This window comes from Arachis hypogaea, chromosome 10 (genome assembly GCF_003086295.3).
Source record: "Arachis hypogaea cultivar Tifrunner chromosome 10, arahy.Tifrunner.gnm2.J5K5, whole genome shotgun sequence".
NCBI lineage: Eukaryota > Viridiplantae > Streptophyta > Magnoliopsida > Fabales > Fabaceae > Arachis > Arachis hypogaea.
In genome coordinates, this window is record NC_092045.1 from 92,152,351 (window position 1) to 92,224,439 (window position 72,089).

General features: G+C 36.9%; 4 protein-coding genes, 1 long non-coding RNA gene and 1 other non-coding gene across 7 annotated transcripts; 4 read left to right on the plus strand and 2 right to left on the minus strand.

Annotated features, from left to right (window-relative positions):
- Positions 1-27: 27 nt before the first annotated feature.
- On the plus strand, positions 28-2,803 carry LOC112715928 (uncharacterized). The gene is made up of 4 exons (XR_003160068.3): positions 28-208; positions 307-361; positions 460-551; positions 2,527-2,803. It is a non-coding gene; the product is annotated as an uncharacterized lncRNA (long non-coding RNA).
- A 3,278-nt stretch (positions 2,804-6,081) lies between these two features.
- On the plus strand, positions 6,082-10,006 carry LOC112715930 (GDP-mannose transporter GONST1). Of its 2 annotated transcripts, XM_025767761.3 has the most exons (9): positions 6,082-6,798; positions 6,897-7,036; positions 7,711-7,840; positions 8,017-8,115; positions 8,647-8,801; positions 9,003-9,119; positions 9,369-9,466; positions 9,557-9,621; positions 9,707-10,006. In XM_025767761.3, exons 1-8 carry the CDS (start codon positions 6,601-6,603, stop codon positions 9,613-9,615), a joined length of 996 nt encoding a protein of 331 aa, XP_025623546.1. In that variant the 5' UTR covers positions 6,082-6,600; the 3' UTR covers positions 9,616-9,621; positions 9,707-10,006. The 2 variants fall into 2 exon arrangements, with proteins under 2 accessions (XP_025623546.1, XP_025623545.1); XM_025767760.3 differs by having other exon boundaries at positions 9,557-10,006.
- Positions 10,007-31,695: 21,689 nt separating this feature from the next.
- Positions 31,696-33,493, plus strand: LOC112715933 (probable gamma-secretase subunit PEN-2). Its single transcript, XM_025767764.2, has 2 exons — positions 31,696-32,125; positions 33,139-33,493. Exons 1-2 carry the CDS (start codon positions 31,846-31,848, stop codon positions 33,297-33,299), a joined length of 441 nt encoding a protein of 146 aa, XP_025623549.1. The 5' UTR covers positions 31,696-31,845; the 3' UTR covers positions 33,300-33,493.
- Positions 33,494-33,599: 106 nt separating this feature from the next.
- Positions 33,600-34,548, minus strand: LOC112715932 (germin-like protein subfamily 3 member 4). Its single transcript, XM_025767762.3, has one exon. It carries the CDS (start codon positions 34,470-34,472, stop codon positions 33,768-33,770), a length of 705 nt encoding a protein of 234 aa, XP_025623547.1. The 5' UTR covers positions 34,473-34,548; the 3' UTR covers positions 33,600-33,767.
- Positions 34,549-36,422: 1,874 nt separating this feature from the next.
- LOC112715929 (probable polygalacturonase) lies at positions 36,423-40,256 on the minus strand. Its single transcript, XM_025767759.2, has 5 exons — positions 39,562-40,256; positions 38,697-38,817; positions 38,117-38,291; positions 37,793-37,863; positions 36,423-37,681 (listed from the first exon to the last, which is right to left on the minus strand). Exons 1-5 carry the CDS (start codon positions 40,018-40,020, stop codon positions 37,044-37,046), a joined length of 1,464 nt encoding a protein of 487 aa, XP_025623544.1. The 5' UTR covers positions 40,021-40,256; the 3' UTR covers positions 36,423-37,043.
- A 14,891-nt stretch (positions 40,257-55,147) lies between these two features.
- LOC112719157 (small nucleolar RNA R71) lies at positions 55,148-55,255 on the plus strand. Its single transcript, XR_003161470.1, has one exon. It is a non-coding gene; the product is annotated as a small nucleolar RNA R71 (small nucleolar RNA).
- The last annotated feature ends 16,834 nt before the right edge of the window (positions 55,256-72,089 follow it).

Below are 72,089 nucleotides of genomic sequence, written 5' to 3' on the forward strand. Positions count from 1 at the left end.
TAAAGCCACTTAAGTGATAAATTCAGCCACTTTTACCACAACACAGCAGTAGCAACGTGAATTGAAGAGAGGAGAGGTGAGGGTTTTCTTTCACTATTCATCATCATCTTCTTGGAGCCATATCTCACTCTCCAGAGCTCCGATTTGCATGCCGTCAGTTGTCATGCAAAACTCTCGTCAAACTCTTCGATTTCATCTGAAAAAAATGGTAAGAAAATTTTAATTTTCTGTCCAGTTCTTCCTTCTATAACAGATTTGAATATTGGCTTTGGTGAATGAGTAGTTTTTGTGATTTTGCTTATTTAGGTACAATCTAGCAACGGATAATTAGTGAGTTTTGTCCCAATCCACATTAGGCAAGGTAAGAAATCCAAAACACTTGTTGTTTTATGTATATATGGAACCCTAGGTATTGATTTTATGAATTATTTGTGTATAACTTGATTATTGTGATATTAGGAGCATTTGGATTGGAATTGGTGCCTTAATTTTGGTTGAAAGCTTGTATGGACTCAAATTTGGTGTATTATACATATTGGAAATTAACCAAGGTATGGTTTCGATTTTCTCTATATAATATATAATATTTCTGGACACTTAGGATAGTAGACCTTAGGATAGGATTGAATTGGTTGGTAATGAGTGTTGATGTGTGATGAGTTTGATGAATGTATGATTTTGATGAATGTTGATGTTGATTTATGATGTGGGGTTGAAAATGATTATTTTGAGTGTTGATAATGAATTATGAAGCTTATTGATGTTGATAAATGTTGAGGATAGTGAAATGATGCTTTGAGTTGTAATTATTGAGAATTGGAAGTATGTAAGTGAAAATTTTTGGATGAAATTGGTGAAATTGCATGTTGATAGGTTGTGGAATGATTGGAGAGTATATGAATATAATTTAGATACATTAGGACTGGTTTGGATGTAGAGAAATTGGTTTTGAATTGATAGTTTTGGTAAAATTGAGTTTTTAAGATTTTTAGTAAAAATGGATTTTGGGCCAACTTTGGCGGATCATATCTTGAGCTTCAGTTTTCAAAATGGATTGAATTTTTTATTAAATTAAAGATAATTCAAAGAGCTTTAAAACGATATAGATTTCGTAGAAATCAGAATTTTATAGAGAAAGATATGATTATTAGAAGTTGGTGTCAAAAATCTGAATTCAGTGATGTTGCAAAAAATTGTGAGTTTTGAGTTGTGTGCGCACGTACACACCTATGCTCACGCTCTGAGCAGTACGAGTGTTATGACTCGTGCGTGCACACAGAGGTGTGCGCATGCACACTCTGAGAAATTTGCAAGTGGTGCATACGCACAAGTTGGGAAGAGCCTACTGTTGAGGGAGTCCACACGTATTCATGCGTACACACAAAATAGAGAATTTTACCTTGAGTGCGTATGCACACATTTATGCGTATGCACACCCTATGCGTACGCACAATGCCATGTTTTTCAATGAAAACCTTGTTTTTAACTATTTTACCTTCTCGACAAGCTTGTAAATTTCTGTAACTCTTCTTTAAGATCTCTTAACTTGTTTTTAGGCTTTGAAATATAAAGAATGCCCTAAGTGAGTTTTAACTAGATATTTTCTGGTAAAAAATTTAGAAAATGGAGACTTAGGTTTTTGAAGTTTGTGAGTGGACTGTTGGGGTTCTATGTTAATGATGAGAATGATGAGCTGTGGAATTATGGATTGATGAAGTTTGAGGTAAGTCCACGACTCGGAGTAGAATGATGGCTTTACTGAGTACTGAAATGAATTGAGAACCACTGATATGTTGTTTTATACTCAGACTGTTGAAACGCTATGCGCCTAGCAGGGACGATAGGTTAATCCCACCTGTCGAGCTCGCAGCGGCATAAGGGCAGTGGTTAGTCTCGCTTACGTTGAGATGTGAGGTCTGTGGCAGAGTATCCCACTCGCATCCTTTTGGATCACAAGAGTGTGCTCGGCACTATATCCGTGGGGAAAATCCCATTTTTATATTTGTGACCGAAAGGCGACATTCCCATGGGAATGTGTCGGGTTGGCTGTTGAGCCGATAATGTGATATCACAGCCAATAAGACAGACATTCATCATATGCATATTCTATATGTTTGCTTGCTTTGCCGACTTTCATTGTTTGCCTAATTGTATAACATGCTTAATTGCTTCTTAAATTACTTGATATACATTATCATACTTGTGTTTTACTTGTATTGCTATTACTTGTATTTTTTATTAGGATTGAGAAGGTTTGGTAGGTGGTGACGATGGGATCGCATGGCGGTTAGGCTGGTGAAGGTTGTGGGATAGCGGTGTGAATGTTAGTTAGAAAATTTCCTAAATTAGATTATCCCTTTTCAAAGTCGTGGTTTTGAATTTAATTATTAAGCTTGAATATTCTTATTAATATGAAGTTCTAGGATTGCCTCTGGCGTCCCGAAATCTTATCTCTTACATTACTGGGCACTATTACCATACTGAGAACTTCCGATTCTCATACCATATTCTGTTGTTATTTTTCAGATGGAGGTCGTAACCCACCTCGGTGAGTTGCTTGGTGGTGACAAAACGGAGGATCTCCTATTGTCTTTTGCATTTTGATTTCTTATGTTTAATACTCTCACTTTTATTTTTATTTGCCTTAGAGGCTAAGTTTGAGAGAGATATTGTATATACTATTTTAACTTTCAGAATTCTGTATGTTTGTATATAACTAGTCGGCCTAAACTTTACAAGTTGCGGCTAGTACTTTATGACTATTTTACTGATATATCTACATATATTTTGATATCTTTATCTATATCTTGTGTCTTTATGCTCGTAGTTTTGTGTAAACGTTTTGCGCTTTTGTAATTTAGTTTTTGAGCTTAATTCTTCATTGGACTTCTTGTATTATTAATCCTTTCTACAATATATATATATATATATATATATATATATATATATATATATATATATATATATTGTATAAGCCTTAAAATTGTCGTAATCTTTGATTAACTTTTACTTTACGGCATGAGGTAAGGTTTAGGATAATTAGGGTGTTACATAGTACTAACTTGTCGCATTCCTAATTTGGACAATAATTTGTAATATATTTTTTTTTGTAAAAGATAAATCTATCCTTGTTCAGTTTTAGTAACTTCTATACCTACAAAGTAATTTAATTCTCCTAAATTCTTTAAAGAAAAAATTGTATCCAATTTGTGTATCATGTTCTGAACAGCAGTAGCATTATTTTTTATGATGATTATATCATCAACATAACACAATATATAAATGAAAACATTAGAATTCTTTATAATGAATAAGAATGTATCATATTTTGCATTGACAAAGCCAAGAGTGTAGAGTTGAACTAAACTTTATAAACTACTCTCTTGGAGCTTATTTCAAACCATAGAGAAATTTGTCAAGTTTACAAACATGAGAATCATTGTTAATTTCAAAACCAATTGGTTGTTTCATGTAGATAAGTTGATGCAAGTCATTATTTAAGAAGGTATTGTTAAAACCAAACTACTCAATAACCTAATTTCTAGTTAGAGTTAAACTCAAGATTAGTCTGATTGTTGTTGGTCTAATTACATGGCTAAACACCTATTCGAAATCAAATCTCTCTTCCTGATGAAAATTTTGGGTCATTAACCTATCTTTATACTTTTTAATTGTGCCATATATAAGGTGCCTTTTAATGCAAAAATCCATTTGCAACATATTTCTTTGGTTTTTGGTGGTTTTAGAACAAAAATCTATGTATGATTTTAAATTAGAGCTTGATATTCATCAGTCATCGCCTTCTTCCAATAAAGAATACCTAGAGCTTTAATAGGATTCTTATGAGGTTATTCTACTTCAGAACTAGAGAAAAGAATAATAGTGAAAAGTCTTGGTTTAAGAGAGCCTGTTTTTAATCTAGTCATCATAGCATAAGTATTGTTGGGATTAATAGTATTTGTAGTGTTAGTAGTCATAGAAGAATTATGATTCACAGATTCTATTGTTAGTAGGCTACGCCTGATTTATTTGGGTATTCTATGCTTGTGAAATATCATGATTGTGACTAGTTGCAAGATTAGAAGTGATTAAAGGAAGATTTGTCATTTGTTGATGTAGAAGTAATAGAAGTATTATGATTATTATGATTATGCAAAAGAAAATTAGAATTGGTAGTAGATATAAAACATATAGAATAATTACCAGATTAATTATGAGATAAAGTAGCAGATTGAGAATCGAATCTAATCAAACCATATAATTCATTATAGAAAAAAATATATTCATCAAATAAAATATTTCTAGTGATATAAATTTTACCATTTAGAGACAGACATTTAGATCCTTTATAATTAGGAGTATAATCTAAGAAGATACATTTGTGAGATTTGTAATCCAATTTTGATTGATTGCATGGTCTAAACAAAGGAAAATAGACACGGTCAAACACTCTTAATGAAGTGTAGTCTGATTTTGATTAAACAACAACTCAAAAGATAATTTGTTAAATAAAATAGGAGTTGGTAATCTATTAATCAAATAGATAGAAGTGATCACTTTTAATGAAGCTCTGCAATTTTTTAATTTTTTTTTATTTAAGTCATTAGACTTATAGAAACTGTGCACCACTCTATATAAGTTAAGAATCTTTCTAATTAGATAATCTACGAGTAAAGATTAGGTTTCAACCTAAAGAAAAAATCTCTATCTTATAGGTGTAAAGTGTTTGACACCCATTGTTATTGACTTATTGATACTACATGAGATCAATAGATTGGGTGGCTTCAGGTCGGAGGTTTCTTCAGTGACGTGTACATGACCTCTGACAAAGGAGGCACATGAAGGGGGCAAAGCTAAAATGACATAGTTTTGCAATAGAATTTAGGAACTAATTTGTTTTGTTTGTACACGTAAATAATTGACTTCATGTGTGCTAGTTTAGGCTTTTATGTTAGTATTTTTTGTTTATTATTAACAAAAAAACTAGGTCAAAGACTGATTTGTCTGCAGAAGTTAAATGTGAGGGAGGCTTTTGTATATTTCAAAAGTTAGGAGAATTAAAGTGTTCGATTTTAAAAACTTTAAGAACCGATTTAGATAATCACTCTTAACAAAACTAACTAGTATAATATTTTTAAATTTTTAATGAATAATTTAATTATTTTTAAATAATATAAAATAATTTAATTATTTTATTTTTTTAATACTGTATAATAATTAATCTTAATATATAAAATGTATTTATATATTTTATATTTATTTTAAAACAAAAGATTATACATGTTATTCTTAAAATATTATATATTAAAATATATTTTTATATATATATATATACTAATATATTTTATATTTAATAAAATTTATTAATATTTTTTATTATTTTTTAATTTTTATTTAATAAAATATAATAATTTATAAAAAAATAATAGCACACAAAATTATTGGGCTCGATTTTTTTTCCGGCTTTAAGGTAAAGTCACTTGAGAGTTTAAAAGATAAAAGTCAAACTTACGAAGCATTTGAAAATTGGTTTGCGTTTCTCATTAGGCAAAGTCAGTGCATTCTTACTTAATTGGAAATTTGGAATTCTGATATTTTGCCAATGTATGAATGTAAGATACGTTTGACTTTTGCATTTGGATCGTTTATAAGACATCTTCGGGTCAAACATGTTACAATTGAATCATTAATCTTGGTGGGCACAACATATTCGATGCAAGTGCACTACTATCTTACAAGTGGCCTAATTTCTGATATGATTAACAAAACAAAAATATAAAAAAGAAAAAACCCTTTCCCTTTGTTTTTGATGTTTAATTTAGAAAAATTACGGAGGCTAAACGGTAAAAGTGTAAAACACAAAGCTCTTTAAATAGGAATAGATTCTTTTTTTTCTTAAATTTTTTTTTTTTGTAAAATATGATTTCTTAGACTCTTCCCATACATTCTCTTAAGTTGAACAAGAAAATATATAATTAAAGATGTTAAATAATAAAAGATCACGTTTTATAAAAAAATTAAAAAAAAATTTAATTATATTTAAAGTTCTACTTTAAGGCAAATAGTAGCAATAGCACTCGTGGAAATTGGAGGAATCAAGAAATGGGTAATATATGAAAAAAAATCTCAATTAAATAAAGGGTCGTGTTAAATAATAATAATAATAAGGTTATTATTATGATGTATTTCAAAACTATTAAGAACTCAAGCAAGAGTGGATTTTGGCCAATCTCCAGTTTATTGAGGATTTGGAAAGGACAAAGACACATCCACAAAAGTTGGCAGCTTCATCACCAAACGCAAAGAAGCTTCCATTTTTGAATCTCAAACGGCCTTTTTTCTCCGTACATCAAACATTTCTGGGGTTCGTTGATCCCCAAATCGTCTAATTTGACTTTTCGCCTCCTTTTTCATCTAATTCTCTGCTATTTGAACGATTACTGCTGTGACCCGTGATGGGTCATTCCCTTTGATCATTAACACAAACGGGTTTTTGAAAAGGGGAAATTTTTATCTTGATTTGTTGTACTTCTTGTTGCCCTTGATCACTGCAAACAAGCACGAACGCTCCTTGTTGAAGCCACAGTTGGGTCACAAAAGATGAATGCTTCTACAGATGATGAACACGACGTGGAAAATGGCAAGTTTGTAAGAAGTAACAGGGGAGTTAAACTCAGCAATCAAGCTTTGTTGTCTGGAATTGCTTATTGCCTTTCTTCATGTGGCATGATATTGGTTAACAAGTTTGTGCTTTCAAGCTACAATTTTAATGCAGGGATATCCTTGATGTTGTATCAGGTAATTGGTTTCCCCTTGATGTTTTTCTCTTTTTATGTATTATTTTTGTTTCTTGTATAGTTTGATGAGGTAATTGGGTGATCTTTGTTTGGATGCAGAATTTCATTTCGGTGGTTATTGTTGCTACACTTAGCCTTCTTGGTTTAGTCTCAACTGAACCTTTGACATGGAAATTGATCAAAGTATGGTTGCCTGTGAATGTTATATTTGTTGGAATGCTTGTTACAAGCATGTTTAGGTATGTAGTCTTCAGTTTTCTTTGCTACTGTAAATTTATAATACTTTCCTTCCCTCCTTCTTTGGAGTATATTGATCTTTTCCAATATAGTGACTGGTTTTTCTACCAACCAATGTTTCGTTTATATGTCTTTTCAAATTAATATTATTTTATTATTATTATATATGGGGAGTTTAATTGAAAGTTTGGTTGCATCAATTGTAGAGAAGACAGTAGAATCTCCCCTTTAGGTGATTTCGGCATGTGTGACGGATACTCGAACAGTCCTTGTAAGGAGAATAGAATCATTGATCAGATAGAGAATAATTCAAAAATTAGACATGAGGGAGAACAAGAAAACCATAGGAAAAATTATCAAAAGAGATTTAATTGTTAGTGAGTTAAATGTTAGTATGGTTTATGATCTGTGGGATCACTTGAACTATGAGTAGGCTTGGTTGTTTTATTTTGCCGAATAAGCTTGGAGAAATTTTGTTTTAATGAGTAAAGCAATATAGTCATGAAAGGAAAATAGTGCAAGGAAAATGTTGTTCTTATCCGGGGATTCTCAAAATCATAAAGGATGCTAACTTTTTGTTGTGAAATATGTAATCTAGATTACATATTGATGTTGCAACAGAGTCTCTCTTGCTTAAGTAGCATTGTTTTGCTTATCATGATTTGTTTATGTGCAGTTTGAAATACATTAATGTAGCCATGGTGACAGTCCTGAAGAATGTTACTAATGTTATAACTGCACTTGGTGAGATGTACTTGTTCAATAAGCAACATGACAACAGAGTCTGGACTGCTCTTTTTTTAATGGTATGTTTGCATGCATCTCCCGCAACCATTATTATTGCCGATATCGTCTCCATTCAAATTGTGAAACGATGTAATCACTATAATAGGAGAATTTTTTTAATCAGAACAAAAATAGTGATCACTCTGATTAGCTCTTGGTGCCTCTTTCTTCAACGTGATTTCCTTTCCTCTTGCAGATCATTTCAGCAGTGACTGGGGGGATTACTGATCTCTCTTTCAATGCAACTGGCTATGCTTGGCAGACATTAAACTGTTTCTTAACAGCATCATATTCTGTGAGTATTTCATTTTGTGAATTCAACTTCACCATTGTAATCTTCCTTGTTTTCATGCAACCTCAAGGTCACAGGATCAAGCTGTGAAATCAGCCACTAATGCTTGTAATAGATTAGGCTGCCTATATTTTAAAAAATTTTTTTAATGTGTTTTGATATGGTATACTTCAGTGTGGGATAAGTGAAGTAACCAGTTTATGCAATCAAACCTTTTCTGTTCAAAAGCAAACCATTTTTCAACTATGCCTTCTTGCATTGGAAAGATTTCCTGATTTTTAAGGGTCATTTGGTTCTCCTTTTATTATTCAGAACAGGGGAGCTTCTTGGTTTTGGTTTAAAAGAATCATTTAGAATTTTCTAATGAATAAATGTAGATAGCGCCGATTGTTGGGTTAGTCAACTTTGCTGATTATTTGGTTGTTTTTTATTTTATTGGGTTAGTCAACTTTGCTGATTATTTGGTTGTTTTTTATTTTATTGGGTTAGTCAACTTTGCTGATTATTTGGTTGTTTTTTATTTTATTGCTGCAGCTGACCCTACGAAGGGTCATGGATACAGCAAAGCAAGTTACTAAATCTGGAGACTTAAATGAATTCTCGATGGTCTTGTTGAACAACACCCTTTCAATGCCTTTGGGAATTTTCCTGATTTTGGTTTTCAATGAGGTGGATTATCTCTTAACAACGTGAGGTTTTCTCCTATTTTTTTCTCCTATCTTTGCATGACTCGAAACTATTGTATCGCATCCTAAGTTTTCGTTCGCTTTGTGTTTGTGCTGTGTTTCTTTATACAAATACACATATCTGCAATCTGAATCTCCGCAAGATGCTTTATATGGTGCTATTTTCTGCATATCTTATTAAATTTTTGGTGTTTCAATTGACAGGCCACTTTTGAGATTACCTAGCTTTTGGATGGTGATGACCTTAAGTGGCTTTTTGGGTCTAGGAATTAGCTTCTCATCCATGTGGTTTCTTCATCAGACAGGGGCTACGACTTACAGGTTTTGTATTTCGTTTTAGTTTCGATGCAGACAAGCCGTAAAGTCAACTATAGTACTCTCTTGAAAATAAAAGAATAAAAGACAAACTCAACTTGTTAAAATTTAAAACCGAGACTAGTTAGGAATAATTGTGAAACAGTAGTTTGTTGTTGTCTAGATTTGAATCCTTAATGCCAGAAGTGTATCTGTTTTAATTGATTGGAGCTGTTAGTATGTTGACGTAACTAATTGGCAGTATGCCATTTGCAGCCTTGTAGGTTCGTTGAATAAGATCCCACTTTCAGTTGCAGGCATCCTTCTGTTTCATGTTCCAACTAGTTTGCAGAATTCTGCTAGCATTTTCTTTGGTTAGTTCTTTGTTTACATTTGCATTATTATTATGATAGTTCTGTATTTTGTTTTGTTTCGCTGCTGAAATGTGTGTGTGGAATTGGTAGGTCTTTTGGCTGGAGTGTTTTTTGCGAGGGCCAAAATCCGGGAGAGATCGCAATCCTGAGAAAAGGTAGAACCATAGAATCCTATAGTTAAGTTTGTACTAGAAGGAAGCATTCATTCCCCAGTTATAGAATTTGATTTTTTGGGTGAAGTTGGAAGTTCAATCCATGTATAGCTGTGAGGTTTTGTCAAAGAGTTGATGGTGTTGGAGAAAAAGCTACTCGGCGGCGTTGGATGGTTCATCATCACTGCCATTCCATCAAGGATTTGTGGATGGAGAAGCTTTGGGAAAAGAGAAAAAAAAAAGGAAATAAAAAATGTGACTAACCTTTCTGAGTTTGATTGATTCTTGTACCATAAAGAACTTCCATTGTATCCTTGTATTATCACGTTACGATTTGTTTGATATGATTGAAAATTCTCAGGGAAATCAAAAGGTGGTTAATATTTCATTCGTTTGAACTTTCTCTCCTTTTTTCGTTCTTGTTAATGTGACACATTGTTATTCTACTACTATATCATTTACCTTTTTCCATTTATCAGGCTATTTATAATATATTAATAGAAAAATTGAGAGTGTTTCACAGTTTTCTTCAAAAAACATTGTGGATTGAAACATCTAATATTATTACACAACTTTTTTCCTAGATAACAGTATTATTTTTCATGGATTTGACTATGGTGGTGAAAGTATAAAGTGTAAATCTCGCTAAAATTAGTAAATAATTAGTCAATAAATCAAATTTTAATTAGGAAAATTAGAAATGTAAATCTAATATTAAAATAGGATAAAGCTCTTTAAAACGAAAATTTTGGCAACAATTTCAAAGAATTTGGTCATTGAGCCGGATGGGCCAAATTGGTTGAACCGGGCCCAAAATGGATCCAAGGCCCAACCGAATCCAACCCATTAAAGAAGACACAGTTTTTTATTTCCTTCTTCTTCATCATTTACGCTGGGAAACATTTTATGGAGGGAGAAGAACAAAAGCAAAACCTAACCCTCATTCATATACTTAAACCACTATAACTTCCTCATCCGAGCGCCGAGCGATACACCGTTTGCGGCTACACGTCCAGCATGTCAAGTTCTAAAATTCCATCGGAATAATTTCTTTGGTAAGTCATTTGAGCATTCCAGCCTCTCCTTTCCCTCAATTTTCGAAAATTATGTGTGCCCAAGTTGAGAATTTGTTAATTTTGATTCTCTAGGTTCAAATTAGCTAGTGGAGCTTGTTGGTTTTGGCTCTCTTGGTCCGGTGCACGGTGAGATTTCTTGCCTTGGCTAAATTCTTGGTTTTGAGTATGTGAAAACTGAATTTTGAATCATATAAGCATAATAGGTGTGAACTAGGTGTGTGTATACAAGTTTTGGGATTAAATTGTGGACATTTGGAGGCTCGGTGAAGGATTGGCACAAAGGTTTTGGTGGTTTTTGTGAGTTGTGGGGCTGTGTGTATGGCTTAAGTGTTGCCTTGGACCAATGCGAAAATTGGCCAAGTATGATTTAGGTTTCGTGTATTTAATATGTAATGCTCTGTGAAAACTTAGGCTAGACGAACCTAGGATAAGTTGAAATATGTAATTATGTTAATGTTTAGTAACCTTGATGGATTTATTAAATGATATTAAGAAGGAGTAGTGATTGATGATTTTGTTGAAAGTGTGGTGTTGGTGTTTGATGATGAATTTAATTAAGTTTGATGGAAGTTGATTTAGTGTACTTGAAATAAGGTAGCAATTCTTGATGTAAATGTTGAGCTATTTATGAGAGTGATGTGGAGTATTTATTGTGGGTAATTGTTGAATAAAAGGGTTAAGTATATATGTTGGTATGTGTGACAAGGGAACTATGTGTATGCATGAGTATATTTGCCATTAATTTGGGTTGAGGAATTGTGAAGATGTATGTGTATATGTAGGAAGTTATTGAATGATTGAGAATGTTAGGTGTGGTGTGTTGTAAAATGATTGGAAGGTATGGAGTTGAATATTGGTATGCTTTGGTTGTGAAATATTCTGGTATGGAATGAGATTTTGGTAAAAATATGGGTTTGGAAAATTTTGGAAAAAACTGATTTTTAATGAACTTCGGTAGTCCATAACTTGAATCTCAAAATTTGGATGAAAATGAGATTTGTTTCAAATTAAAGAGGGATTTATAAGCTTGGAACGATATAAATTTTGCCAAAAACCGAATTCTGTAGAGGGAGTTATGGACGCCGAAAATCTGGTGCAAAAAACTGAAAATTTTTAAAATACAGCAGAACCAGAGTTTCTGGTGTGTGCCTACACAAATTGATGTGCGTACGCACCCAGCAGTAGCAACAACTTCACTTGTGCGTACGCACGCCTTTGTGCGCACGCACACCTGGTGTTTTACAGAAAATGTTTGTACGCACGCCACGCACCAGGATATGCTTTTTGCTGGTGGCGCTCGCATAGGTGAGGTGCACGCACACCATGTAGTTCTTGGTTAGTGTGCGCACGCACGCACTCATGCGCACGCACACCCTCTGCTTTTCACAAATTGTGCGCAAGCATACTTGTGTGCGTCCGCACACACTCTGTTTTTCAAACACTTGTATTTTTATGATTCAAATGTGGTTTCAAACCTCTAAGCCTCTATTTTTATCCTTTTAACCCTAGATCTTACTAGTAAGCTTAGTAATTAGTTGAAACTAAGAAAATGAGGTAACTTGGGGATGAAGAAAAGGGTAAATGTGATGAATTGTAAGAGAATAATGTGAAAGCTAAATGAATACATGTTGTTATGGCTAAGACGAATGATTATATGATGAATGAGAATGGTTTGAATATTATGCGGCTTAAGAATTTAATGATATCTGAGATTCGAGTTTCCTGGGGTAACAGAACCGTGGCTTGCCACCACGTGTTCCAAGTTGAAACCCGATACTTTGTTGACCTTACGTCTTAAGGGTGACTAGGCACGTATAAATTCCCGGGAATGGATATCCCCCATTGAGTGAGATATAAATGATGAATGAATGAGAAATCTATGCATAAACTCATGGGGATGCACGATGAGGGACAGTCTAAGGTTTTCGGAATTGTCGGGTAGGTTGGATAACCGACAGATGAGCCTCATCAGCCATAGGACAGGCATACATCAAGTGCATTCTGTTTGTTTTGTCTGCTATGCATTACTTGGGATTGCCTAACTGAATATATATCATGCTAACTGTTATATTTGCTACTTGCACTACCTGTTTCCTACTTGTGCGTGAAATTGTTTGGTTGTTTGTCTATGCTAAATCAATGGTGATGGAAGAGCGGAGGAAGTGTGGATCGGTTTGGTGTTAATGTTAGGTTTAAAGTAAGTAAGTCTAGAATTCTTTAGGTCACCTACCCTTTTATGGCTTCTGCTTAGAGTTTAAGTTTTATAACTGTATGTTGGCGTTCTAGGATTGCCTCTGGCATTTCCAAGACCTTATATATCATATGCATGACACCTTTACCATGTTGAGAACCCCCGGTTCTCACCCTATATTGTGTTGTTGTTTTCAAATGCAGGTCGAGAGGCACCTCGCTAGGCGTCTGAATTCCTGAAGTGGAGTGGTCACTGGGTTCTTTTGATTATCAGTTTATGTATATATGTACTTAACTACATAGCTTTCTCTCTAAGAAACTTGATTATTTTGTCCTCATAGAGGTTGAAGGAGAGATAGGGCCTTATTTCTGTATTTTAAGTATTTTGGGATACTTGTATATGTATGTATATATTCTCCGGCCAGTTTTGGCTTCGCAAGCTGAGTCAGGAGCTAGTTATACTGTATTCTTGGCTATCTATCCACTCCTTCGCTTATTTCATATCTATGATCTTTAGGTTTCTTAGCACGCAAGTAATTCCGTTTCCTAAGCGTTGCGCTTTTTATTTTGCGATTTTGTTTTACCCATTTTTCAAGGCTCTTAGTATATTATATTTTTTCGCTATTATACATATGTATTTTATGATAAGAGGTCCGTAACACCATACTAACTCTGTTCTACGACTTAAGTGTAAAGCTCTGTGTAGTAGGGTGTTGCATTATGGTATCAGAGTAGTTCGTTCCTATAGAGCCTGAGGACGGACTGACTATGCTTCTGTGCATTCTCTGTGTATGTGTCTATGTGCTATTAGGATATCTAACAGATATATGTGGCATAAATGTTCATGAGCATGCATTTGGGACTTAGAGCACTAGACTTGCGAGTCGACATCTGGTTCGTGTCCGCGAGTCGACATCTGTATCTACCTCACTTGTTTGGTGTGTATAGGGACCAGATGTCGACTCGCGGACGCAGACGCGGGTGAGGTAGAAGCAGGATTGGAAATGTTATGCCTGAAGCGACATGGAATAATCCTAACCCTGTAGACTTTATGGCTGCCTTGGGAACATGGTTGCTACTATGCAGGTGACAACTGAGGCCCTGGAAAACCAAATAAACAATGGGAATAATGGCAACAACGGCGATGAAGGTCCTATGACACTTTCCTCCTTTCTGAAGGTTCATCCTCCGACCTTCAGAGGAACCTCAAACCCTACCGATGCGGACAACTGGATTCAAGCCATAGAGCGAGCATTACAGGCTCAGCAGGTTCTTGAAGAACAGTGGATTGAGTTTAGAACTTATCAAGTGCAAGGTGAGACTCAGCATTAGTGGCAGGGCACGAGGCGAATTCTGCGGCCTGATGGGGTTGTAATTTCTTGGGAATTATTCCGAATAGAGTTCTATAAGAAGTAATTTTCCAGTTCAGTTAGAAATGCTAAGGAATTTGAACTACTTCAGCTTAAACAATGCTAGATGACCGTTACTGAGTACACTAGCAGGTTTGAGGAACTGTGTCATTTTTCACAGATTTGTCAAGAAGCTCCTAAGGATTTTGCTGAGTGGAAATGTATCAAGTATGAGGGAGGCCTTCGGAGTAATATTCTGAGCTTCGTTGTACCTATGGAGATCAGGGTGTTCTCTGAACTCGTGAACAAGAGTAGGATGGCTGAGGAGTGTGTGAGAAAGCCTGCAGTTGAGAAGGGAAGTATGAGAATGCCTTTCTAGAGGACTTTAGGGAGGAACTTTGCACAAAGGGGCAGACAATTCAAGTGTGGCGGCTTTGTCCCTCAGAATAATCAGGGGCAGGGTAACTTCAGGAGGCTGAATGCTAATACTAATCAGGAAAGAAGGCATGGGAAGCAGCCACAGCAGGATTTGAGCTGTCACAGATGTGGAAAGTATCATCCAGGAGTGCCGTGCAGGTTTGGGACTAGAGTATGCTATTTATGTGAACAGCCCGAACACTTGGCCAATAACTGCCTAGAGAAGAAGAAGTATAAGACTAGTAGAGTGCAGCAGCCAGGACGAGTGTATACTACTTCCACAGTAGGCACTAAGGGGTTAGAGACACTGATTAGAGATAACTGTGAGATGGCTGGTAAAATTTTGAATGCCTTATTTGATTCTGAAGCAACACATTTATTTATTACATTTGAAAAGGCTAATAAGTTAGGATTGAAAATAATGATCCTGGGGGTATGATTTAAAGGTGTATAATGCTACCCATGAGGCGATGGTGACTAGGTTAGGATGTCCACAAGTTCCGTTTCGAATACAACACCGTGAATTTGTGCATGACCTAATTTTTCTGCCGATGACTGATCTTGATCTCATTCTGGGGTTGGACTGGTTATCCAAGAACCATGTTCTGCTCGACTGTTCTGAAAAATTAGTGGGCTTTATGCCAGAAGACACAAAAGGGCCGTTTGTGGCGAATAGCTACTACTTGAATTCTATGACGGTGAATTGTTCTGGGGTGCTAGGGTATTATGTTTTTAACTGCGGGTGTTTTGGGTGATGATCAAATCTTGGAGCAAATTCTGGTTGTGTGTGAGTTTCTGGAGGTGTTTCTAGACAATATTGATGAATTTCTACCTAATCGAGAGGTTGAATTCACTATTGAGTTGGTGCCTGGGGCCGGTCCAATTTTGAGTGCTCCTTATAGGATGTCACCTCTAGAAATGACCGAGCTGAAGTCTCAGCTAGAAGATCTGTTGAGTAAAAACTTTATCTAACCGAGTGTTTCTCTGTGGGGCGCGCCAATGTTACTGGGGAAGAAGAAAGACGGGAGTATGCGCTTATGTGTTGATTATCGGCAACTGAATAAGATTACTGTGAAGAATAAATACCCGTTGCCAAGAATTAACGACCTGATGGACCATTTACAGGGAGTCGATGTATTCTCTAAGATTGATCTATGATCCGAATACCACCAGATAAGGGTCAGAGATGAGGATATTTCCAAAACTGCCTTTAGGACGCGCTATGGTCACTATGAATACATAGTGATGTCCTTCAGATTGACTAATGCTCCGGCGATATTCATGGATTACATGAATAGGATTTTCCATCCATATCTGGACAAGTTTGTTGTTGTGTTCATCGATGGCATTCTTATTTACTCTAAGACATAGGATGAGCATGCAGATCACTTACGGACTGTGCTGCAAATCTTGAAGGATAGGAAGTTGTATGCTAAGCTGTCTAAGTGTGAGTTCTGGAAGTCTGAAGTGAAATTTCTTGGCCACGTGGTGAGTAAACAGGGAATAGCAGTAGATCCTGCTAAGGTTGAAGCAGTGATGAATTGGGAGCGACCAACTTCAGTGACAGAGATCAGGAGTTTCCTAGGTTTGGTAGGTTATTATTGGAGGTTCATTAAAGGGTTTTCACAGCTCGCCTTGCCTTTAACCAAGCTAACTAGGAAGGATGTTCCTTTTGTGTGGACTCATGAGTGCGAGGAGAGTTTCCTCGCATTGAAGCAGAGATTGACTACCGCACCCTTGTTGGTGTTGCCTGAGCCGAGTGAATCATTCGAAGTATACTACAATGCATCACTGAAGGATTTAGGATGCGTGCTGATGCAGCACCATAAGGTCGTAGCATATGCCTCACGTCAGTTAAGGCCGCATGAAAGGAATTATCTAACTCACGATTTGAAGCTTGCTGCAGTTGTTTTTGCTTTAAAAATTTGGAGGCATTACCTCTATGGTGTTAGGTTTTGAGTTTTCTCAGACCATAAGAGTTTGAAGTACCTCTTTGAGCAGAAGGAGTTGAATATGCATCAGAGGAGATGGATGAAACTTCTGAAGGACTATGACTTCGAGTTAAACTACCATCCTAGAAAGGCAAATGTTGTGGCGGATGCCTTGATTCAGAAGTCTTTATTCACTGCTTGGATGATGCTGCGAGAGGAAGAATTACTAAAAGCATTCCAAGGAATGAAACTGGGAGTCAAAGAAAAATTTGGGACTTTATGCTTAAGTCAACTACAAATTTCAAGTGATTTCAAGGCTGAACTTCTAAAGGCTCGTCAGAATGACCAAGAATTGTATAAGATTTTGCCGGTGATTGAGAAAGGCAAACGGTGGAGAGTGTCAGAAGATAAGGATGGTTTATGGAGGTTCAAGGACCGGATTATTGTGCTAGATGTCCGGGATTTGTGACAAAACATCTTGAAGGAAGCTCATAAGAGCGGGTTCTCAATCCATCCAGGAAGCACCAAGATGTATCAAGATCTAAAGGCAATGTTCTGGTGGCCATAAATGAAAAATGATGTGGCGTTGCACGTTTCCAAGTGCCTAACTTGCCAAAAAGTTAAAATTGAACACCAGAGACCATCAGGAACCCTTCAACCTTTAGAGATTCCACAGTGGAAATGGGAGAGCATTGCAATGGACTTTGTGTTGGGTTTACCGAGAACTCGAACGGGTTGTGATGCCATTTGGGTAGTTGTGGATTGACTGACCAAGTCGGCTCACTTTTTCCCCATTCGGATAAGTTGTGTAAGAACTGCAACTAATCAACCGGTTAATTAAGTGATTAATTGCCCAAGTTAGATCCCAAAAATTTGGAGAGAGAATTTGAGGATTTAAAGGTGATTTCTGGACTCAGTGGGTCTTTCTGAGTCAGAAAATGTGCTTTTTGCGAAAAACCATAAAAAATCACAAACCGGCAATTGAACCGGTTGAACCAGTTCAAGTCTGCCCGGTACCGCACGAGAAAAGTGAAAACCGTCAAAAACCTTAAAAAAATATTAGAAATGAAAAACCGGACATTAATTTTAAAGGTTTAGCCCGAAGTTGGGCCAAACGGGCTAAAAACGCTAATGGATTGGACCGGGCCCAAATTGGGCCTAAGCCCAACATATAAAAGGGTTCAAACCAACTCACCACACAACACTCATAACACACACATCAAAAATAAGAAAGAAGGGGAGGAGAAAAGATTGAGCACTATTCATCTCCAACTTCCAAAGCTCATATCTTGAGCTAGAAAGCTCCGATCGCCGCACCGTTTGCGGCTACGCGTTCCTTGTGAAGAGCTCTACAAAACCCACCCAAGAAACCCTCAATATAACCACGAAATCTTCCCAGTTTCTCTCCTCACAATTTTGGGTATATAGGGTTTTTTGTTAAATGAGTTTTTGTGATTTTAGATGTTTAGGTTCACTTTAATCCTTGCTTAACATTGGGTTTTGACATCCAAATCTGTAGGAGAAGGTAAGGGCCACTAAACCCTTGTGAATTTATGTTTAATTGAAACCCTAGGTTGACTTGAGGTGAATTGTATGTATATAGTTTGATTATTGTGGCTTTGGGAGCTCTTGGAACTTATTTGTACTTATTGGAGTGGATTTGAAAGCTTGGATTGTGGTTGGAAGTTTGTTGGTGCTCATTTTGAGTTTGGGTGCATATAAGAAATCGGCCAAGGTATGGTTTCAGTTTCCTCTATGTAGTATATAATATTCATGGACACATAGGCTAGTGACCAATAGGATAGGTTGAACTAAAATGATGGTTGGTGTGTTAAATGTTGAGTTGATTGTGATGGTTCATAATGATATGATGATGTTGAGTTATTGTATAAATTGGAAGTTGGTTTCTTATTATAATTTTGGTGTTATGATTTATGAAATGATGGATTTGATAGTGATTTTGATCATAAGTTTTATACAGTTGATGTTGGAAATTGAGAATAGTGAAATGAGAAGGAAAATGTGGTAAGGTTAATGTATTATGCTATAACAGGTGCATTTTGATGAAAAATAGAGTTTTGGATGGATTGGTATGATTTGGTATGGGTATGGTGAGATAGGGTGGTAATTGTGAAGTTTGGTAAAATTGAGATTTTAGTGAACTTTGTTCGATCATAACTTTTGCCTCGGTTTTTGGAATTGATGGAAAATTGTTTAGAATTAAAGATCTTTAAAAACTCTTTGAATCAGTATAAAGTTTGTGAAAATTGGAATTTTGTAGAGGAAGTTATGATCATTCAAAGTTGATGTTAAAAATCTGAAATTCTGCAAAGTTGCAGAATTTCATGATTTCTGATATGTGCGGACACACACCCTTGTGTGGGCGCACACCCTGCGAAAATTTTGATCTGTGCAGACGCACACACCTGTACGCACGCACAGGCAAGGAGGTGCATTCTGTTTGCAGCGCTAGCACAGCTTGTGCATGCGCATATCTAAGGAAAAACTTCAACATGTACGGACGCACAGGCCTGTGCGAACACACACGTTGGGAAGGCTTGTCTATTAGAGGCACTGGCACAGGTTGTGTGAGTGAACAGATTCTTGTAAAAATTTACACCTGTGCATACGCACGCATTTTAAAACTCTCAGGAGTGTGCGCATGCACAGACCCTTGTGCGGCCGCAGACGTCTTTTTTCTCAAATTTCTTGTTTTCAACTATTCTACCTTTCCAACATGGTTGTAAGCTTCTTTAACACCATTTTAAGACTTTTGGGCCTAGTTTTGAGTATTAGAACATGGGATATAACTTAAGGGTTCTAGTACATGATTTTATGATAGATTAGAAAACGGAGGCCTAGGTTTCTGGTGTGCTGAGAAGGGTTTGATGTTAGGTGAATTATGATTGGCATATGAGATGAGGAATGATGAACTTTTGATAATTGGAAACTGAGTGATGAATGGACAGTGGTTGAGATGAGTCGGGGACTCAAATTGAGGTGATGGATCTCTGTATACTGAATAATGCTTTTTGAAAACCACTGATATAATGATTTTTCTGAAATTATGAGACGCTATGCGCCCGGGCAGGGGTTGAGGTTGGATCCCGCCTGTTCAAGGTAGCAGCGGCGGCGTAAGGGCAGTGGTTCTTTCCGCTTGCACTTAGATTTGAGGTCGGTGGCAATAGATCCCGCTCGCATCCCTTCGGATCTATAGGGCATGCAGGCGCGGGTACCTGGGCAGTGATCCGAGCACTATATCTCGGGGGTTCCCATATGAGAAATCCGAAGGGCGACGTCTCCATGGAGATGTGTCGGGTTAGTAGTTGAACCGACAATGTGATATCACAGCCAATAGGGCAGGCATTTATCATATGCATTTTCTATCTGATTGTATGCTTTGTTTACTTGAAATGGTTTGCCTAATTGAATAACATGCTTAATTGCTATTTTAATTATTTGCCTTATATGCTTCTACTTGTGGTTTACTTGCATTGTATATTATCTGTGCTTTCCACTGGGATTGAGGAGGTTCGGAAGGCGGTGGCGATGGGATCGCATGGAGGATCGGTTGGTGAAGGCTGTGAGACAGCGGTGTTTGGTTAGAGTAGAAATCCCCTAAGATAGATTACCTGATTTATTCAAGTTAATGTTGGTATATTATACTTATCTATTTTAGAATGCTTTAAACTTGAATCTTGTGATGGATATGGAGCTTAGGATTGCCTTTGGTGTCCTGGGGTCTTATATCCTACATCACTGGGCACTATTACCATACTAAGAACCTCCGATTCTCATACCATATTGTTGTTATCTTTTTTAGATACAGGTCGCAACCCACCTCGGTGAGTTGCTTTGGATGGTGGCAGAAGCAGAGGATCTTGGATTCTTTTAGAGTCTTTTTGGTTTACTTTGTTTATACCTCTCTCTTTTTGTATTTTGTCCTTGCCTAGAGGCTTGTATATGAGAGAACCAAACTTGTATAAGCTATTTCTTATGATATTACACTATTATACTATTATCTTGCTTATATTACATCAGCTCTTGTACCCTCAGATAGTAGCTTTGTTAGTACGTTTTGCGCTTTTAAAATCTTGTTTTTGAGCTATATTCTTCGTCGGGCTTCTAGATATTAATAATTCCTTCTATATATGATATGTATGAGCTTAGAACTATCGTAATATCTTATTAACCTTTACTTTACGATGAGAGGTAAGGCTTAAGCTAATTAGGGTGTTACAAGTTGCACAATGGAGGAGTTAGCGCGGCTATAGATTAAGGAAATTGTGAGAGGCATACCTTTCACCATTGTATCTGACAGAGATCCTCCCTTCACCTCACGGTTCTTGGGAGCCTTTCAGTGAGCATTTGGCACTCAATTGAGCCTAAGCACTACATATCATCCTCAGACGGATGGCCAATCAGAAAGAACGATCCAAACCTTGAAGGATATGCTAAGATCTTGTGTTTTGGACCAGCTGGCGAGCTGGGATCGATATATGCCTCTAGTGGAGTTTGCTTACAACAACAGCTACCATGCGAGTATTGGAATGGCTCCGTATGAAGCTTTGTATGGAAGGAAATGTCAATCTTCTCTGTGTTGGTATAAAGCCGGGGAGAGGAGCTTGTTAGGACCTGAAAGATAGCTGAAACCACAGAGCAAATAAAGAAAATCTGTAGACGAATGCTTATAGCTCAAAGCCGTCAGAAGAGCTATGCTGACCAAAGGCGGAAGCCTTTGGAGTTTGAAGAAGGAGAACACATCTTCCTGAAAGTTACTCCAACCACCAGAATAGGGAGATCCATTAAGACTAAAAAGTTAAATCCCCGTTACATTGGACCGTTTGAGATCCTGAAGATAATTGGACCAGTGACGTATAGGATTGCTTTACCACCACATCTTTCAAACCTGCATGACATGTTTCATGTATCAAAGCTTCATAAATACACTTTTGATCCAAGTCATGTCCTAGAACCATAATCGGTTCAAGTGAGAGAAGATCTGACACTTCCAGTAACTCCAATCAAAATTGATGACACCAACATCAAGCGTTTACGCAGAAAAGAGATTTTTTTGGTAAAATTAGCGTGGAGTCGGGTTGGTATTGAAGAACATACCTGTGAGCTTGAGCAGATATGCGGAAGGACTACCCACACCTCTTTTCAGGTAACTAACTCTGAATTTTGAGGACAAAATTCTTCATTAGGTGGGTAGGATGTAAACCCCGCTAAAATTAGTAAATAATTATTCAATAAATCAAATTTTAATTAGGAAAATTAGAAATGTTTGAATTGGGCCCAAAATTGGACCAAAGCCCAACCGAACCCAACCCATTAAAGAAGACACAACTTCTTATTTCCCTTCTTCTTCATCATTTACGTTGGGAAACATTTTACGGAGGGAGAAGAACAAAAGCAAAACCTAACCCTCATTTATATACTCAAACTACTATAACTTCCTCAGCCGAGCTCCGATCGCCGCACCATTTGCGACTATGCGTCTAGCGCGTCGAGCTCTACAATTCCATCAGAACAATTTCTTTGGTAAGTCACTTTAATATTCCCAGTCACTCCTTCCCCTCAATTTTCGAAAATTATGTGTGCCCAAGTTGAGAATTTGTTAATTTTGATTCTCTAGGTTCAAATTAGCTAGTGGAGCTTGTTGGTTTTGGCTCTCTTAGTCTGGTGCACGGTGAGGTTTCTTGTCTTGGCTAAATTCTTAGTTTTGAGTATTTGAAAACTGAATTTTGAATCATATAAGCATAATAGGTGTGAACTAGGTGTGTGTATACAAGTTTTGGGATTAAATTGTGGACATTTGGAGGCTTAGTGAAGGATTGGCGCCAAGGTCTTGGTGGTTTTTGTGAGTTGTGGGGCTGTGTGTATGGCTTAAGTGTTGCCTTGAACCAACACGGAAATTGGCCAAGTATGGTTTAGGTTTCGTGTATTTAATATGTAATGCTCTGTGAAAACTTAGGCTAGACGACCCTAGGATAAGTTGAAATATGTAATTATGTTAATGTTTAGTAACCTTGATGGATTTATTAAATGATATTAAGAAGGAGTAGTGATTGATGATTTTGTTGAAAGTGTGGTGTTGGTGTTTGATGATGAATTTAATTAAGTTTGATGGAAGTTGATTTAGTGTACTTGAAATAAATTAGCAATTCTTGATGTAAATGTTGAGCTATTTATGAGAGTGATGTGGAGTATTTATTGTGGGTAATTGTTGAATAAAAGGGTTAAGTATATATGTTGGTATGTGTGACAAGGGAACTATGTGTATGCATGAGTATATTTGCCATTGATTTGGGTTGAGGAATTGTGAAGATGTATGTGTATATGTAGGGAGTTATTGAATGATTGAGAATATTGGGTGTGGTGTGTTGTAAAATGAATGGAAGGTATGGAGTTGAGTATTGGTATACTTTGGTTGTGAAATATTCTGGTATGGAATGAGATTTTAGTAAAAATAGAGGTTTGGTAAATTTTGGAAAAAAAACTGATTTTTAATGAATTTCAGTAGTCCATAACTTGAATCTCAAATTTTGGATGAAAATGAGATTTATTTCAAATTAAAGAGGGTTTTATAATCTTGAGAATGATATAAATTTTGCGAAAAACCGAATTCTATATAGGGAGTTATAGACGCCGAAAATCTGGTGCAAAAAACTGAAAATTTTTAAAATGCAGCAGAACCAGAGTTTCTGGTGTGTGCTAACGCACACTGATATGCACATGCACCCAACAGTAGGAACAACTTCACTCGTGCGTATGCACGCCTTTGTGCGTGCGCACACCTGGTGTTTTACAGAAAATGGGCGTACGCACGCTATTGTGCGTATGCACGCACCAGGATATGCTTTCTGCTGGTGGCGCTCACATAGGTGAGGCGCACGCACACCAAGTAGTTACTGGTTGGTGCGCGCACACATGCACTCGTGCACACACACACGCTCTGCTTTTCACAAATTGTGGGGATGCACACTTGTGTTTGTTCGCACACACTCTGTTTTTCTAGCACTTGTATTTTTATTATTCAAACATGGTTTCGAACCTCTAAGCCTCTATTTTTATCCTTTTAACACTAGATCTTACTAGTAAGCTTAGTAATTAGTTGAAGCTAGGAAATTGAGGTAAGTTGGGGATGAAGAAAAGGGTAAATGTGATGAATTGTAAGAGAATGATGTGAAAGTTAAATGAATACATGTTGCTATGGCTAAGATGAATGATTATATGATGAATGAGAATGATTTGAATATTATGTGGCCTAAGAATTTAATGATATCTGAGATACGAGTTTTCCTGGGTAACAGAACCGTAGCTTGCCACCACGTGTTCCAGGTTGAAACCCGATACCCTGTTGACCCTACGTCGTAAGGGTGATCGGGCATGTATAAATTCTCGGAAATGGATTTCCCCATTGAGTGAGATATAAATGATGAATGAATGATTGTATAAATGATGAATGAATGAGAAATCTATTCATAGACTCATGGGGATGCACGACGAGAGATAGTCTAAGGGTTTCGAACTTGTTGGGTTAGCTGGATAACCGATAGATGAGCCTCATCAGTCATAGGACAGGCATACATCGTGTGTATTCTGTTTGTTTTGTCTGCTATGCATTACTTGGGATTGCCTAACTGAATATATATCATGCTAACTGTTATATTTGCTACTTGCACTACCTGTTTCCTACTTATGCGTGAAATTATTTGGTTGTTTGTCTCTGCTAAATCAATGGTGATGAAGGAGCGGAGGAAGGATGGATCGGTTTGGTGTTAATGTTAGGTTTAATGTAAGTTTAGAATTCTTTAGGTCACCTACCCTTTTATGGCTTCTGCTTTGAGTTTAAGTTTTATAACTATATGTTGGCGTTCGAAGATTGCCTCTAGCATTCCCAGGACCTTATATATTATATGCGTGGCAAGTTGAATGGAGAACGAAGCACATGAGCAAACTAGTGACGCGGATACGGAGCAGCAGAGCCGACAACGAGAGTGAAAGGAGACTACAACACCACCGGCGACGCGAGTTGAGGCAGACGCGAGTAACGTCAGTAGCGCCGGCGACGGGAGTTGGGGTAGACGCGGTCAGAGTGCAAAGAGATTTAGATTTGAGAGAAGAGGATTAGGATACACACACATGTATGTATTAGCATAGTACACTTTGTAATCTAAAAATAATATCGTGAAAGGAATAATAAAAGATGCTGGATTCGTGCAAGTAAATTTCACATCCTTAGTTGTATATAATATAATTTGCCATTAAAATATACTAATAAACACATATTAGCTTTTATAGCTTTTAAAAAAAAGCTTTTGAACTCTAACACTCTCACATTTACATGACTTCGAAAAAAATCAAAATTTACTTACATAAAAGAAAGTGAATGAGAATGTATTCATTTTGCAGGATTAACTTCTTTATATAGGAAAAAAAATTTTAACTGATCTTCAATAAAAAAAATCAATAAAATTTTATTCATAATAATATTAAATTATTATCATAAAGTGTGTTTCTCGCAGTATACAAATTTCTGAAAATATTACGTCAAATTATCTTTTTTATTTAAAAAATAAAAAATTACCTCACACTGTATGAAGGCTAATTTTTTTGGATATGACACCTAGTCTGGTGTAACGCCTAGTTATGGATGTTAGGAGTATTACACACTATTGTAACGGTGGTTAGTTGATGGGAAGAAATCGAACGGTCAAATTTCTGAGAGGTGGAAGGAACACAAATCGGACCGTCCGATTTGTGTTGGGCTGACATTTTGGTAACAAAGAAATCAGACCCACTAATTTCATGCAGGCTGAGTTCAATTTTTTTCTCCAATGAAATCGAACCCAGCGATTTCAAGTGTGCAGCATAAAATTTTGTATGGGCTATGAAATCGGACCGAGCGATTACTGGTGTGCGGAACGAATTTTTTGGTGGGCTATAAAATCGGACCCACCGATATCTCGAAAAAAATATTTTTTGGCAGGCCGTGCCACTGATCGGATTTTCCGATTTTAGTTTTCAAAAAAATTTGAACCAGCAAGAAAGTGTCAGATGGTCCAATTTCAGTTTTATATATACCAAGCCATCCTGTTCGTCTTCTTCTTCTCACCCTCTTCTCTTCAAATCTCTGAAGTTCGTCTCTGCTCTTTCTCTTTTTCTCTATTATCATGGATGATAGAGTGCTGTTAAAAGTATATTATCACGATCAAATTTTATTACAAACATCTGAAGGAGTAAAATTTGTGTGTGAAAATCTATTAGATATTATAATTTCATTCACAGTGTTATTTGAAGAATTAAAAGGTGTAATTTGTGAGAAGATGGACTCTCAAATATCTAGGAGAGTGTCGTATATTCTGTACAGATATCCTATATCTGTATTTGGTGGGTTTGTTCAATTTCAAATGAAATACGTGACCGATGAAGTGAGCATGCAAGAAACGTTTTCAATGTATCTAGAAAATCGGTCTCGAATATCGTTCATCAAACTATATATTGAGTTCGAGCAATCTGCGGCGGATTGAGATATTGAATTGAAAGATTACAACAGTGATTGTGAGGAAGAGTTTGAAAGTAACTATATGAGGTGGCTGATCTGGGTGTAGACGAAGATCAAGCTGACGATACTATGGCAACAGATGTGGCGGATGTGGCAAATACATTAGCAAACTAGCAGCAGCCGTTTGAGGAGCCAACTTTCATGCAGTCATTGAATTTGAAGGTCATGCATACACCAAAATTTTCTCAATATGTAAATGCAGGTATGTAATAAATTTATTACTACAATAAATTTATTAATAACAATTAATATTAATTATTTTATTTCTTTATCATACCTACACATTTTAATAACAGTTATTACTACAATCTATTAATAATAATAATTAATTTATTATCATACATTGTACCATAATCTTAATAAAAATTATTATTACATTAATCTCTAACATTATCTCTATAATTATTTACTACTAATCCCTAAAATTATTTTAATTAAATAAAAATATTTAAAAATTATTGTTACACTAATTTCTAATATTATCACCATAATAAACAATTAATCTCTAACACTATCACTATTATTTTAGTTAAATCAAAACATTTAAAAATTATTACTACACTAATCTCTAACATTATCATTATAATAAACTATTAATCTCTAACATTATAACTATTATTTTAATTAAATTAAAATATTTTAAAATAAAAACTTACATAATTAAGATGATTAAGATAATTAGTAATGTGGAGTTTCGAACGATTGACGTCTTTTATTCTCCTTCTTCTTAGCATTGTTAAAGGTTAATGGTCCAACATTTTTTTCTTTAAAGGTTGGATTTTATTTCATCAATGGAGGAGAATGAAAGTGAAGGTGGTGAGATTGGAGAATGAAAGTGAAAGTTGAAACGAAAGTAAAAGTTAGGGAATGGAGTATTTAATTTGGAGAGTATACAAGTAGAGGGACTTGATAGCATGCATGTTTGACACGTAACTGGGGGAGGGGGGATCGGACGGTCCGATTTATGTACCTTCCCAATCTCTAATCGGACCGTTCAATTACTATGCTTCAAATCGGATCGTCTGACTTTTTTTTATGATAGCCGTCATATCTTAGTAAAGCACCCTACACTCCCATAATCCTGGTATACTCCATATTTCTCCCAATATAAAAAATAAAAAAGTTCCATATGAAATACAATTTTAAAATTAAAAAAAAATGAAAAACCTTCTTCTCGCTTAAAGGCTCACAGCCACCCCTTTTCACATTTTAAAAAAAAAAATCACTCTTCTCGTCAATTGCAAAAAAATGATCCCACAGTTAGGGTGTTCAAATCCAAACCAATCCAAATTAAACCGTTCATCCAATTTAATTCAAATCGAAAATTGATTAAAACCGCACTAATTCGGATTTGATTGGATTTTATTTTTTACAAACCGCTGGATCGGATTGGATTTCGAATCTACTTTTCAAAACCGATCAAATCCAATCCAAACCACACAATGTGCTAGAATATTATTATTTTATTATTATATTTACAATTATACTTATAGCATGTTCAATTTGTTATATATTTTTATATTATTCATATATTATTATTATTTAATAAATATTTTATGTTTAAAATATTATTTATTTATTTATTTTGACTAACTTATAATTTTATTTATATTGTTATGTTATGGTTGGCTTTTAAAAATATTGTTAAGACTTGTTATGTCATTGTTGATTATTTAAAATTTGATGTTGAGACATGTTATATGTATTTAATTTTTTTAATTTACAAAACCGCAAATCCAATCCAATCCAAACCGCTTGAAATTGGATCGGATCAGATTGGATTTTTTTTAAAGATCATCCAATCCAAACCGCACCGCAAGTAAAATTAGTGTTCGAATTGGATAAATTTTTTACTCAAAACTGATCCAAACTGCACCGAGAACACTTCTATCCACCGTACTCTTTAAACATCTCTTTTTTCCATCTTTGGAAACAACACCAAAAAAAAATCTTATATCTAAATCTAAATATTATATTTGTTATTTTTAAAATATATTTATATATTTATATATTAATATGTTTTATATTTTTAAAATTTATTAATACTTTTTTTTATTTTTTTATTTTTATTTAATAAAATCTATCTATTCATAAAAATTAACGTATTCAATGCAAAGGGTTGAATTTGTTTTATACGCACCGGTAATATTTGACAATTAAGAGTTATCGAGGGAACTTTAATTTGAATAAAATTAAAATAAAATAAGATTTTAATATTTTTAAAATTTTTAATAAATTTTAAAGACAAAATATAAGTGAAAATTTATATACAATTACGTTTATGTAAAATTAATATTTAAAAATTATTAAATAATTTAATAAATTTTATATAAAATATGAATGTTCACCAAAAATATAATTTGTTCCTGCTATATTTATGTAAAATACCTATTTTTTCGCCCTTCATTGAAGCTCTTGCGTATATGTGGGCTGTAGCTGTAAGTAACTGAACTACTAAAACAATTATAGTATAGAAGACATGTTATAGTGTTTTACTGTAAGCAGTGAAGTTCAACAAAAATTATATATGGAAGACATGTTATAGTGTTTTTCTTTTATATTTGGATTTTTTAAATTTTAAATTTTATTTTAAAAAATAAAATATAATTTTTTATCGGTTTATTTTGTAAGTAAGATAAAAAAATATAAAAAAATATTTAAGAATGAAAGATTATTTTTTATTTTTTAAAGTAAAAATTTAAAATTGAGAATATTTAAATTCTTTCTTATATGATAATTTTACGCTGCCAAAATTATCCCTGCTTTACTTTTTTTTTGAGTAAACTACTATTTCTACTCATAAAAGTTGAAAACGCTGACATATCTATCCATAAAAAACAGAAATTACCATTTGTATCCATAAAAAATGGTTTTTACAAGAAAAATTATCCAAATCCAAAAAAATTAAATAAAATTCCTAAATTACTCTTCTTTGCATCATTACCACTATCATCTCCTCTCTCTCTCCTCTCTCTCTCTCTCTCTCAATGTTCTGCTAGGGCAAGTCTTGCAGACTTCAATGGTGCAACTAGCTCTACCCACCCGTGAAGCATCGGGCCTTCACCCTGAAGAGGATGACACCATAATCAGAGTTCACGCTCGGTTCGGCAACAAGTGGGCCACCATAGCCCAACTCCTTTCCGGCAGAACCAACAATGCCATTAAGAATCACTGGAACTCCACCCTCAAACGCAAGTGCGCCTCCATGGGTTTCATCGACGATCCTCACTTCGTGCAGCCACTCAAACGCTACGCTCCGTCAGCACCAGCGTCGTCGTACCCATGTCAACGGTGGTGGTGAGGTACTCGTTGCCGACGGTAATGGCGACGACAGAGGGGACGGGTTGTGGCCCAACTCATCCATGCCCTTCACCACTTTGAGTTCCCTGTTTTTTATTTTCTTTTCGCTCCTTTCCATAACTCAATCTTCAACCTCCTTAGGCAAAGACCCGAACTTTAGCTTCAGCTCATGCTGCATAACAAAAGCATCAACTATAGTGTTGTTGTTATTGCGTATATTAGTAGTAGTAGTAGTAGTAGCGGCAGTTTCGACTGAAAACCCTAATCTCTTGAGATTGTCGATTCCAATATTGGAGTTAGGAATTGGGGTTAGGGTTTGGGGTATACTAGGAGGAGGGAAAAACGGATTATGAGTCAATTCGAAGAGATTTTGCAGGTAAGAAAGAGTGTGGGGGCAAGGAATCTGAAGATGGCTCTGTTGTTGTTGATGATGATGAAGCCCTTTTTCTGGGTTAAGAATTCAAAGAAGCAGAAAAGAGAGAAAAGCAAAACACAGAAAGAAAGCGAGAGGAAGAGAAAGAGGAAGGAGTTGGCAGAGTTGACGGATTATGACAGCAGTGACGAGCTTAGAAAATGGAAGGAGAGCGAGAGGATGGGTTAGTGGTGTGGTGGCAGTGTGGGGGAAAAGATGAGAACATTAAGAGAGAGAGAGAAAGAGGAGAGGGGGAGGGAGAGGGAAGGAAATGATAGTGGTAGTGGTGGAGAGAAGGAAAGTTTAGTAATTTTATTTAATTTTTTAGGGTTTAGATAATTTTGTTTGTAAAAATTATTTTTATAGATACAAATGGTAATTTCTGTTTTTTATGGGTAGATATGTCAGTGTTTTCAACTTTTATAGGTAGAAACATGGTTCTGAAAACTGGACCTGACTGGCCGGTTCAACCGAAAAAACTGGGAACCGGTCACCTAACCGGTCCGGGTAACGCTAATAACCAACTGGCAAAAAACTGGCCAAAAAACCGGTCGAACCGACCGTTACCGGCAAACCGGAAGAACCGTCCGGTTTTTTGCGGTTCAGTAGTTTGCAAATTCAGATGCCAAACGACGTCGTTTTGGCATTTTTTTTTTTAAAAAAAGGAGAAAGCCGTTCGCGAAACCACTAACCCTAATCTGATACTCCCCCCTTTCTTCCCCTTTCTTCCCTTTTCCCCTAACCTAAATGAGATTTGGCGCCAGTGTCCATAGCCACCCACAGCCATCAAGGCCACCAAGGCAACCATAGCCGAGCTTGCATCCACAGCAGCCGCGACCACCACCGGCCGAGCCCGCCTCCTTCTGAATTTGGTAAGACTCTGTTCTTTCACCTATGCTTCTTGATTTTGATTTTCTGAGGTTCTGATCTTGTTCTGTGAGCTCGCCTATTCTATGCTTGATTTTGGATTTTGATTTTCTAGCTGCTTCATGAATCATGATGAATATTGCATTGCTGCTTCTGTTAGCTGCTTCTGTTTTGAATTGCTGCTTCTGTTTTGCATTGCTGCTTCTGTTACCTGCTTCTGTTTTGCATTGCTGCTTTTGTTACCTGCTTCTGTTTGCTGTTTCATTATTTTCATCATTGCTGTTATTGATTTTGAATATGTTTTGCTGCTTCTGTTTGTTGCTTCATGATGAATATTTTGATTATTTTCATGGTTTTCTGAAGTTTTTTTCTGGTCTTTGGTTTTCTGATTGTTATAGATGGAACAATTACAAAGTAACCCACATCCACAAGATTCTCAAACTGGTTCATCCAGAGATAAATCTGATCCAGCTTGGCAGTATTTTACAGTGAAGTATGACAAAAATAACAAGGCTCAATATACATGTATTTTCTGCTTGAATACTTACAATGGAGGGGGGATATATAGAATGATAATTATGATTACCTGTTTATGATGGAGATGTTGGAACACTTAATGATAATTATGATTTTTGATGAGTTGCACCTTTGATTAGTTGAAAACTTGCTAGTAATTGTATCTTTTGAATGTAGAACATTATGGGTTTGTCATTATGTACATTTTATTTTTTATTTACTTATAAACTTTGATATTTGAAGTTGTTTGTGAACTTCTAATATTAAGTAATGGATAATTTATTATGTGAAATATTAAATTTTATTAAGTTAGAGATCATTGAATTTATATATCTAAGATTATTTTAAATTTTTTAATAATTTTATTTAATATTTAATTAAATCGGTTAAATTCCGATTGAATCCCGGTCAAACTAGTAAACTATTAAACCAGTAACCTCACCAGTTTATTGACCGGTCCAGTTTTCGCAACCTTGGGTAGAAATGGTAGTTTTTTTTTTCATTGATCTAACTTTAAGATGAACACGTTGAAGGCTGAATCAGAACACGAATAGAAAGAATTGGCTGGAGGGAGCGTAGGTGAGTTATCACGGTGGAGATGGAAGCACCGCAGTCGCAGTCACAGATGCAGGTGCAGGTGCAGTTGCAGGGTAACAGCAGCCCCAATCCTAACCCTAACCTTAGCCCGATTCGGAGTACGGGGGGAATTTGGCCAACAATCGACGGACCTCTGGGGCTGTCGGAGGAAGAATCAGTGAGCTACGCGCGGCGGTTCTACAAGTTCGGGTTCGCACTTCTTCCTCTTCTTTGGGCCGTTAACTGCTTCTACTTCTGGCCCGTCCTTCGGCACTCTCGCTCCTTCCCTCGCATTCGCCCCTGTTCGTCTCTCTCTCTCTCTCTCTCTCTCTCTGTGTTGAAATTGTTATTGCTCATGAACTGTTTTGATCTTTTGTATGCTCTTTCATCCACTTGCGATTTGTTCGTACTAGTTAGTGAGATAGTGTTTCCTAATCACTTAGCCGAAAGTGTCTTGGCATCTTGGGTTCCTCCACTTACCTGTTGCTAAATACATAGCTTTTCGAAAAAGAAAAGTAGGAAAATATTCAATGTTCTGACATGTTGGAAATTTGAAAGCAATGATAGATGCAAATGCAAATCAGGGAAAAAAATTGCATATGCAGGGTGCTTGCGACCAACTTGATTCTGTTGAAACTATGTACATTTTGCGGATAATCCCTCATGTAATGGTCCTTTTACTATCTCCATTGGTTATCTTTGCCTGTTGGTATATCATGATTTGGTTGGTTGCAGATAGCAAACTACTTGACAAGAAATCGTTCTTTGGTGAGCCACCTTTTTTTTCTTTTGTAAGTCTGCAATATGATATGGGAGGTCATAAGAGCAGTAAACTATGTATCTGAAGGAATATTGATGATCTTGGGATGTAAAAATGCAATATAAGTGCTTGACATTCATTCCCGAATCTGGGGTGAACGTTGTACCAACCAGAGTACACACTAAAATTCATTTTGCATCATCCTTCACCCTTCTAACAAGTCTGGCATCAATGTTCTCATAAGCATGACAGTATTCCTTGTGTAGTGACTAGAGTGCCTAACAAATTCTCGTTGTAGGGGAAGAACGATGTATATTTGCTTCAAATTTATATCTGAAATTGATAATTATAAAGTAGTGACTTAGTGCTGTCCATAATAAATGGATTGGATTTAGAAAGCTCTCATAGCTTCATATCTGGAAGTAGGTCTGAGTTTTGCTTTATTATGACTGGATTGTTGAATCTATTTCAACCGTTTTTTGTAATTTTTTCATTAAATTTTGTCGCCATGTTTCTTTTTGTAGTTGTTTTAATTTATCAGATATCCTTATGCAGATATTGTAGGATCAGCAGTTGGGTTCACAGTATTCTCGGCGCTTCTCTGTACCTGGGCTCTAACATTTTCGCTTGGAGGGGAACGCCTCTTTGGGCCGGTCTGGGATCAATTGGTTATGTACAATCTTGCTGATAGGTTAGGTTTAACAGCCTGGAGCTAGTTGTGTTGTGTGTGGCACCTCTAGGCCTTTAATCACGAATGAAGAAAATATGTTGATGCCTGTATCTAGTTACTTGGATCTATACTTACTGAGACATTGATTTAGGGTTTCCATGTTGTGGATTTATTATTGAAGCCAAATATGATACATAAAAGCAATGTTATTTTTGGTGAAGTAAAAGCAATGTTTTGGAAGAGAATGTTCATGCTTTCCTAATCGCCTATATATTATGCACAGCTTGTAATTAATTTCTAGACTTAATATGTCATTCCATTCAAATCTTGCTTTGACATGTAACAGTTTCTTTGTAAAGGTCTCTTACTTTAATGATGGAATACAAATGTGAGCTCATAATGCACACAAGACCACAACAAGCATATCAAACCATCAATATAAATGACTAGAGTGCAAGAAATTGAACTGTTTTGTGAAAAATTCATGGTTCATGATGTAACATTCATTCAATGGCTAACTGTATATGATCTCTAGTATTTGTGAGGCCAAATCAGTAATGCCATGATGAAGTTCTAAGTCAGAAAATGAGGTTATGAGTTTCCGCTTTAGGTTCTCTACCGACTCCAATGTGGTCTCAGAAGGTGTAGAAGCACTGAGGGAGCCCAACCCTGGATTCTGGCTATTGAAAACAGAGAAGATAACTGCCGCAGCTGAACCGCGATTCAGAAAGAAGTGGAACAATCCTTTAGGGATCACAAACACATCGCCTGCTCTCAGAGACTTTTGGAAAAACTGGTTTTGCGTATCAAGAAATGCTGCTGCCAGCACCCCTTGGTTGACATAGATCATCTCGGTGGCTCTTGGATGATTGTGGAGGTTTACCATCCCGTCCACTTCAATGTCAATTCTACTAATCGAGATGCCAAGCGTGTTAAGGCCGGGGAACTTGGAAGCACTAACTATGTTCATTGAGGAGCCGAAGAAATTGTCTCTAGGACCAGCCCTTGTCAGTTCTGCGGTCTTGAAATCCTGAGCAGTGTTGTTGTCTTTACTCTTGCAGGGTAGGCCATTGATGAATATGGTTTCCTTTTCTGGCAAAGATGTCGGGCATGTATCTTGTAGATTATCACAATCTGCTGAGCAAACATGGATGATGCAGGTAAAAGGGGTCGCAATGAAGAACATGAAGAAAAAGGAAGAACATAAATTCATACTCATGTTTTGATTTAATTCTCCACTAATAAGTCAATATTTTCCTGCTGTAGTTTTTCTCCACTAGTAAATAATGGTGGTGTTCCAAATTATATATGTACATGAAGATGTTAGATTCTTTAACAAAGAGTTTTGGGGTTGCAAGAAATACAAGTTATCACATTCTTGGAGTTCACTGCTGGCTTTGGTATTAATATGATTGTGTGAAGGTGCATTTGCTTGGATTGAAAGAAAAACCATCCACTCTATTGGGTATAGTAGAAGTGCTTGTTTGATGATGCACCGAAAAGTAGCTATCTAGGGAATTAGGGACACTGATGGGCTTGAGTATGTGCTTATTTTCAAATGGTAAAGTTTGAATCAGATAATGTGTCAATTTTGTTAAGCCCTTCTCTGTGTTTTATTAAGCCCAACCCTAATACGTTTTCACCATCACTCTTTATACCTACCCCACTATTCCTACCTGTGTTGCCAACTTGCCATCATCTTCTGTAAGAACCGGTTTTGGCTCTATATTATCATTGCCAAAATTGTTGTTACGATAATCACATACCTAAAAAACATTAAATTATACAGTTACACGATATTATGTACATTTATCCATTTGTAAAAATATAGATCAACTTTAATGAAAATAAGATTGTTAGTTATATTATTTAATACTCCACACTCCTGTATTGTATAAAAAATGACAGAAGTTTCCTAATAAACATGACACAAACACAAATCTCTTTCTTTAAAAGAGGTTAGTAACAAATCAAAAGTATAACTTAAAAGAAGGGCAATATTTCCAATTTCTTTATTTTGATATTGAAGAGAAAATAGTATTTTACAATATTATTAGAATATGATGTGTTTAAGAGGGGTGTGGTATAAAGAGAAAATAGTATTTAATATGGGTCGGGTGAAACCGGGTTTGATTTGGTTCAGACCCGACTTGAAATATGTACCGGGCCCATTTTTGAGATCCGAACCCGATCCTAGACCCGATGAAACCTATACCTTTTCGGGCCACAACTATACCGGGTGAAATTCGGGTGAAAACCGGACTGTTAACATTATATTACCTTGATACCTTCTTGTAAGTTAGCATGTAAAAATATCCAAATTTCCAAGACTCTAACCATTATTTGACATGGTAAAATTCACTTAGAAAAATATAACAAGAACCAACTCTTCTCTAAAATTAAAGCATAACCATAATCAATACTAATATTGTCTAATAACACCAAATATTTAAATCAATACAAATAACACAATATTATACATTAGTCTAAAGTCTTATGCATTTTAAATATAAAACATTAACTTATAGTCTTATATATAATGACTAATAACACAAAATATTAAGATTTACAATACTTAAATTCCACATAATAATAGCCATCATCCATCACTAATAATACAAAATATTTATTGTGTATGGTGACTGGGCCACCGGACCGATTTCGGGTGACCCGAGCTATGGTCCGGACCCAACCCGAAATAATGACCGGGTCTATTTTTGAGACTCTTACCCGACCCTAGACCCGATGGAATCACACCAAATTAGCCTCTAAAGTATTCGGGACCGGGCCGGGTCTTCGGGTCGTGCTCACCCCAGTTTAACCAAGATGTGAAAGATATAAAAGCCTTTAAATTTATGTACTTGAATTTGAGAATGTACAATTTGTGTATTTGAATTTTATTTAAAATTTTATAATATATAGATATGAAGAATCAGACCCTTAGATTTCATTCTCATCCTCTCTCATCAGTAAATCTGATCGTTTTATTTGTTTAATAACAATTTGAAAAAGAATTAACTCCATCAAGAAAAAATACTAACCCTTCTACTAACATAGCATTATACACCAATTTCCTTCAAATAACAAAAATGAGCCAAATATTTCCCAATAAATAAATAATAATAAAGAATATAAAAGTTCCTCATTTTTAATTTCATAAAAATAAATATAGAAGAGAAACTCAATAACCATATTTAAAAATTGGAAAGATAGCAGTATTGTTTCTCCCTTACAAAGTAGTGCTAGTACATGTCATCTGATCTAATCCCAACACATGAAACATAAAGCCATGTTCCATCTCCATTATTAAAATTTCTCATGAGTATACCTTTTTCTATTTAAAAAATGATTTTCCATGATCCAAAAATTTCACACATTCAGTGTAGTCAACCGTGGGAACTCTTTCCAATGAAAAAACAGCCTGTACAAGAGTAATAAACAATTATAAAAAAAAAAAAACAGCACTAGCAGAAAACTCATTTCATCGGTCACACCCCAAAGCCTAACTCCACGTTCAACAGCCACCAACCATGGCTAAAAAGGGGTCACATACCAATAAAAATTGGTACCCTGCACGTTCCAATCTCAAAAAACACCGATCAGATCTTGTGCCCATGCCACCCATGGAAGGAAGATGTCAGATTAAATTAAGCTTCATTCAAAATCCCAATTCAATTTAGCTCATTTTTACTTATCCACCAAGATTCTGGTTTCTGCATTAGCAAGGCTCATTTGTAGTCTCGTACTTCTTCAAGTAATTTGTGTAAAACCGTTGGGTTTTTACCCATTGTCAAGAAGGTGAACACCATGATGAATCACTGCTAGTGTTCTTTAAATCGGGGCATGGAACAGGAAACACCTTAGTGGCAAAACCAGATACATATTCACAATGCCATTTTGTGGATGCGGCAATTCCATGCAGTGTGATATTCTTGAAGCATAAGCCTTCAAATGATGACCCCTCTATACCTTCTAAAACCGGTGCTTTGGTCGAATTCACACTCACAATGTTGCTTATAGAGATGTCCTTAAATATTGGAACAGCATTTGGATCCCACCCATCATCCGGGTGATCATTTGAACCTCTACTGAACCTAATTGGTATCTTCACTCTTTCCATTTTTATGTTGCTTATGCTAACATTGGATATATAGCCACCTCTACCCTTATCGGATTTCACCCGAACACCAGCTGCAGAATCCCACACATGTAGATCCTCAATTGTGATATTCGAAATTCCTCCGGACATCTCACTGCCTATTCCAACTCCGGAACAAGTTGGGGTTGTGCCTGAGACTCTCCTCACTATGATATTTGTGCTAGGATGCGCCATGGTGATTCCATATTGATCCCAACCACTCTTGATGGCTACTAGATCATCTCCACTTTCTATGTAGTTATCTTCTATGCATACGTTGGTGCTTGAGTCTGTATCATCAGGAAGGAAAACTCACTAGACTATTGCTTGATTTATACTGAACATTTTGTCCTCGATTTCGTGCATTACAAAGGAAATGGATTGGGAAAAAATGGACAAACCTGGGTCTATGCCATCGGTATTTGGGGCATTAAGAGGAGCCAAGATTGTCATCCCTTTGATCACAACATTTCTGAAACAAAGCAATCTTGTCAGTTAAATCACTTTCCTAAGTGTTTGTTGTCCAAAAGCCAAATACAAGGAGGCCACAATTAATTTTAGTTTTAAATTGATGCACTCAAATTGAACTTGCTACAACTCCAATTGTGCACAATGCAGAAGATCCCCAATCAGTTGAATTGAAACATTGGTGAATTCAACTAAAAATACATTAGAACTTAGAACACACTATAGCAGAAGAGACAAATAGCCAAAAAGGATGGTACCTGCAGTAAACAGGATGAATGGTCCAAAAAGGAGAATTTCGAAAGGTGAGGTTTGATATGAGAACATTATCGGAGTTAATTAGTTCAAGGAGGTGGCCTCTTGTGTGCTCCAATGTTCTGTTCCACCAAAGTTCCCACCACATCTTCCCTTGACCATCAACTGTCCCATTATCTCCTACATAAAACAAAACGTAAATATTTACATGTCTATAAAAACAAAAAAAATTGTGGGGTTACCAAAATAAATGATTCACCAGTTTAACCTTCAATTTATTGTTTCGGGAATTCAAGCATTTTCTGACTTTTTTAAAAAAGGACATGAATATACCTATTAACTAACCCCCTTTCGACATTTGGTCTTCAAAATCAAACCTGCTTTTTCTGCAATACATAGGTCCTGTCCCACACATTACGGTGTCCGTGCTCTTGGCCACTAGCACCAATCACGGGACCCTTTATTTAAAACTATTTAAATAACCCCCCATAAAAAGAAAGAAAAAAAAACTACTTTTTCCTACTTAATTTGTTGTTAAGAAAAGTAATTGAAAGTAAAAAAGGAAAATAGGTTCACAAGTTTTACCTGTGATGATAACATTCTTGATGCCATTTCCATGTATAAGGCTAATATGTCTTCCTCCTAACCTCTCTCTTCCTCTTCCATAAGATGGCAACGGCTCAATTATAGGCCATTCTTTTACGTCCTGGCAATTGAAAATTTTAACATTGAACAACTAGCAGTACTTTCAGCAATTGGCACAATTAATTAATTAATTAATTAATTAACACAAAGCTAAAAGCCTAAGGACAGAATAAATGAACAAAAAAGACCCACCAAGAATCAAGGTACAGAAGCATTATTATTTGGACGGTTCCATGTGATTGTTGATCCTAACCATATGTAGTGAAAGAACAAACTATTCAAAAAGCTAAATCCCGCAGAAAGCTCCAAGAAAAACCGAAAAGCATATGATTTTCTTATAATTTTTTTTTAAAAAAAAAGAGTGACTCAAAGATCAAGAACATTCGTTTTTTTATGAGTAACTTTTTAGGCCCACATTAAATGAAAAGGGACAGAAACCGAAATCACATGCAGATCCCTGAGCTGGTTTTGATAAATTCGCACATAGACAGTAGAAAAACACCAAATATTTGGGTTAGGTTCATCTAGTGTAGTTAAATACAGTAGTAATAAACAAAAATAAAAATAGAAGACGTAGCTATTTAATACTTTATACACTGAAATTAAATAAATTTACTTTTCAGGATCTCCCGTAGCAAGAGCCATTTCACGTAAAATACTATTACGATAAACATAACTGCAACTTTAATTCAGAAATGGGCATATATAGCAAGATTAACAGTAAAAATAAAAAACAGAGACGAAATCAAAGTTGATAAAAAACAAAGAAAAGAACGTGAAGATCGAAAAAGTGGGGACACCTGACCTGAGAGGCCAAAAGAAGAGCACCTTGGTTCAAGAAAAGGGTGAAATCAGAGGTGAGATTGAAGGGAGCGGTGAGCCAAGTTCCGTTAGGGATATTAAGCTGGGACCCACCACGGTGTTGAAAGCGCTGCATGTAGCGAATGGCTCTCCTGAAGGCTTCGGTATTGGATGTTTTGCCGTCGCCGACGCCGCCGAAGTCCTTGATGGACATGACGAGCTTCCTCTTTGGAAGCGCCCTGAAGAAACCGGAGCATGTGATCGGATCCGATGCGGAGGAGGAAGGGACGGATCGTTGCGGGCGAATGAGGGCCCAGTTGGGAGGAAAGAGGTAGGGAGTGGTGGTGGAGAGCTGAATGGAGAAGATGGTGATGAGGGTAAAGAGGAGAAAGAGGATGGACCATGAGGGTCTTGCACATGATCCTATCGTCACGCTTTGAAAGTTTGTTTTCTCCGATTCCATATTGACGGAGGAGTGGGTTGTGGTGGTGGCGAAAGGGATGCGTGTATAGCTGATGGTTTTGACTTTTGATGTGAGGGAGGTGCCCAAAATTGAGAGAATTTGTTTCTTGAATCTACTACGGAAGGAGTGTGGGGTGGATGGGTGGGTCCGGCTTTGGAAACTCACAGAAAATACTTCTCATACGGTTGTGACTTTGTCTCCTGGGGTGTTCTAACTTCTAACTCTTTCCCTTGTACAACTGGACAACCATTTTGTTCAGAACAAGGTTATACGAGGAATAAAATTTATTATTTTTGTTCGATATTTATTAATTTTAAATATTATAGACTAAATTTTAAATTTTAATTTTAAAATTTTAATAGTATAAATATAAAGTATTATCTAAAATATTAGTTAATATTAATAAAAATGATTAATGTTTAATATTTTTATTTATTATTTTATACCTTATTTTAAGGTTAAGTATGATTTTGGTCTATGCCAAAAAAAATTTTCGTTTTCAACATTTTTTTCATACAAAATCGTTCTTAAGGTTTGAAATTAAGTTTTAAAATTGTCCATTTTATTTAAATATTAAAATTTTGGATCAAACTAGTATTTTTACCCATAATAACATTACGAGAATATAAATTTTTTAAAATTACGATCCACTTTATTCTGACAGTATAAATTATGCATGACATAAAAGATTTATAAAATTAAATTACTTCTGCAAAAAAAAAGTTGTAAACTAATAACAATCTCCGGCTAAGATGACCAATATCTCTGTAGATAAAAAAATTAAATAATATGATTTTTAGTTATTATTTTTACATAAAAAGTATAATTTTTATTAATAATTAATTTTAATATTTGTTATTTAAACTTTAAAATAATTTAACGTGTATATTTTTATATTTAATTAGGTGTTAAGTCTGTTGCACAAATAGAAATAATTAATTTTTATACTTACTATTTAAAAATAATATTTTTTCTCTATGTATATAAAAATATAATTAGATATTAGCATAAAAAAATCATACTGCTAGTTATAAAAGTAACTCAAAATTAATTTTTTTAAACAATTGAATTTTGATTCTAACTTTTAATTATAACATTAGTATTCTTTCCAAATTATATATAATAAATATTTGAAAGAAGAGAAATGAAAATATAGATTAAAAAGATAAGCAATGAAAATTTAAAAAATATGTATATAATAATAATACTTTTTATTTAAATTATATCATTTTGTTACTTTTGTTTTCTGTAAAACAGAAAGGTAGAAAAAATAGAGAATGAAAGAAAAGAGAGAGAAAGATAAAGATGAAGAATGAGAGTGAGAGTTTGTTAATTTTAGAAGAAAAATTTTATTTTGATTTGTCAAATTACTAATATAAAATATAAAATATATATAGAGTGAAAATGATAGAGAGAAATAGAAAAATGGAGAAAGGTAGATGAAATAATTTAGGGAGGAAATTTATTAATTTTGGAAAAAATATTTTTCTTAATTTTAATAAGAGAGTGTCATATGATACATTTGGTTATTAAATTAGATAGTAATATATGAAACATAATATAGGTATATTTTAATTTTAATTTTAAAACAATTAAAGAATGTCATGTTGCACATTTTGATTGTCAAATAAGTAATTAGTCATTGATATTGATAATGATATATATAAGAGATAGAGTGGTTGAATGAATGAAAGAGATAAAGAAAAGAAGATGGAGGAGAGGAGAACTCTTTAATTTTGGAGAAAAAGATTTAATTTCAATTACAACGAGGGAGTGACATGTGGTACATTTTGGTCGTAAAATTAGTAAGGAAGAGGGGGGAGAATTCCTTATGGAGGTAAAGATTTGATTCCAATTGCAATAAGAGAGTGACATGTGGTACATTTTAGTTGTAAAATTAGTAAGGAATAAGAGAGAATTCCTTAATTTTGGAGGAAAATATTTGATTCCAATTGCAATAAGAGAGTAACATGTGGTACATTTTAGTTGTAAAATTAGTAAGGAATAAGAGAGAATTCCTTAATTTTGGAGGGAAATGTTTGATTCCAATTGCAATAAGAGAGTAACATGTGGCACATTTTGGTTGTAAAATTAGTAAGGAAAGGGGAAGAATTCTTAAAACACATAGGACCGCCCTTGGGTGGTCTATCAGTGACCTTAAAGGCATTAGTCTTGCCCGATGCATGCATAAAATCCTGCTAGAGGATAATACCAAACCAGTGGTACAACCACAGAGGCGATTGAATCCAGCCATGAAGGAAGTAGTGCAGAAGGAGGTCACTAAACTATATGAGGCTGGGATTATTTATCCCATTTCTGACAGCCCATGGGTGAGTCCTGTCCAGGTTGTTCCTAAGAAGGGAAGAACGACAGTGGTTCACAATGAAAAGAATGAACTGATCCCAAAAAGGACAGTCACAAGGGGTCATATATGCATTGATTATAGAAAACTCAATGATGCCACCAGGAAAGATCACTTTCCTTTACCCTTCATTGACCAAATTCTAGAAAGACTACCAAGTCATGCTTTTTATTGTTTCCGGGATGGATATTCCGGGTACAATCAAATAGCAGTAGATCCACATGATCAAGAGAAGACAACATTCACATGTCCATCTAGCGTGTTTGCCTATAGAAGAATGTCATTTGGCCTGTGCAATGCGCCTGCCACCTTTCAGAGATGCATGTTATCCATATTCTCTAATATGGTAGAGAAATTCCTTGAAGTATTCATGGATGACTTCTCTGTCTATGGAGATTCCTTTGACTCCTGTCTTGATCATCTAACCCTGGTCCTAAAAAGATGCCAAGAAACAAACCTAGTTCTAAACTAGGAGAAATGCCATTTCATGGTAACATAAGGCATTGTTCTTGGGCATCGGATCTCAAACAAAGGGATAGAAGTGGATCAAGCTTAAGGTGGAAGTGATCGAACGCTTGCCTCCACTTAATAGTGTTAAGGCTATCAGAAGCTTCCTAGGACATGCAGGCTTCTACAGGCGATTCATAAAAGATTTTTCTAAAATTGCCAAACCCCTATGTAATCTCTTGGCCACTGATGTTCCATTTGTCTTTAACCAAGAATGCCTGCACGCCTTTGAAACTCTGAAGGCCAAGCTTGTCAGCGCTCCTGTTATCTCTGCACCTAACTGGGACCTGCCATTTGAGCTAATGTGTGATGCAAGTGATCATGCAATTAGTGCAGTCCTAGGTCAGAGACATGACAAGCTTCTGCATGTCATTTATTATGCTAGTCGCGTATTAAATGATGTGCAGAAAAATTACACTACTACAGAAAAGGAGCTGCTTGCTGTGGTTTATGCCATTGACAAGTTCAGATCCTACCTAGTAGGATCTAATGTCATTATTTATTCTGACCATGATGCTCTAAAATATCTACTCACTAAACAGGATTCTAAACCTAGACTTATAAGATAGGTATTACTCCTATAAGAGTTTGATATAGAAATTAGAGACAGAAAAGGGATAGAAAATCAGGTAGCTGATCACTTGTCCTGGATTGAGCCAGTAGCAGGAACTTCTTCTCCCTCTACTGACATATCCAAATCTTTTCCAGATGAGCAACTCTATGCCATCCGGACAGTACCTTGGTTTGCAGACATTACAAACTACAAGGCTATACTGTTTATTCCCAAAGAGTTTTCCAGGCAGCAAGCCAGGAAACTCATGTATGATGCCAAATATTATCTATGGGATGAGCCATATCTCTTTAAGAGATGCTCGGATGGAATAATCCAACGCTGTGTCTGAGGAAGAGGCACGGAGAATTCTATGGCATTGCCATAGCTCTGACTTTAGAGGACACTTTTGAGGTGAGTGGACAGCCACTAAAGTACTTCAAAGTGGCTTTTACTGGCATGCTCTTTTAAGAATTCTAGAGAGTTTATCCATAACTGTGATAATTGCCAGAGGGCTGGCAATCTTCCTCATGGTCACAGAATGCCTCAGCAAGGAATCTTAGAGATTGAGTTGTTTGACATATGGGGCATAGATTTCATGGGACCATTCCCGGCCTCATACTCAAACATCTACATCCTTATGGCAGTAGATTATGTGTCTAAATGGGTTGAAGCAATAGCAACACCCACTAATGACACTAAAGTAGTGATGAAGTTCCTCCAAAAGAACATTTTCAGCAGGTTTGGTGTCCCCAGGACACTAATCAGTGACGGAGAAACTCATTTCTGCAACAGACAGCTAGATTCTGTCTTAAGCCAATATGGTGTTTGCCATAAAGTAGCAATACCGTATCATCCCCAAACTAATGGGCAAGTTGAAGTCTCAAATAGAGAACTAAAATGAATCCTAGAGAGGACAGTAAGTGCCTCTAGAAAGGATTGGGCTAGAAAGCTTGATGATGCTCTGTGGACATATAGAACAGCTTTCAAAACCCCCATTGGGACTTCACCATATCAGTTAGTATATGGGAAGTCCTATCATTTGCCAGTAGAAGTAGAACACAAAGCCTATTGGGCTACTAGATTCCTCAACCTTGATGCCAAAGCAGCAAGGGAGAAACGGCTGCTCCAACTGAATGAGTTGGATGAATTTTGGTTAGATGCATTTGAAAATACAAAAATCTATAAGGAAAAGGCAAAGTGGTGGCATGACAGAAAGTTAGCTTCTAGAGTCTTTGAACCAGGACAGAAGGTCTTGCTCTTCAACTCAAGACTCAAACTATTCCCTGGGAAACTCAAATCTCGTTGGACAGGACCGTTTGTGATTACTAAAGTGTCACCATACGGGCATATAGAGCTTCAAGGTAAAGAAAAAAGGTTCACTATCAATGGATAGAAGGTCAAACATTACCTTGAAGGCGATATAGAGCCAGGAGGCTCAACACTATTACTAAGTTAAGTACAGTGAAGTACAGGTAAAGACATTAAAGAAGTGCTTATTGAGAGGCAACCAAACTTTACTCAACCTTATTTATTTTATTTTCATTTTGTTTTTCTTTCAGTCTTAGAGTCATGATTATGTGCATCAGTCCAAAGACAGAATTCGCAGCAGTTAAAATAGAACACTCTAGAAAGAGTGTTAAAGTTGAACGCTAGTAAGGAAGCCCTCCTGTGCGTTCAACGCCCCAAGAGAGAAGCATTGTTGGCGTTGAACGCCAGCCAGGGAGCAACCCCTGGGAGTTCAAATGCCAGTGCAGAAAAGCAGAGAATCTGGAATTCCTTAGCCTCTCAGGACCAAGAGGTCCCATGGAAGCTCCACCTACCCCACCTTCTTCTTCCCCAATGATCATATTTGCTCGAGGACGAGCAAAAATCTTAAGTTTGGTGTTGCCAAAGCTTTGCCAAATCTTAAGAAGAGGATGGAGCAAACTAGAGAGCATGCACATGAGCCTGTGCAGCCTCTTCAACAAAGACAAAGGAGTGACATAGAAGAGATCAAGCACTACATGGGATCCTCAAGGAGGAGCACTGGCCACCATCATTCAGGTGGATTCGTTCTTTTTTACTCCTTTTCTGTTATCTTTATGTTTTCTGTCTGTCTGTTTATTTGTTCTCTTGTTCTAGTTGCAAGATCATTTGCATTGATGTCTTAAAAAGCTGTAAAATACTCCATATATCTCTCACCTTACTTAAATGAAAATTTTTTATTTGAAAAGAACTGAGAGATGCATGAATTTCAAGTTTAAAATAAGATTAGTTTAATTAGTTTGATATGGTGTCATTTGCTTTTATTTTCTGAATGTATAAAATAAACAGTGTATATTTGAAGTTGAAATTTATGAATATTGGCTCTTGAAAGAATAAGGAAAAAGGAAAAATATTATTGATAATCGGAAAAATCTAAAAATTGATTCTTGAAGTAAGAAAAAATAGCAAAAAGCAAAAGAAAAAGCATGTTGCAAAAGAAAAAAATAGATGCATGTGAAAAAGAAAGAAAAATAGCGAAAAAAGAAAAAAATTAAAAAGCAGAAAAATCCATTACTGTCCAAAAATGCAGGAAAAGGAGGGCAGATTGAAAAAGCCAATAACTCTTTAAACCAAATGGCAAGGGTAAAAGGACCCAAGGCTTTGAGCATCAGTCGTTAGGAGGGACCGAAGGAATAAAATTCTGGCCTAAGCGGCTAAACCAAGCCGTCCCTAACCATGTGCTTGTGGCGTGAAGGTGTCAAGTGAAAAGCTTGAGACTAAGTGGTTAAAGTCGTTGTCCAAAGCAAAAAGAGTGTGCTTAAGAACTCTGGACACCTCTATCTGGGGACTCTAGCAAAGCTGAGTCACAATCTGAAAAAGTTCACCCAGTTAAAGTGTTTGTGGCATTATTGTATCCGATGGTAATACTGGAAAACAGAGTGCTTAGGGTCATGGCCAAGACTCAAAAAGCTGTGTTCAAGAATCAAAATACTAGGAAAGTCAATAATATCATCTGGATTCTAAGTTCCTAAGGATGCCAACATCTTTGAGTTTCAATGAATAGTGAGATGCCAAAACTATTCAGAAGCAAAAAACTACTAAGTCCCGCTCATCTGATTTTAACTAAGCTTCATTTGAAACTTAGAAATTTATTGTATCTTAATTTTCTTTTTTATTCTACTGTGTTTTAATTTTCTTGGGGACAAGCAACAGTTTATGCTTGGTGTTGTGATGAGCGGATATTTTATACGCTTTTTGACATCACTTTCATATAGTTTTTAGTAGTTTTTGTTTAGTTTTTATTAAGTTTTTATAGGTTTTAGTATTAAATTCACATTTTTGGATTCTACTATGAGTTTTTGTGTTTTTGGGCAATTTCAGGTATTTTCTGGCTAAAATTGAGGAGCTGGAGCAGAAGTCTGATTCAGAGACAGAGAAAGCATTACAGATGTTGTCTAGATCTGACATGTCTGCATTCGGAAGAGCTTTTCTGGTGTTACAGAAGTTCAAATGGAGAGCTATCAACGACTATGAAAATCTGACTTTCAGAGATTTCCAGCAATATATAATAGTCTATACTTTGCTTCGGATTAGAAGGTCCAAAACTGGCATCCAACGCCAGCTTCCTGTCCCCTTCCAGGCGTCCAGCATCCAAAGAGCAAAGCCCAACGTCCAAAGGCCCAGAGAGGACCCTAGCTGGTGTTCCACGTCCCAGAGACCTCATAGCACATGGATCTCATCAAAGCTCAGCCCAAACACTCATCAAGTGGGCCCCAAAAGTGGATTTTAGCACTAAATAGACTGTTTTACCCTATCTAGTCATCTATTTAGTATTTAAGGGTGTATGTTTGTGTAATGGGTTAACCACCAAAAATGCCCCCGAATTATTCAAACGCTGACAAAAATACACTCAAATTTTACTATCGACAAAAATGCCTTCAAATAATTTAAAAACACAACAACAATACCCAATAGTAAATATATATTTTCAAAAAATACCTTAGAGATTGAATTTTGATGCAATTATTTGCAAGCATGATTATAGAAATAATATATTATTATACATAAAAATTGGTAATTTTTTGTTAAATATATAATTTTTTTATAATTGTTTTTGTTAATAACCAATAATACTTTTAAAAAATCACAAAATAATATATACTTAATAAAAAATTACCAAATTTTAAGAATAATAAAATCTTATTTTGCTAATTGTGCTTGCAAAAAATTACATCAAAATTCAATCTCTAATATATTTTTTGAGAAATACATATTTAATGTTAGTTTTTTTTTGCAAGATTATCTAACATTAAATATGTATTGCTCAAAAAATATATTAGAAATTGAATTTTAATACATTTTTTTGCAAATATGATTAAAAAAATGAGATATTAGTATCCTTAAAATTTGGTAATTTTTTGTTGAGTATATATTTTTTTGTAATTTTTTTGTTAACAACTAATAATACTTTTAAAAAATCACAAAAAAATATATACTTAGAAAAAAATTATCAAATTTTAAGAATAATAATATCTCATTTTTTAATTATTCTTGTAAAAAATCACATCAAAATTCAATCTCTAAGACATTTTTTGAAAATATATATTTACTGTTGGGTATTATTGTTATGTTTTTAAATTATTTAAAGGTATTTTTGTCGATAGTAAAATTCGGGTGCAATTCTGTCAGCGTTTGAATAATTCGAGGGCATTTTTGGTGGTTAACCCTTGTGTAATTCAGACAACTTATCATCACTTTTCTCATTATTGTCATTTTCACCATTGTTTTTACCTCAGTATGAGTTTCTAAATCTCCTAGGTTGAGGGGAAGAGCCTTGCTAAGTCCTATGAATTAATAAAAGTATCATTTCTTCTTTTTCGATCCGTGTTTGATCTATTTCTAAGATGTATATCCGATCTTCATAGTGATGAATAGGATGATCTGACAAATTAGCTTTGTTCATCACGCTAAGATGAATGTGCCTGACAAACACCCGCGTCTACTTGGGTTCGTGTGAGTACCTGGAAGAAAAGCACGAGCCAACAGCTATGTTTATACATCTCTCAGACGGTTAATCCGCAATTTTATTGGGGACTTCTCGAGACATCAGTTCAGCCGATCTCTGGGGAGATTAAGGTCTCCGTAGTATAGGCTAGATCCTAGAAGCAGCATTTTTTTATCCGAAAGATTCAACCTTGTCTGTGGAGTTTTGAGTAGGATCGCCAAGAGGATGACTTGCTAGAGCTTCACCCTCCATTGGATTGAATGACCAAGGGGCCTGGCGTTAATTCTGTAGCAAAGGAGATCAATGACCACGGGCAATGGCTTTGATCACTTACAGCCTGCAATAGAAGAAGATCATTCACAAGCAAAGAAGATAATAGTACTAGAGTTACTTCAGAAAGACAAAGCAACTCCAACTCTCAATTCTCAATCTAATCCTATCGCTTATTCCTTTCATAAAATCCAAGCATTTATGACATATAATCATTTAAGGTTTACAAAATATTGTTTAACTCCTTTTGATTCTGCCTGACTAAGACCTGCAAGACAACCAAAGCTTGCTTCAAGCCACAATCCTTGTGGGATCGACCCTGACTCACTCAGGTATTACTTGGACGACCCAGTATACTTGCTAGTACTGCTACTTGGTGCGCGAAATTGTGAACAATACTTTTCACAACTCTCATAATCCCTGGTCATGAACCCCAAAAACTTGGTGTTCAATACCATGGCATTACACAACTTCGCACAACTAACCAGCAAGTGCACTGGGTCGTCCAAGTAATAAACCTTACGCGAGTAAGGGTCGATCCCACGGAGATTGTTAGTATGAAGCAAGCTATGGTCATCTTGTAAATCTTAGTCAGGCAAACTCAAATGGATATGGTGATGAACGAAAATAACACAAAGGTAAAGATAGAGATACTTATGTAATTCATTGGTAGGAACTTCAGATAAGCGCATGAAGATGCCTTCCCTTCCGTCTCTCTGCTTTCCTACTGTCTTCATCCAATCCTTCTTATTCCTTTCCATGGCAAGCTTGTGTAGGGTTTCACCGTTGTCAATGGCTACCTCCCATCCTCTCAGTGAAAACGATTGCCAATGCTCTGTCACAGCATGCGGAATTCAGCTGTCGGTTCTCGGTCAGGCCGGAATAGAATCCATCGATTCTTTTGCGTCTGTCACTAACGCCCCGCCTGCTAGGAGTTTGAAGCACGTCACAGTCATTCAATCATTGAATCCTACTCAGAATACCACAGACAAGGTTAGACCTTCCGGATTCTCTTGAATGCCGCCATCAGTTCTTGCCTATACCACGAAGACTCTGATCTCACGGAATGGTTGGCTCGGTTGTCAGGCGAGCACTCGGTTGTCAGGCGATCAACCATGCATCGTGCAATCAGGAATCCAAGAGATATTCACTAGAGCCTTGGTTGCTTGTAGAACAAAAGTGGTTGTCAGTCACCTTGTTCATGGGTGAGAATGGTGATGAGTGTCACGGATCATCACATTCATCAAGTTGAAGAACAAGTGATATCTTAGAACAAGAACAAGCGGAATTGAATGGAAGAACAATAGTAACTGCATTAATACTCGAGGTACAGCAGAGCTCCACACCTTAATCTATGGTGTGTAGAAGCTCCACCGTTGAAAATACATAAGCACAAGGTCTAGGCATGGCCGTGAGGCCAGCCTCCCAATGATCAACAGATCTAAAGATCAAAAGATTCCAAAGATCCGAAGATTGCTACCAAAGTCTACTAATACAATAGTAAAGGGTCCTACTTATAGAGAACTAGTAGCCTAAGGTTTACAGAAATGAGTAAATGACATAAAAATCCACTTCCGGGCCCACTTGGTGTGTGCTTGGGCTGAGCAATGAAGCATTTTCGTGTAGAGACTCTTCTTGGAGTTAAACGCCAGATTTTATGCCAGTTTGGGCGTTTAACTCCCATTTTGGTGCCAGTTCCGGCGTTTAACGCTGGGATTTCTGAGGGTGACTTTGAACGCCGGTTTGGGCCATCAAATCTTGGGCAAAGTATGGACTATCATATATTGCTGGAAAGCCCAGGATGTCTACTTTTCAAAGCCGTTGAGAGCACGCCAATTGGGCTTCTGTAGCTCCAGAAAATCCACTTCGAGTGCAGGGAGGTCAGAATCCAACAGCATCTGCAGTCCTTTTTGGTCTCTGAATCAGATTTTTGCTCAGGTCCCTCAATTTCAGCCAGAAAATACCTGAAATTACAGAAAAACACACAAACTCATAGTAAAGTCCAGAAAAGTGAATTTTAACTAAAAACTAATAAAAATATACTAAAAACTAACTATATCATACCAAAAACATACTAAAAATAATGCCAAAAAGTGTATAAATTATCCGCTCATCACAACACCAAACTTAAATTGTTGCTTGTCCTCAAGCAACTGAAAATCAATTAAGATAAAAAGAAGAGAATATGCAATGAATCCCAAAAACATCTGTGAAGATCAGTATTAATTAGATGAGCGGGGCTTTTAGTTTTTTGCCTCTGAACAGTTTTGGCATCTCACTCTATCCTTTGAAATTCAGAATGATTGGCTTCTTTAGGAACTTAGAATCCAGATAGTGTTATTGATTCTCCTAGTAAAGTATGATGATTCTTGAACATAGCTACTTATTGAGTCTTGGCTGTGGCCCAAAGCACTCTGTCTTCCAGTATTACCACCGGATACATACATGCCACAGACACATAATTGGGTGAACCTTTTCAGATTGTGACTCAGCTTTGCTAGAGTCCCCAATTAGAGGTGTCCAGGGTTCTTAAGCACACTCTTATTGCCTTGGATCACAACTTTATTTCTTTTTTTTTTCTTTTTTTTCGTTTTTTTTTCTTTTTCTATTTTTTCGATTTTTTTTTGAATAGTAATGCTTTTTCTTGCTTCAAGAATCATTGTAATGATTTTTCAGATCCTCAGTAACATGTCTCCTTTTTCATCATTCTTTCAAGAGCCAACATTCATGAACCACAAATTCAAGATACATATGCACTGTTTAAGCATACATTCAGAAAACAAAAATATTGCCATCACATCAAAATAATTAAACTGTTATAAAATTCAAAATTCATGCAATTCTTGTCTTTTTCAATTAAGAACATTTTTATTTAAGAAAGGTGATGGATTCATAGGACATTTATAACTTTAAGGCATAGACACTAAGACACTAATGATCACAAGACACAAACATGGACAAACATAAGCATTAAAATTCGAAAAACAAGAAAATAAAGAACAAGGAAATTAAGGAACGGGTCCACCTTAGTGATGGCGGCTCTTTCTTCCTCTTGAAGATCCTATGGAGTGCTTGAGCTCCTCAATGTCTCTTCCTTGTCCTTGTTGCTCCTCCCTCATGATTCTTTGATCTTCTCTAATTTCATGCAGGATGATGGAGTGTTCTTGGTGCTCCACCCTTAGTTGTCCCATGTTGGAACTCAATTCTCCTAGGGAGGTGTTTAGCTGCTCCTAATAGTTTTGTGGAGGAAAGTGCATCCCTTGAGGAATCTCAGGGATCTCATGGTGAGTGGGGTCTCTTGTGTGCTCCATCCTCTTCTTAGTGATGGGCTTGTCCTCATCAATAGGGATGTCTCCCTCTATGTCAACTCCAACTGAATAACAGAGGTGACAAATGAGATGAGGGAAGGCTAACCTTGCCAAGGTAGAGGACTTGTCCGCCACCTTATAGAGTTCTTGGGCTATAACCTCATGAACTTCTATTTCTTCTCCAATCATGATGCTATGGATCATGATAGCCCGGTCTATGGTAACTTCGGACCGGTTGCTAGTGGGTATGATTGAGTGTTGTATAAACTCTAACCATCCTCTAGCCACAGGTTTGAGGTCATGCCTTCTCAATTGAACCGGCTTTCCTCTTGAATCTCTCTTCCATTGGGCGCCCTCTTCACATATGACTGTGAGGACTTGGTCCAACCTTTGATCAAAGTTGACCCTTCTAGTGTAAGGATGTTCATCTCCTTGCATCATAGGCAAGTTGAACGCCACCCTCACACTCTCCGGACTAAAATCCAAGTATTTCCCCCGAACCATAGTAAGATAATTCTTTGGATTCGGGTTCACACTTTGGTCATGGTTTTTGGTGATCCATGCATTGGCATAGAACTCTTGAACCATCAAGATTCCGACTTGTTGAATGGGGTTGGTAAGAACTTCCCAACCTCTTCTTCGGATCTCATGTCGGATCTCCGGATATTCACCCTTTTTGAGTGAAAAAGGGACCTCGGGGATCACCTTCTTCAAGGCCACAACTTCATAGAAGTGGTCTTGATGCACCCTTGAGATGAATCTTTCCATCTCCCATGACTCGGAGGTGGAAGCTTTTGCCTTCCCTTTCCTCTTTCTAGAGGTTTCTCCGGCCTTGGATGCCATAAATGGTTATGGAAAAACAAAAAGCAATGCTTTTACCACACCAAACTTAAAATGTTTGCTCGTCCTCGAGCAAAAGAAGAAAGAAGAGAGTAGAAGAAGAAGAGGTATTGAGGTGATTGGTGAATGGGTGAAGAAGAGAGAGAGAGTGGTAGGGTAGGTGGGGTTCCTGTGGGGTCCACAGATCCTGAGGTGTCAAGGAAAAGTCATCCCTGCACCAAATGGCATTCAAAATCACGTTTTGAGCCATTTCTGGCGTTAAACGCCGGGCTGGTGCCCATTTCTGGCGTTTAACGCCAGCTTCTTGCCCATTTCTAGCGTTTAACGCCAGTCTGGTGCCCCTTTCTGGCGTTAAACGCCCAGAATGGTGCCAGACTGGGCGTTAAACGCCCAACAGCTAACCTCACTGGCGTTTAAACGCCAGTGGGTGCGTCCTCCAGGGTGTGCTGTTTTTCTTCCTGTTTTTCATTCTGTTTTTGCTTTTTTCATTGATTTTGTGACTTCTCATGATCATCAACCTACAAAAAAAGATAAAATAATAAAAGAAAATAGTTAAAATATAACATTGGGTTGCCTCCCAACAAGCGCTTCTTTAATGTCATTAGCTTGACAGAGGACTCTCATGGAGCCTCAGAAATGCTCAGAGCTATGTTGGAACCTCCCAACACCAAACTTAGAGTTTGAATGTGGGGGTTCAACACCAAACTTAGAGTTTGGTTGTGGCCTCCCAACACCAAACTTAGAGTTTGACTGTGGGGGCTCTGTTGGGCTCTGTTTTGAGAGAAGCTCTTCATGCTTCCTCTCCATGATGACAGAGGGATATCCTTGGGCCTTAAACACCAAGGATTCTTCATTCACTTGAATGATCAACTCTCCTCTATCAACATCAATCACAGCCTTTGCAGTGGCTAGGAAGGGTCTGCCAAGGATGATGGACTCATCCATGCACTTCCCAGTCTCTAGGACTATGAAATCAGTAGGGATGTAATGGTCTTCAACTTTAACCAGAACATCCTCTACAGTCCATGGGCTTGTTTTCTTGAATTGTCTGCCATCTCTAGTGAGATTTTTGCAGCTTGCACCTCAGAGATCCCTAACTTCTCCATTACAGAGAGGGGCATGAGGTTTACACTTGACCCTAAGTCACACAAGGCCTTCTTGAAGGTCATGGTGCCTATGGTACAAGGTATTGAAAACTTCCCAGGATCCTGTCTCTTTTGGGGCAGTTTCTGCCTAGACAAGTCATCCAGTTCTTTGGTGAGCAAAGGGGGTTCATCCTCCCAAGTCTCATTTCCAAATAACTTGTCATTCAGCTTCATGATTGCTCCAAGGTATTTAGCAACTTGCTCTTCAGTGACATACTCATCCTCTTCAGAGGAAGAATACTCATCAGAGCTCATGAGTGGCAGAAGTAAGTCCAATGGAATCTCTATGGTCTCAGTTTGAGCCTCAGATTCCCATGGTTCCTCATTGGGGAACTCATTGGAGGTCAGTGGACGTCCATTGAGGTCTTCCTCAGTGGCGTTCACTGCCTCTTCTTCCTCCCAAAATTTGGCCATGTTGATGGCCTTGCACTCTCCTTTTGGATTTTCTTCTGTATTGCTTGGAAGAGTACTAGGAGGGAGTTCAGTAATTTTCTTGCTCAGCTGACCCACTTGTCCTTCCAAGTTTCTGATGGAGGACCTTGTTTTAGTCATGAAACTTTGTGTGGTTTTGATTAGATCAGAGACCATGGTTGCTAAGTCAGAGTTATTCTGCTTAGAACTCTCTGTCTGTTGCTGAGAGGATGATGGAAAAGGCTTGCTATTGCTAAACCTTTTTCTTCCACCATTATTATTGTTGAAACCTTGTTGAGGTCTCTGTTGATCCTTCCATGAAAAATTTGGATGATTTCTCCATGAAGGATTATAGGTGTTTCCATAGGATTCTCCCATGTAATTCACCTCTTCCATTGAAGGGTTCTCAGGATCATAGGCTTCTTCCTCAGATGAAGCCTCCTTAGTACTGCTTGGTGCATTTTGCATTCCAGACAGACTTTGAGAAATCATATTGACTTGTTGAGTCAATATTTTGTTCTGTGCCAATATGGCATTCAGAGTGTCAATCTCAAGAACTCCTTTCTTCTGACTAGTCCCATTGTTCACAGGATTCCTTTCAGAAGTGTACATGAATTAGTTATTTGCAACCACTTCAATTAGTTCTTGAGCTTCAGTAGGCGTCTTCTTCAGATGAAGAGAGCCTCCAGCAGAGCTATCCAAGGACATCTTGGACAGTTCAGAGAGATCATCATAGAAAATTCCTATGATGCTCCATTCAGAAAGCATATCAGAAGGACACTTTCTGATTAATTGTTTATATCTTTCCCAAGCTTCATAGAGGGATTCTCCTTCCTTCTGTCTGAAAGTTTGGACTTCCACTCTAAGCTTACTCAATTTTTGAGGTGGAAAGAACTTTGCCAAGAAGGCATTGACTAGCTTTTCCCAAGAGTCCAGGCTTTCTTTAGGTTGTGAGTCCAACCATGTTCTAGCTCTGTCTCTTATAGCAAAAGGGAATAGCATAAGTCTGTAGACCTCAGGGTCAACCCCATTAGTCTTGACAGTGTCACAGATTTGCAAGAATTCAGCTAAAAACTGATGAGGATCTTCCAATGGAAGTCCATGGAACTTGCAATTTTGTTGCATTAGAGAAACTAATTGAGGCTTAAGCTCAAAGTTGTTTGCTCCAATGGCAGGGATAGAGATGCTTCTCCCATAGAAATCGGGAGTAGGTGCAGTAAAGTCACCCAGCACCTTCCTTGCATTGTTGGCATTGTTGTTTTCGGCTGCCATGTGTTCTTCTTCTTTGAAGAATTCGGTCAGGTCCTCTAAAGAGAGTTGTGCTTTGGCTTCTCTTAGCTTTCTCTTCAAGGTTCTTTCAGGTTTAGGATCAGCCTCAACAAGAATGCCTTTGTCTTTGCTCCTGCTCATATGAGAGAGAAGAGAACAAGAAATGTGGAATCCTCTATGTCACAGTATAGAGATTCCTTGAAGTGTCAGAGGAAAAGAAGAGTAGAAGACAAAAGTAGAAAATTCGAACTTTGTCAAAGGAGATGGAGTTCGAATTTTGCATTAAGGAATAGTGTTAGTCCATAAATAGAAGGATGTGAGAAGAAGGGAAGTGATTTTTGGAAAATTAAGTAAAAAAATTTTGAAAACATTTTTGAAAAACATTACTTAATTTTCGAAAATGAAAGTGGGAAAGAACTAAGGTGATTTTTGAAAAAGATTTTGAAATTAGAAATCAAAAAGATCTGATTGAAAATTATTTTGAAAAAGATGTGGTTAAGAAAATATGATTGGTTTAAAAAAATGTGATTGAGAAGATATGATTTGAAAAATATTTTAAAAAGATTTGATTTTGAAAATTAAAAACTTGACTAACAAGAAAAGATATGATTCAAACATTAAACCTTCCTCAACAGAAAAGGCAACATACTTGAAATGTTGAATCAAATCATTAATTGATAGTAAGTATCTTTGAAAAAGGAAAGAAATTGATTTTGAAAAAGATTTGATTGAAAAATTGATTTGAAAAAGATTTGATTTTGAAAAGATTTTGAAAACTAAAAAAATTTGATTTGAAAACAAAATCTTCCCCCTGTAGCCATCCTGGCGTTAAACGCCCAGAATGGTGCACATTCTGGCGTTTAACGCCCAAAATACTACCCTTTTGGGCATTAAACGCCCAACCAGGTACCCTGGCTGGCGTTTAAACGCCAGTTTGTCCTTCTTCACTGGGCGTTTTGAACGCCCAGCTTTTTCTGTATAATTCTTCTGCTGTATGTTCTGAATCTTCAATTCTCTGTATCATTGACTTGAGAAGACACAAATTAAAAATATTTTTGGATTTTTAATAAGGAAAAATCAAAATGCAACAAGAATCAAATAACAATGCATGCAAGACACCAAACTTAGCAGTTTGTATACTACTGACACTAACAACATGAGAATGCATATGAGACACACAAAACACTCAAGTCAATTGAATTTAAAGATCAGAGCACGAAAATTATCAAGAATTACTTGAGAATCCTTAAGACACATGAATGAATGCATGCAATTGACACCAAACTTAAGATGAGACACTAGACTTAAACAAGAAATTTTTTTGGATTTTATGATTTTTGTAATTTTTTTGTGTTTTTCGAAAATTAAGTGGAAAAAGGTATCAAAATTCTTAATGAGAATTCCAGGAATCAGTGCAATGCTAGTCTAAGACTCCGGTCCAGGAATTAGACATGGCTTCACAGCCAGCCAAGCTTTCAAAGAAAGCTTCGGTCCAAAATACTAGACATGGCCAAAGGCCAGCCAAGCCTTAGCAGATCACTGCTCCAAGAGCAAGATTGATAAAAATCAACAAGCTCTTGTGATGATAAGTTGAAACCTCGGTCCAATGAAATTAGACATGGCTTCACAGCCAGCCAGACTTCAACAAATCATCATGAAACTCTAGAATTCATCTTCAAGAATTTCGAAAAAAAAATACCTAATCTAAGCAACAAGATGAACCGTCAGTTGTCCAAACTGAAACAATCCTTGGCACTGATGTTACCAAAAGCTTGCTCAAAACTTGAACAATTCCCCGGCAACGGCGCCAAAAACTTGGTACGCGAAATTGTGAACAATACTTTTCACAACTCTCATAATCCCCGGTCATGAACCCCAAAAACTTGGTGTTCAATACCATGACATTACACAACTTCGCACAACTAACCAGCAAGTGCACTGGGTCGTCCAAGTAATAAACCTTACGCGAGTAAGGGTCGATCCCACGGAGATTGTTAGTATGAAGCAAGCTATGGTCATCTTGTAAATCTTAGTCAGGCAAACTCAAATGGATATGGTGATGAACGAAAATAACACAAAGGTAAAGATAGAGATACTTATGTAATTCATTGGTAGGAACTTCAGATAAGCGCATGAAGATGCCTTCCCTTCCGTCTCTCTGCTTTCCTACTGTCTTCATCCAATCCTTCTTATTCCTTTCCATGGCAAGCTTGTGTAGGGTTTCACCGTTGTCAATGGCTACCTCCCATCCTCTCAGTGAAAACGATTGCCAATGCTCTGTCACAGCATGCTGAATTCAGCTGTCGGTTCTCGGTCAGGCCGGAATAGAATCCATCGATTCTTTTGCGTCTGTCACTAACGCCCCGCCTGCTAGGAGTTTGAAGCACGTCACAGTCATTCAATCATTGAATCCTACTCAGAATACCACAGACAAGGTTAGACCTTCCGGATTCTCTTGAATGCCGCCATCAGTTCTTGCCTATACCACGAAGACTCTGATCTCACGGAACGGTTGGCTCGGTTGTTAGGCGAGCACTCGGTTGTCAGGCGATCAACCATGCATCGTGCAATCAGGAATCCAAGAGATATTCACTAGAGCCTTGGTTGCTTGTAGAACAAAAGTGGTTGTCAGTCACCTTGTTCATGGGTGAGAATGGTGATGAGTGTCACGGATCATCACATTCATCAAGTTGAAGAACAAGTGATATCTTAGAACAAGAACAAGCGGAATTGAATGGAAGAACAATAGTAATTGCATTAATACTCGAGGTACAGCAGAGCTCCACACCTTAATCTATGGTGTGTAGAAGCTCCACCGTTGAAAATACATAAGCACAAGGTCTAGGCATGGCCGTGAGGCCAGCCTCCCAATGATCAACAGATCTAAAGATCAAAAGATTCCAAAGATCCGAAGATTGCTACCAAAGTCTACTAATACAATAGTAAAAGGTCCTACTTATAGAGAACTAGTAGCCTAAGGTTTACAGAAATGAGTAATGACATAAAAATCCACTTCCGGGCCCACTTGGTGTGTGCTTGGGCTGAGCAATAAAGCATTTTCGTGTAGAGACTCTTCTTGGAGTTAAACGCCAGCTTTTATGCCAGTTTGGGCGTTTAACTCCCATTTTGGTGCCAGTTCCGGCGTTTAACGCTGGGATTTCTGAGGGTGACTTTGAACGCCGGTTTGGGCCATCAAATCTTGGGCAAAGTATGGATTATCACATATTGCTGGAAAGCCCAGGATGTCTACTTTCCAACGCCATTGAGAGCGCGCCAATTGGGCTTCTGTAGCTCCAGAAAATTCACTTCGAGTGCAGGGAGGTCAGAATCCAATAGCATCTGCAGTCCTTTTTGGTCTCTGAATCAGATTTTTGCTCAGGTCCCTCAATTTCAGCCAGAAAATACCTGAAATTACAGAAAAACACACAAACTCATAGTAAAGTCCAGAAAAGTGAATTTTAACTAAAAACTAATAAAAATATACTAAAAACTAACTATATCATACCAAAAACATACTAAAAATAATGCCAAAAAGTGTATAAATTATCCGCTCATCACTACTGTACGAAAAATGTGGGGAATTGCGTACGCACGCACCACACCCTTGTCCCGTATGACGAGCTAGTGCCCGGTAAGAACTGTGGCATCCAGGGCTGAAGTGTACGTGGGAGTAGAAGAGTGATGAAACTGTCTGATGCTCTGCTCCCTGTCCAGAATTGATTCGTGAGGCATTGCATCGAGGCCAAATCAACGGTATGAAGCTGGAATTCATCCTCAAACCTTATCTTCTCAACCATCTACTCCCCGTGATAGCTGCTGAATGGCTCGACATCATGCCACACAGGTAGTGAAGTGTCCTATAGATGGCCTGATGCAGTAGACCTCCTGAACCAGATGGATAACCCGGCGTGGGAGGTGGAGGCGGTGGTGGTGGTGGGGGTTGGCTAGCGTTTAAATGCCAGTTTGGACCATCAAATCTTGGACAAAATATGGACTATTATACATTGATGGAAAGCCCAAGATGTTAGCTTTCCAACCCAATTAAGAGAGCGCTAATTGGATTTTTGTAGCTCTATAAAAATGCGTTTGAGTGCAGGGAGGTCAGAATCCAACAGCATCTGCAGTCCTTTCTCAGCCTCTGAATCAGATAATTGCTCAGGTCCCTCAATTTTAGTCAGAAAATACCTAAAATTATAGAAAACACACAAACTCATAGTGAAGTCCAGAAATGTGATTTTTGAATAAAAATTAATAAAAACATAACAAAAAGTGAATAAAACATGCTAAAAACTATATGAAAACACTACCAAAAAGCGTATAAAATATCCGCTCATCACAACACCAAACTTAAATTGTTGCTTGTCCCCAAGCAACTAGACAAATAAAATAGGATAAAAAGAAGATTATGGTGCAATAAAATCTCAGAGTCTTTAATGAAGCTCAAATTCAAATTAGATGAGTGGGGCTTATAGCTTTTTGCTTCTGAATAGTTTTGGCATCTCATTTTAACCTCAGAAACTCCACCAAGAGGAACAGGATAAACAATTTGCCTGCTTTGCAGACTATCTCAGGACTCTTGAAATAAAGATTCCGTTTGTAGAGGCACTTGAGCAAATACCTCTTACGCTAAGTTCATGAAAGAGATCTTAAGTCATAAGAAGGATTGGAGGGAGACTGAAAAAGTTTTTCTCACTGAAGAATGTAGTGCAGTCATTTTAAAAAGCTTACCAGAGAAGCTTAAAGATCCTGGAAGCTTTATGATATCATGCACATTAGAGGATGTTTGTACTAAGACAGCTTTATGTGATCTTGGGGCAAGTATCAACCTGATACCTGCATCCACTATCAGAAAGCTTGGTTTGACTGAAGAAGTCAAACCAACCCAAATGTGTCTCCAACTTGCTGATGGCTCCATTAAAATTCAATTAGGCATAATTGAGGACATGATTGTCAAGGTTGGGCCATTTGCCTTTCCCACTGACTTTGTAATGCTGGAAATAGAGGAGCACAAGAGTGCAACTCTCATTCTAGGAAGACCTTTTCTAGCAACTAGACGAACCCTCATTGACGTCTAAAAAGGGGAGGTAACCTTGAGAGTCAATGAGGATGAGTTTAAGTTGAATGCTGTCAAAGCTATGCAGCATCCAGACACATCAAAAGACTGCATGAGCATTGATATTATTGACTCCCTGGTGGAAGAGGTCAATATGACTGAGAGTCTCGAATCAGAGCTAGAGGACATTTTTAAAGATGTTCAGCCTGATTTAGAGGAACCAGAGAAAACAGAAGAACCTCTGAAAACTCCTCAGGAAGAGGAAAAGCCTCCTAAACCCGAGCTCAAACCACTACCACCATCCTGGAATATGCATTTCTAGGAGAAGATGACACTTTTTCGTAATCATAAGCTCTGCTTTAGAGCCACAGGAAGAGAAAGTACTAATTCAGGTGCTAAGGACACACAAGACAGCTCTTGGATGGTCCATAAGTGATATTAAGGGCATTAGCCCAGCCAGATACATGCACAAGATCCTATTGAAGGATGATGCTAAGCTAGTGGTTCAACCACAAAGGCGACTAAATCCAGCCATGAAAGAGGTGGTGCCGAAAGAGGTCACTAAGTTACTAGAGGCTGGGATTATTTATCCTATTTCTGATAGCCCCTGGGTGATCCCTGTCCAAGTTGTCCCCAAGAAGGGAGGTACGACAGTGGTTCATAATGAAAAGAATGAACTGGTTCCCATAAGAATAGTTACAGGGTGGCGTATGTGTATTGACTACAGAAGGCTCAATACAGCTACCAGAAAGGATCATTTTCCTTTACCATTTATAGACCAGATGCTAGAGAGACTAGCAGGTCATGAATACTACTGATTTTTGAACGGCTATTCAGGTTACAACCAAATTGCAGTAGACCCTCAGGACGAAGAAAAAATAGCATTCACATGTTCATCTGGAGTATTTGCCTACAGAAGGATGCCAAGTGGTCTGTGCAATGCATCTGTAACCTTTCAGAGATGCATGCTCTGTATCTTCTCTAATATGGTAGAGAAATTTCTGGAAGTCTTCATGGATGACTTCTCAATATTTGGAGACTTATTCAGCTCATATCTTAACCATCTAGCACTTATTCTAAAAAGGTGCCAAGAGATTAACCTGGTTTTAAATTGGGAGAAATGTCACTTTATGGTGACTAAAGGGATTGTCCTTGAGCACAGAATTTTGAACAAAGGGATAGAGGTAGATCAAGCTAAGGTAGAGGTAATTGAAAAATTACCACCACCTGCCAATGTTAAGGCAATCAGAAGCTTTCTGGGGCATGTAGGATTCTATAGGAGGTTTATATAAGATTTTTCAAAAATTGTAAAATCTCTGAGTAATCTGCTAGCCGCTGATACACCATTTGTCTTTGACACAGAGTGTTTGCAGGCCTTTGAGACTCTGAAAGCTAAGCTGGTCATAGCACCAGTCATTTCTGCACCAGACTGGAGATTACCATTCAAACTAATGTGTGATGCCAGTGACCATGCCATTGGTGCAGTATTGAGACAGAGGCATGACAAGCTTCTGCATGTCATTTATTATGCTAGCCGTATTTTAAATGACACGCAAAAAAATTACACAACCACAGAAAAGGAGTTGCTTGCAGTGGTTTATGCCATTGACAAGTTCAGATCTTATTTAGTAGGATCAAAAGTGATTGTGTACACTGACCATGCTACTCTAAAATATCTCCTCACAAAGTAGAATTCAAAACCCAGACTCATAAGATGGGTGTTGCTTCTGCAAAAGTTTGATATAGAAATAAGAGACAGAAAAGGGACAGAGAACCAAGTAGCCGATCACCTGTCCCGGATAGAACCAGTAGCGGGAGCGTCCCTCCCTCCTACTGAGATCTCTGAAACCTTTCCGGATGAGCAACTCTTTGCCATTCAGGAAGTACCATAGTTTGCAAACATTGCAAACTATAAAGCTGTGAGATTCATACCCAAAGAGTACAATAGGCAGCAAACAAAAAAATTGGTTTCTCATGCAAAGTACTACTTGTGGGATGAACCATATCTCTTTAAGAGATGTGTAGATAGAATAATCCGTAGATGTATGCCTGGAGAAGAGGCACAAAAGATCCTATGAAATTGCCATGGATCACAATATGGAGGATATTTCGGAGGTGAGCGAACAACCACAAAGGTTCTCCAATGTGGCTTCTACTGGCCTACTCTCTATAGAGACTCCCAAGAGTTTGTACGTAAATGTGACAGTTGCCAGAGAGCTGGTAATCTGCCTTATGGTTATGCCATGCCTCATCAAGGGATCTTAGAGATTGAGTTGTTTGATGTATGGGGTATTGACTTTATGGGGCCTTTCCCGCCATCATACTCAAACACTTATATTCTGGTGGCAGTAGACTATGTATCTAAGTGGGTAGAAGCAATTGCAACACCCACTAATGATACTAAGATAGTGATGTAGTTCCTCCAGAAGCATATCTTCAGCCGGTTCGGTGTCCCTAGGGTATTGATCAGTGATGGAGGCACTCATTTCTGCAATAAATAGCTTGACTCTGCTTTGATCCGATATGGAATTAACCACAAAGTGGCAACTCCATATCACCCATAGATAAATGGGCAGGCTGAAGTCTCAAATAAAGAACTAAAACAAATCCTGGAATGGACTGTAAGTACCCGTAGAAGGGATTAGGCAAGAAGTCTGGATGATGCTCTGTGGGCATACAGAACTGCATTCAAAACTCCTATAGGGACCTCTCCATACCAGCTTGTGCATGGAAAAGCATGTCATCTGCCAGTGGAATTGGAACACAAGGCCTACTGGACAACCAGGTTCCTCAACCTTGATGCTAAGGTAGCTGGAGAGAAAAGATTACTCCAGTTGAATGAGCTAGAGGAGTTTAGGCTCAATGCTTTCGAAAATGCTAAAATTTACAAGGAGAAAGCAAAAAGGTGGCATGACAGAAAGCTGTCATCTAGAGTCTTTGAGCCAGGACAGAAGGTTCTGCTATTTAACTCTATGCTCATATTGTTCCCTGGGAAATTGAAATTTCAGTGGAAGGGACCACATGTGATTACAAGTGTGTCACCATATGGATATGTAGAGCTTCAGGATATTGATGATAAAAAGTTCATTGTTAATGGACAAAGAGTCAAGCATTATTTTGAAGGCAATATTGGAGCAAAATACTCAAGACTGAGACTAGATTAAAGCTCAGTAAAGTCCAGCTAACGACAGTAAAGAAGCGCTTGCTGGGAGGCAACCCATTCATTAGCAGAAATTAGATGTTTATAACAATTATATGAGTTTATTTAATTTTGTTATTCATGTTTATTAATACATTTCAGTAAATAATACAGAGAAATAAAGGTTCAGAACATAAAGTAGAGGAATCACAGAGAAAAATAGCTCACTAGCGTTAAAACGCCAGTAAAGAGGCATTTTGGACGTTAAACGCCATAATGGCTATCATTCTGGGCATTTAACGCTAGTAAAGGTATCATTCTGGGCGTTAAACGCCAGAATGGATAGTATTCTGGGCGTTTAACGCCAGAAACAGTAGCATCCTGGGCGTTTAGAAAAACGCCCAGTAACAAAGGATTTCTGGCGTCTAACGCCAGGTAGGGTACATGCCTGGGCGTTAAACGCCCAAAATGGCTACCAGATGGGCGTTACCCTGCCTGGTGTTAAACGCTCAAAATGGCTACCAGATGGGCGTTAAACGCCAGAACAGCAAGGGGGAGGTAATTTTGTTTCCAATTTAATTTTTTTTCGAATTTTCATGTTTTTATTCCTAATTTTCTGCATAAAATGTTACAACTATTCATCTTTCAATTTCCATTTCCAAAAATTAATAATTTTATAAATTCTTTTTAATTCTTTTTTAATTCTTTTTCAAAACATTTTTAAAACTCATTTATCTTTCCAATTTCTTTCCAAATCTTTTTAATTCATCCATGTTATCTTTTCATTCTTAGATGCATTAACAAAAATTCAGATTGCACTTCCTCATATCTTTTTCATCTCTTTTAAATTTTAAATCTTATCTTTTTCATATCATGTTTATCTTTTATCAATCATATCTTTCTATCTTATCTTTTTCTAAAAATTCGAAAACCATTCCCCCTCCCTTTTAAATACACATTCGGCCAACCTCCTTGACCCATTATTTGAATCTTTCTCTCCCTCTATTTCTCTCATTTCTTTTCTTTTGCTTGAGGACAAGCAAACCTCTAAGTTTGGTGTGATTTTCCGTGATCACTGAGCTAAAACAGACCCATATCATGGCCCCTAAAGGAAAACAAACCACTCCAAGAGGCAAGAAAGAAAATAATCCAAAACTACCTTGGATACATGAGAGGTTCTGCACCAAAGAACATGCAGACCATTACTTCAAAATTGTGTACAGAAGATCAGTGATTTCGGAAGTTAAGTTCAATCTGAAAGAAGACAAATACCCGGAGATCCAAGAATAGATTCGAAATAGGGGCTGAAAAGTCCTAGCTAATCCTGAGATACATGTTGGAAGAAACATGATCTAGGAATTCTATGTAAATCTGTGGATTCCAGATAAGCAAAGAATAGATGGAACTATTTTCTACTCTTTTCGGACTATGGTCAGAGGGAAGGTTATTCACTTCTACCTTGACAAAGTAAGAGAAGTCCTCAAACTTCCTCAACTACAAGATGATCCAGAATCCTTTAATAGGAGAATGGCTAAAGATAAAAAGCTGGATCAAGTTCTAGAGGACATATGCCTCCCTAGAACCGAGTGGATAACCAATTCAAAAGGTGTCCCAAACCAACTGGAGAGAGGAGATCTCAAACCAGTTACCAGGGGATGGCTGGATTTCATTGGGTGTTCTATACTTCCCACCAGTAATCGCTATGAAGTCACTATCAAAAGGGCAGTGATGATTCACTGTATTATGCTGGGAAAAGAAGTGGAGGTTCATCAGCTAATTCCTTGTGAAATTTATATATTTGCAAACAAGGAATCCACTGATGCCAAATTAGCTTACCCAAACTTGATTAGTCTGTTATGTAAGGATGCGGGGGATAAAGATAGGTGTGGATGAGTATATCCCAGTTGAACGCCCAATCACAAAAAAGGTAATGGATGGACCTCAAGTTCAAGACAACCCCATCAAGAGGAGGGTGCATGAGTTCCTCCCAGAACTTTCTCAATTTGACTATTGGGCCTGCTTAGAAGCATCTGTTAACAATCTGCAAGAAGCTATGGATCAACTCAAAGAAGAGCAGCAGAATCAAAACAACATGCTCTGCAAACTGCTCAAAGAACAAGAGAAGAAAGGGCGTGAGATACAGGAGCTAAAGCGCCAGAAGCTGTCCCTTGAAGAGCCAGACATCCCACATATTGAAGGAACACTTATCTCTCAAAATAAAGGTTGTTGAGTCCTAACTCTGTGATAACTTTTGTTATTAGAAACCTATTTTAAGAGTTACATGAGCATTAGTATTAGAGTTGTTTATTTTTTTATTATTATTCCATAAGTATTAGTAGCTTTTAAATTTCCATTTTTCCATTGCATGAGTAGTACTTTATTTTTTATTTTTCCAATTTGGCTATAATTTACTTTTCTTATCATCATTAAACATGAATAAAATAGTAGATTTTTTTAGAAGAGTAAAGGTGCAAACATTTCGAGTATATAATAAGAAAAATTCAAATTAATTATATGTGGTGGCATTACTTTAGCTCTCTAAATGAATGCATAAATAGTGCATATTTTTTATACTAAAATTTAAGTATTGTTTGGCTCTTGAAAGAATAAGGTAAACAGAAAAATGTTATTGATAATCTGAAATATCATAAAATTGATTTTTGAAGCAAGAAAAAGCAGTATTAAAAAAAGAGCCTGTAACCCTTTAAACAAAAAGGCAAGGGTGAAATGGATCCAAGGTTTTGAGTATCAATGGATAGGAGGGCCCAAAGGAATAAAATCTTGGCCTAAGCGGCTAAATCAAGCGGTCCCTAACCATGTGCTTGTGGCATGAAGGTCCAAGTGAAAAGCTTGGACTGAGTGGTTAAAGTCGTGATCCAAAGCAAAAGAGTGTGCTTAAGAACTCTGGGCATTTATGTGTGTGTGGCATTTATGTATGTGTGGCATTTATGAGTCACAATCTGAAAAGGTTCACCCAATTATGTGTGTGTGGCATTTATGTATTCGGTGGTAATACTAGAAAACAAAATGCTAAGGATCACAGCCAAGACTCAAAGAAGCTGTGTTCAAGAATCAATCAAAGTTAAACTAGGAAATCAATAACCTTATCTGCATCCTGAGTTCTGAAAGAAGCCAATCATTCTGAGTTTCAAAAATACCAGGCACAGCTACTACATGGCTAATCATCTGTCGATTCTCATTTGTGTCAGAATAGGATCTCTCTATCCTTTTGCACACTGTCACTGTGCCCAACATTCGTGAGTTTGAAGCTCGTCACAGTCATCCCGTCCCAGATCCTACTCGGAATACCACAGACAAGGTTTAGACTTTTCGGATCTCAAGAATGCTGCAAATTGGTTCTAGCCTCTACCATGAAGGTTCTGATCTCACGAGTTTGAATGCTTTGTTGTCAGGAGATGCAAGACAAACTCGTGGATTAGAAACCCAAGAGATGTGCACTCAAGCTGTCGCCCAATGACTATGTTGAGCTCAGATAGAACAGAAGTGGTTGTCAAGCACGTATTCATAAATTTGAGAATGATGATGAGTGTCACGAATCATCACATTCTTCATATTGAAGTACGAGTGAGTATCTTAGAACAGAAGCAAGCGTGATTGAATAGAAAACAATAGTAATTGCATTAATCCATTGAAACATAGCAGAGCTCCTCACCCCCACCTATGGGGTTTAGAGACTCATACCGTAGAAGATACAATATGAGATGTAAAATGTCATAAGTTACAAAATGAATCTCTAAAAGTAGTTTTTATACTAAACTAGTAACCTAGGTTTACAGAAAATGAGTAACTAAGTGCAGATAGTGCAGAAATCCACTTCCGGGGCCCATTTGGTGAGTGTTTGGGCTGAGCTTTGAAGCTTTCACATGCATAGACCATTCTTGGAGTTAAACACCAGCTCTGGTGCCAGTTCCAGCGTTTTATGCCAGAAAAGGGTCTTTGGCTGGCGTTTAAATGCCAGTTTGGACCATCAAATCTCAGACAAAGTATGGACTATTATACATTACTGGAAAGCCCAAGATGTTAGATTTTCAGTCCAATTGAGATTGCGCCAATTGGATTTTTGTAGCTCCAGAAAAACGCGTTTGAGTGCAGGGAGGTCAGAATCCAACAGCATCTGCAGTCCTTTCTGAGCTTCTGAATCAGATAATTGCTCAGGTCCCTCAATTTCAGTCAGAAAATACCTGAAATTACAGAAAAACACACAAACTCATAGTGAAGTCTAGAAATGTGATTTTTGAATAAAAATTAATAAAAATATAAAAAAAGTGAATAAAACATGCTAAAACTATATGAAAATACTACCAAAAAGCGTATAAAATATCCGCTCATCAGGGGTGAATCATCACCGCCCGGTGGAATGTTCCTGTGCTCCTCATGTCTTTCGGCTAGCTAGCAGTAGGCTGGATGTCAGCCGGTAAATTAAATAACCTAGGATCATCGAGTACATCCTGGCCTGATAGGTGCCTCACCCGGCAAGCACCCAGGTACCAATCCCAATTTTCCTGGATTAGCCTATTGTCAAAGCATGGCTGAATGGTGATCTTGCCGCCCTCTGCAAATCGTGCCTTCCAGCTATCATATCAATTGACAAGTTTGTCAGGCCACTAGACATCCTCACTTTGTCCTGTGGATGTCAGGAACCTGTCGACGTTGACTGGGGCCCCAGCACCGGCTGCTCTCCATTGAACTGATGCTTCACTCGGTCAACCTAGTGAAACTCGACGATGTTAAAGTAGACGAGGGGGATGAAAAACATCCATGTCTCCCACTCTGCCTCCTCTACAAACCATGGCAGGCACATAGCCTGTAGGACAGGGTCATCGTACGACGTCTAGACAAACTAAAACAATAGTTGTGAAATAATGATCAGTGACACAAACTAAATTAAAGGATAAATAAAGATTTTATATCTCAAAATGAAATCATTGGTTCGTTATAAATATTCAATTAAAAAAATACGTGAATCAATATATATAAATATAAATCAATATCTAATGTCGATGTACTAAAAAAGTTACCATATCTAAAAGACTAAATTTTGTAATTAAGTTTTAATGCATTTACTATATTTTATTACCCTGGTTATCTATAAGCAATTCCAAATCAAAGAATAACCAGAATCAAAAGAAACTACCATGCAATAAAATCTTAGTGCTAACCTCATCCAACCGTAACTGGTCTAGGGATAGACGCCATCAGAGAACCCTCGTCTCGTGCTGGTCCCTACTCTACTGCATCAACCCTATCAACCTATCACCGGCTACAAGAATAACACGAGTTCAATTTACGAAATGTCATAATGAGTTACAAATAAAACACAAGCAAGACATAAACAATGGTTACCTTGCTGCCATAGGATACATGAAAACATGTCGGTCAGGTGGACACCACTGAAAAAATCTCTAGTATATCCAAGACATCAACAGCGGAGTGCAGCCAGTGATGTTTGTCGTGCTTCGGTGTGCTGTAGAGCACAGCGAATGGTATGTCGATGCAAGCACCGCTGAGCCCCAAGATAACCCACGACACCTCTCAAAGTCTTGAAGCAGTGGCAGCCACCAGAGATGGACCCCCGATCAGTAACAAGATGTAACACCTCGCATACTGTCAGAGTGTCTCTGGATCATCCATCTGTGACATACGTTGTACACGGTCTCGCAACCATGTAAGCTTCAGTGAGAACGACTCTTTCCTCTGTCGCCTCTTGCTGCGCAACCACCGGAGGCCTGGAACCGAGCAGTCACTCCACTAACTCCCATGTCTTTGTACCGTACCACCTATAGAAATCACGTAAGCACCCTCCCACTGGCTCCCCGAGTGCACGTAGCCCAAGGTTGTATGCCACATCTTGCAGGGTGGTAGTGGTCTCACCCTATGGTAGGTGGAACGTGTGGGTCTCTGGATGCTATCGCTCCACGGATGCCGTGATCAAAGAGTTGTCGAAGACAAAGTCCTTGAGAGGCACTGTATCGCCGAACTCAGCCTCCCTTAGATATGGGATGATAGCGTCGGGTGGTGGAAGCGTGTGACTCACTCGCCAGAACAAAAGTAAGCGAGGCCTCTGACAAAAAAAATATCACAATTATCAAGAATTTCTATAGGTCCATCGACATATGAAACCGACTTAACTATTCTATACATTTGTTTACGAGAAATTTACACGTATGTACTAACTGAATTTATGTCGATACAACTTCTTACGTTAATATGTACTCACTTAACTAATAGACATTTCCTCAATATGTTACATAAAATAAAAATATTCAGTAAAATAATTAATAATCTTATCAAACTTTAACTTAATAATTTAATTATCAAACTTCGATGGTTAATAACTAAATTAATAAATTAAGAAATGTGTAACCAATAAACTAACTTCAACCGTTGGAAAATATCTACCCTGACATTTAATATCTAAATTGATAATTATGTAATTAACAATTTAATTACAGAAAAATGATAACCACATCCTTAGAATTATACCCTATCAGTAACCAGTTGCTGACGATACAAATTGTATTCTAGTTCTTGGTAAGTATCCTAACCATGGCTATATGTGATAACATAAACGTCGAAATAATAAAACTAACCGCAAAGTCAGTTGTCCTAGCGTAGTGCCATGTTGCAAGTCAGCCTATTGATGTCTGGATCACGTGCATCTTGCGTCATCTTTGTCTTACTCAATAATATGGTCAGAAAGAGATAAAAGAGAGGAGAAAGTAGAGGAAAAGTTCGAAATGGAGCCCAGATCAAAACTGTAAATGGCATATATATTTGGGCATGACCCAGTTTTATCTCGTTTACAGTGTAATCGAGATAAACTTGAATGTATCTTGTTTATACTGTAAACGAAATATGTGTAAACTTATCTCGTTTATACTATGAACGAGATAAGTAATTCTACATATTTTTGTAATAAGTTTTAAAATTATTTATTTCTGTAAATAAAATATTTATTTAATTTATTTAAATAAAAAATCCCAACACTTGCACTTCTCTTTTAAACTAGTAAACTAGGAAGAGCTCAAGCTGACATAGAATTTTTCTATAATTTAATTTTTTAAAATTATTTTTAACAACATACACAAGTTTGATCACAGTTATATATCTATGTATGTAATTATGTGTCTATTTGTAGTGTAGGTCCTAGGTTTCAATCACTATCAATTGCAATTATAGGTTTTAGTAGGGTTGGTAGTTTTTCTAGGCTTTTATGTATAGTCAATAGTAGTGGATATGAGTTTTTATTATTCTTGTCCCACACTTTATGTTTTTGTGCTTATGTATACAAAAAAAAAAGTTAAAAGACCTCACTTCAAGAAAGTATGGTTGCAAGTTTTTGAAAAGGAGACCAAGTTAGGTTAGAAAAAAAACAAAATAAAATTAATCCAATCTCTTATAAAAGTGAAGCAATAAAAGTGAATATCTATACCAGAAGACAAAATTGTATTGAGAAACAGTGGATAGGGTAAATATTAGGAATGAGAAGGGTTAGATAAGTGTGTTATCTGATGCAGAGATCTAACAATTTAGAAGTTCAATTCATCGATTGTTTACTTATATTTTCCTCTTTGATATTTCTTCGTTAATTTCATTAGAAGATTATTCATGGTTTTGTTTTTAGGATATGATTTGTAGCATTCAGATATTTTTTGTATGATGTAGAAGTGATTTTGGTGATTGGTGGTTGTTTGGCTTTTCCCCAAAATCTGGATTTAGATTCTGACAAGTGATAAGGTTTGTAAATATAAATCCAATGTCATTGATCCTGTAGATTTCTTCTTTTGTTTCTTTTTGTTTTTAAATTAGAATATTTTTTATATATATCTCTTTATATGTGATGCTTTGTGTTATTTAGTATTTGTTCATCTCATGTAAGTGCTCTATGATATTTGTTTCATCTTTCTTTGCTTGTATTTGCTGTATAGAATGAAGGCTTATTTAATTTGATGGTTGATAGAGATCTTTCATGGAGACATGAGATGTGTGAATGTGGAGTAGTTGGTGGTTGTCAGTATAAACTTCTATAATATTAAAAATTGTAGTTTCTTTATCATATAATTTATTTTTCCAAGAAAACCCTAAATTAGTGTATGAGAAACCTTAGTTCTTTCTGGATGTGCAAGGTGAACAATTTTTATTTCCCTCTATTTTTCTAAAAAAATTTGAATTTAAATTTGAAGCTATTCATCTGGTGTTGTCTATAAAAGAGGGTTGAAATG

What these genes read in the sequence shown, in the direction of transcription:
- LOC112715932 (XM_025767762.3), bottom strand. Translation starts at nt 34,472, where the DNA reads ATGAGTATGAATTTATGTTCTTCCTTTTTCTTCATGTTCTTCATTGCG.
- LOC112715930 (XM_025767760.3), top strand. Translation starts at nt 6,601, where the DNA reads ATGAATGCTTCTACAGATGATGAACACGACGTGGAAAATGGCAAGTTT. An exon ending in GGACTGCTCTTTTTTTAATG is followed by an intron (nt 7,841 to 8,016) that starts GTATGTTTGCAT and finishes TTCCTCTTGCAG; the next exon opens with ATCATTTCAGCAGTGACTGG. An exon ending in TTCTGCTAGCATTTTCTTTG is followed by an intron (nt 9,467 to 9,556) that starts GTTAGTTCTTTG and finishes TGGAATTGGTAG; the next exon opens with GTCTTTTGGCTGGAGTGTTT.
- LOC112715933 (XM_025767764.2), top strand. Translation starts at nt 31,846, where the DNA reads ATGGAAGCACCGCAGTCGCAGTCACAGATGCAGGTGCAGGTGCAGTTG. An exon ending in CTTCCCTCGCATTCGCCCCT is followed by an intron (nt 32,126 to 33,138) that starts GTTCGTCTCTCT and finishes ATCCTTATGCAG; the next exon opens with ATATTGTAGGATCAGCAGTT.
- LOC112715929 (XM_025767759.2), bottom strand. Translation starts at nt 40,020, where the DNA reads ATGGAATCGGAGAAAACAAACTTTCAAAGCGTGACGATAGGATCATGT. An exon ending in CAAGAATGTTATCATCACAG is followed by an intron (nt 38,292 to 38,696) that starts GTAAAACTTGTG and finishes TGTTTTATGTAG; the next exon opens with GAGATAATGGGACAGTTGAT. An exon ending in TACCGATGGCATAGACCCAG is followed by an intron (nt 37,682 to 37,792) that starts GTTTGTCCATTT and finishes CTGATGATACAG; the next exon opens with ACTCAAGCACCAACGTATGC.